At 33.1% G+C, this 72,089-nt stretch overlaps 2 protein-coding genes, 1 long non-coding RNA gene and 1 pseudogene across 4 annotated transcripts; 1 reads left to right on the plus strand and 3 right to left on the minus strand.

Annotated features, from left to right (window-relative positions):
* Positions 1 to 12,804: 12,804 nt before the first annotated feature.
* Positions 12,805 to 13,754, minus strand: LOC108479040 (uncharacterized). The gene is made up of 2 exons (XR_001870391.2): positions 13,452 to 13,754; positions 12,805 to 13,125 (listed from the first exon to the last, which is right to left on the minus strand). It is a non-coding gene; the product is annotated as an uncharacterized LOC108479040 (long non-coding RNA).
* Positions 13,755 to 33,335: 19,581 nt separating this feature from the next.
* Positions 33,336 to 34,718, plus strand: LOC108477556 (putative UDP-rhamnose:rhamnosyltransferase 1; annotated as a pseudogene).
* Positions 34,719 to 34,934: 216 nt separating this feature from the next.
* Positions 34,935 to 37,016, minus strand: LOC108477555 (mechanosensitive ion channel protein 1, mitochondrial-like). Of its 2 annotated transcripts, none has more exons than XM_053023569.1 (5): positions 36,969 to 37,016; positions 36,353 to 36,460; positions 35,970 to 36,191; positions 35,587 to 35,689; positions 34,935 to 35,462 (listed from the first exon to the last, which is right to left on the minus strand). In XM_053023569.1, the coding sequence occupies exons 1-5, from the start codon at positions 37,008 to 37,010 to the stop codon at positions 35,404 to 35,406; spliced, it is 534 nt and encodes a 177-aa protein (XP_052879529.1). In that variant the 5' UTR covers positions 37,011 to 37,016; the 3' UTR covers positions 34,935 to 35,403. The 2 variants fall into 2 exon arrangements, with proteins under 2 accessions (XP_052879529.1, XP_052879528.1); XM_053023568.1 differs by having other exon boundaries at positions 36,853 to 37,013.
* Positions 37,017 to 38,959: 1,943 nt separating this feature from the next.
* On the minus strand, positions 38,960 to 40,391 carry LOC128279302 (mechanosensitive ion channel protein 1, mitochondrial-like). Its single transcript, XM_053022939.1, has 4 exons — positions 39,811 to 40,391; positions 39,579 to 39,765; positions 39,222 to 39,450; positions 38,960 to 39,021 (listed from the first exon to the last, which is right to left on the minus strand). Exons 1-4 carry the CDS (start codon positions 40,389 to 40,391, stop codon positions 38,960 to 38,962), a joined length of 1,059 nt encoding a protein of 352 aa, XP_052878899.1.
* Between the last annotated feature and the right edge of the window lie 31,698 nt (positions 40,392 to 72,089).

A 72,089-nucleotide genomic window follows, 5' to 3' on the forward strand; every position in this document is an offset into this window, starting at 1 on the left:
TCGTGAGGTAAATCGATTAATGTTTTTGGTAAGCTGCAATGTTTGACCGCAAAGTGCATGATTTCGTGCCTCGATATTTTTGGGCTTAATGGGCCAAAATTGAATGTCAACCAATCTGCCCAATTCGTAAGAACCCTCAGACGTGATTCATTGTACGTGAAAGGTAGGAATATGCATGAAAAACCTTAAAATAGATAAATTACTGAAATACCTTTAAAAGTGGAAAATTTACAATTTTACCCTTAGGAGATAAATTACCGAAATACCCCTAGGGTTAAATTGACTTAAATGCATGTTTGACTGTTGTTATTTACATCATGCCATGTTGTTATTATCTGATGCATGGGATTGGGATATTGACGAGGAAGTACTGAAAGTGGCTTGTCCACGCATTGAGGCTTTGCCTCAATTTATCGTTAATCGAGCAAAGAATGTCGCAATCTGTGGAGTGTTAATGGGTGGGTTGAGCTATCCCCACATGGAGTGTATGGTGGTATGGGTGGAGTGTAGTGGTTGGTGGGTTGAGTAGTCTCCCAAATGGGCTTGCATATGTTATTGATGTTGCATGTATTTTGAAATGGGCCTATGGGCCATATTGTTATCTGAATAAGGGCTAAGGCCTAGTTTATTGTAATCTGAAAAGGGCTCGCCCAGACCACTGCTACCCAAATAGGCTTGCATATGTTTACCGATGTTGCATGTATTTTGAAATGGGCCTATGGGCCATACTGTTATCTCAATAAGGGCTAAGGCCCAGCTTTATTGTAATCTGAAAGGGCTCGCCCAATACCACTGCACTCGAATGGGCTTAGGCCCAATAGGCTTGAGCTGACTTGGGCTTTGAATGGGTTTTCCTTACACACTGAGTTTCCCCAAACTCACCCTTTTATTTTCATCCACGCAGGAAATCCCCAACCATAGTGGGCCTGGAGCTGTGAGGGAATTCGGAGTGGCCACCCATTCTGAAAGTTTGATTTTCTTCTGGTGAACTGGACATCCTTTTATTTACGTTGAAGTTTTGGGTTTTTAAATGTAATAAGGCCGTTTAATTATTTTTGATAGTTTTAATATGTATTACTAAGATAGGTATTACTTATTTTAACTGTTGAAATTGGATAGCTTTAGGGCGCGTTTTCAAAAACAAAAATTGATTTCAAAATAACACGACAACAAGCAAAGCTTCCACAATGAAAGTATTTTCCAAAATTAATCACTTTTCCTAAAAATGACTTAATCAAATCGGTTTCCTAGAAATATCCATGACGTTAAGGTGTGGCAATGGCGGTATGCATGTTCAGGATTGGATCCGGCGGAGCTTGGTACTTAAGCAATCAGATGGACTCACCACCTCTTTTCCTGTTTCCTACCGGTGCACTTCCATTCACTTTAACCCTTAATGAATTAATCTTTTGAACATCAAGTACGATTTTCTGGACTTAGAATGGAATTTTTTTAACGTTTTGATGTGGCACGTCGGATCTGGCCCTAACGTCTGGGCCGGGTTTGGGGTGCTACATTTAGTGGTATCAGAGCCTAGGTTGCAACAACTCGGCTGTGGAATGGGTTTACAAAAACAAAGATTTTCGAAAACAAAAATTTTATAAAGAATGCAAAAAACTCAATTTTCAAAATTTAGATATTTAGAAGGTGGCATTCCGAATCTCCGGCTCAAGTCTGTAAGTATTATTCTGAACTTTTCTAAATATTTTCCTGAATTATCTGTCTGTACTGAAACCCTATTAGGATACTCTAGATAGGATGATACTGAAACCATAAGAAAATCTGAGAAGAGACTGAAACTGTAGCTAGACTTCGATTCTGCGAAAACAAACTCGAACTCACATTCGATTCATAAAACATCTATAATAAACACTGGAATATTGAATCAATGCATAAAAATTCGTAATCAAGATAATACGATATGAGTACAAGAGCTACTCGTGGAAGAGGCCGTGGACGTAGCCGAGGAAGGGCTCGAGCGGTATCTTCGTCTTTGGGACATATGCCGGCGGCAGATGCACCGGTACCACCGAAAATAGAGGTAGAGTCTCATGACCGCAGTGCCGAGGATGATGCCCTGTCACAGGCAATGCTTCGTGTTCTGGAAAAGGTTGCTGGAGCAAGTTCGGGCAACGAAATTCAGGGATCTATTTCTAAATGACTTCGGGACTAACCGAGCGAAGATCTTTAAGGGCGTGTCCGGTATAGCCCCGAATGTGGCAGAATATTGGTTGGAGGTCATAGAACTGATTATGGACAACTTGGACTGCTCTGAGGAGATTGTGAGTGGGGTATCTGTACTAAGTCCTTTGGGTCACTCGGTTAGGGTAGACAAACTGTATAGGGATGTGCCCTTAGAAACTCAAGGTAGGATTTTCCCTAGAGATCTGATGGATTTACCGTTCGGAGAGTTTGATCTCATTTTAGGAATGGACCGCTTGTTAAGCATAAGCGACCTCGGATTGTGCTGCTAAACGAATGGTGTTAAGGACCACAAAGGATGAGGAGGTTATAGTGATAGGTAAGCGAAGGGAATTATTTGTTCAATGTGGTGTTGGCTTTAAGAGCCGAAAAGTAGATTCAGAAAGGTTGTGAGGTCTATTTGGCATTTGTAAGTCAGTGAGAAGAGGAGGGACTGACAGTGGATAAGGTTAGGACCGTAAAGAAGTTCCAAGATGTTTTTCAGGAGGAGCTTCTAGGATTGCCTCCGAACCGAGAAGTTGAGTTTGGAATAGATTTGTTGCCTGGAATGGCACCCCGTGTCCATCGCACCGTATAGGATGGCACCGAAGGAGTTAGTGGAGTTAAAGGTTCAAATTCAAGAGTTGTTGGATAGGGACTTTATTAGGCCAAGCGTGTCTCCATGGGGAGCACCGGTGTTATTCGTGAAAAAGAAGGATGGTAATGCAAATATGCATTGATTATCGCCAGTTGAACAAACTGACGATTAAGAATAAGTATCCACTGCCAAGGATTGACGATCTGTTCGACTAGCTTAGAGGAGCTTTTGTATTCTCCAAGATCGACCTTCGATTTGGATATCATCAGTTAAGGGTCAAGGAGGTAGATATCCATAAGACGGCATTCAGGACTCGGTATGGTCATTACGAGTTTCTGGTTATGCCATTTGGACTGACGAATGCTCCTGTAGCGTTTATGGATCTGATTGAATCGTGTGTTCCAAACTGTTTGGATCAGTTCATAGTCGTCTTTATTGACGATATCCTGGTATATTCTGAAACTGAAGTGAAACATGATGAGCATCTCCGTATAGTGTCATGAGTGTTAAGGAGAAGGAACTTTTGTAAAGTTCAGAAGTCTGAACTTTGGTTGAGAGAGTAGCTTTCTTAGGACATGCGGTCTCTTTGGGGATTAAGGTGGACCCTCGAAAAATTGAAGCGATTTTGGAGTAGAAGCCGCCTAGGTCAGTGTCGAAATACGGAGTTTCCTAGGACTGGCAGGATACTACAGAAGGTTTGTAGAAGGTTTTTCTGTGATGGCAGCACCTTTGACAAAACTCATAAGGAAAGGAGTACCGTTTGTATGGACTAAGAAGCAGCAAGAAGCTTTTGAGAAGTTGAAGAAAGTTCTCGATCAAGCACCGTGTTAACTCAACCGGAGTCTGGGAATGATTTTATCGTACATGTGACGCATCACACGTGGGTTTGGGCTGCGTGTTAATGCAAGAGGGTAAGGTGGTTGCATATGCATCACGATAGCTTAAGCCTCATGAGGGAAACTATCCTACTCATGATTTGGAGTTTGCGGCAGTGATATTTGCACTTAAGATTTGGAGACATTACTTGTACGGGGAGAGGTGTATTATATACACAGACCACAAGAGTCTTAAGTATTTGTTGACTTAGAAGGAGTTGAACCTTAGGCAAAGAAGATGGATTGAGTTGCTTAAGGATTATAACTGTTCAATCGAGTATCACCCAAGCAAGGCTAATGTGGTAGCCGATGCTCTAAGTCATAGAGTCAGATTCGATCCGAGAGCAATGTTTGCTCGTCTCGAGTCTCAGATGATGATGGAAGTCTGCTATCGAGTTGCAAGTGAGGCCAACTGGTGGATCGATTAAGGAAAACAGTTGAACGATGAGTCTTTGGTCGCTCGTTTTCAACAAGTTAAGGAAGGGGAAAACTTCGAGTTTGGGAGCCGAAGAGACGATGCAACAAAGAATACCCTCATCTGTTTGATTAGGTAAATTTCGAGGACGAAATTTCTTTAAGGAGGGTAGAGTTGTAACGCCCAATTTTCGGGAATCTCGTGAATGTTGGCATAGGTTTAATTATGTTAGTGGGCCTCTAGAAAGCCCAAACTTAAGATAGAACCCGCAATTTTAGTTAATTTTTGTTCCATAAGAAAAAGGGGTGAAATTATGAAATAGAACCTATGTGAAAATGTTTGAAATGCTATAGGCTAAATTGAAGTGGCCAAATAAATAGGAGTGCAAAATAGGAGGATTTGCATGAAAAACCTCCCATTTTACATGTAGTGGCTAGTCATCATGTTGTTGTAGACAAAATGTACACTTGATATCCATAATTTATGGTACAAATTGATACAAATTGATAATAGGTTAGGTAAATGTTCCATGATAATAGGTTAGGTAAATGTTCCATGATAATGGGTTAGGTAAATGTTTCATGATAATGGGTTAGGTAAATGTTTCATGATAAGAATTTCATGTCTTTTGTATTAAAGAATTAAATGGATGAAATATGAAGTTTTATTAAAAGAAAAAGGGGTGAAAAGAACAAAGTTTTGTCCATCTTTGTTCATCATAGCTAAAAGTTAGAGAAGAGAAAAGAGAGGAGAAAGCTCTTGAGTATTCGGTCATTAGGAGGAGGAAAATTGAAGGTAAGTTCTTGGTACCTTGCTTCTATTTTGAGGTTCATGAGTTCTTCTTGATTCTACCTTAACTCTTGAAGTATATTTTGATTTTTAGTTGTGTTGTGAGCATTTAGTCATGAATTAAAATGAAGGAAATGGTTGTTGTTTCATGTTCTTTTGATGAAAAATGGAAGATAGGTGAAGTTGAGCCAAACAAATGAGCATGCATGTGCCTTAGATATTAAAGGGAAAAATCAGCTAACATGTTGTGCTTTAAAATGATGAAATGGAGATTATACTTAAGTAAAATCATAGATATTTGATGATTGATTGGTGATATACATGTTTAAATAACAAGCATGCAAGACAGGTGTATGAAAGAGTGATTTGGTAATAAATCTGCTTGGGACAGCAGCAGTAACGTGACTTTGGAAAATCACCATAAATTGTGGGAGATGAGTTAGAAGCTGAATAAATTATGTAATTAAAGCTTAATGATTCTAGTTTCAAATGAAATAAACTAGAACATATTTTGAATTTTGTACAATAAGAAATTTGATTCGTAATGAAGAGTGGTCAGATTAGTCAAACAGTGAAACATGGGAAACTTTGAGAAAAATCTGGTATTGATTGGCTAATCAAAAAATTCTGAAAATTTTATGGATAGAAGATATATGAGTTTATTTTCAGGGAAAATTAACGGCACTTGATTTGGAGTTTCGTAGCTCCAGTTATAAATGATTTAGTGACTGTTGCTCAAGAAGACAGCTTGCAGTGAAATTATGATTATGTGGTAAACATTGACAAAAATTTGTTAATGAGTTGCTTATTGATTTCTTATAAGCTTACTATGACCTGTAGGTGTGGTTGGCCGAATATTGTAAGGGGTTAATACGTAGTTTGTATTTGAATAGTTAGATTAACGTGTTAGTAATCCAATTGTAGGCGGTTCGTGTGTGGATCTCGTCGATATCGTCGCAAAATGTGTGTAACTAACACCCTCTTTCTTAGTCTGGATCGGCAAAAGTCGAAAAGCCAAAATGCCGAAACCGGTATTTTGTAGATTTGCGAAAAGTAATGCTCGTGAGGTAAATCGATTAATGTTTTTGGTAAGCTGCAATGTTTGGACCGCAAAGTGCATGATTTCGTGTTCTCGATATTTTTGGGCTTAATGGGCCAAAATTGGAATGATGGGCCAACGCCTAATTCGGTAAGAACCCTCGACGTGATTCTCGTAGTACGTGAAAGGTAGGAATATGCATGAAAAACCTTAAAATAGATAAATTATGAAATACCTTTAAAAGTGGAAAATTTACGCTTTTACCCTTAGAGATAAATTACCAAAATACCCTAGGTTAAATTGACTTAAATGCATGTTTGATCGTTGTTATTTATGAATGCCATGTTGTTATTATCTCGATGCATGGGATTGGGATATTGACGGAGGAAGTACTGAAAGTGGCTTGTCCACGATTGAGGCTTTGCCTCAATTTATCGATAATCGAGCAAAATGTCGCAATCGTGAGTGTTAATGGGTGGGTTGAGCTATCCCCACATGGAGTGTATGGCTGGTACGGGTGGAGTGTAGTGGTTGGTGGGTTGAGTAGTCTCCCAAATAGGCTTGCATATGTTATTGATGTTGCATGTATTTTGAAATGGGCCTATGGGCCATATCATTATCTGAATAAGGGCCTAAGGCCCGTTTATTGTAATCTGAAAGGGCTCGCCCAAGACCATCATACCCAAATGGGCTTGCATATGTTTACCGATGTTGCATGTATTTTGAAATGGGCCTATGGGCCATATCATTATCTGAATAAGGGCTAAGGCCCGCTTTATTGTAATCAAAAGGGCTCGCCCAATACCACTGTTACCTAAATGGGCTTAGCCCAATAGGCTTGAGCTGTCTTGTGCTTTGAATGGGTTTTCCTTACACACCGAGTTTCCCAAACTCACCCTTTTATTTTCATCCACGCAGAAATCCCCAACCATAGTGGGCCCGAGTCAGAGGGAATTCGAGTGGCCACCCGCTCAAAGTTTGATTTTCTTCCGTGAATGGACATCCTTTTATTTACGTTGAAGTTTTGGGTTTTAAATGTAATAAGGCCATTTAATTATTTTTGATAGTTTTAATATGTATTACTAAGATAGGTATTACTTATTTTAACTGTTGAAATTGATAGCTTTAGGCTGCTTTTCAAAAACAAAATTGATTTCAAAATAACACGACAACAAGCAAAGCTTCCGCAATGAAAGTATTTTCCAAAATTAATCACTTTTCCTAAAATGACTTAATCAAATCGGTTTCCTAGAAATATCCATGACGTTAAGGTGTGGCAATGGCGGTATGCATGTCTAGGATTGGATCCGAAGGAGCTTGGTATTAAGCAATCCGATGGACTCACCACCTCTTTTCCGGTTTCCTACCGGTGCATGACTTCCATTCACTTTAACCCTTAATGAATTAATCTTTTGAACATCAAGTACGATTTTCTGGACTTAGAATGGAAATTTTTTTTTTAACGTTTTGATGTGGCACGTCGGATCTGGCCCTAACGTCTGGGCCGGGTTTGGGGTGCTACATCGGAACTCGTAATTTTCTGCAATAATTCTGTCCAGAAATTCTGCTGACGAAATCTCCACTAATACAATCATAGCTTGAGTTCCTAAACTTGAAATCGAGTGATTCAAAGTGCATTTTAGAACTAAGAGATAGCTCTTCGAACACCATGTGACATATCAACCCAAAAATGCCCAAATCCCATCTAAAATATGTCATCGCAAGTTGACTAATTTTGCAAACTTAAAAATTGATAGCCTTGGTAAATTAAATTTAAAAATTCCACCTCATACTTGCATGTATCAAGACTTAAATTTTGAGATCTGAAAAGTAGTGAGACTAAGGGTCTGTTTGTTTACATGTAAAAAGTTTTACGGAATTTTTTTTTGCATTTTCCTGTGTTTGTTTCACAGAAAATAGTTTAGTCAACGGAAAATGACTTACAGGTCAAAGTAAAATAAGCCATTTTTCCTGTAAAATGACTTACCATTTTGAAAAGCGTAAATCATTTTCCAGAAAAGAGCTCACCTATAGACAATTTTATTTTATATAAAATTAACTTAAATCAAGCTTAATATTATTATATTGATAAGAAATTTTATTTTATTTTTAAAAGATTTAAAATATTATATTTTTCAATATTATTAAACATATATATTTAATTATTTATATTTAGTCATATAAAAATTATTAATATAATAAATATAATATATTATTTTAATAATTTATTTAATATTTCAATTTTATTTTAATAATAAATTTTAAAATAGTATTATTCACATGAAAATATTCAATATTGATATTTTAATAATAAATATTTATTACAATTATAAATATATTAATGATAAATGTTTTATAGTATAAAGGTTAAAATATGTCATAAGTTATGTACACTTTAACAGATTTGCAATTTAGCCTTTACACTTTTATTTACAAGAATTTAGTCCCTTTACTTTTCAAATTTGAAAATCAAGTCCAATTGTTAACATCATTAATTTTTTTGTCAATTTTGTTAATGTCACATTTTTAAATAAAAATATTCACTTAGTTGTCATGTAATTAAAAAATAACGTTATAATGAATCAATTTAACATAATATTTTTAATATATGCAAAAATAATGTAAAATATAAACTTATAGATAAAAATAAATTCAATTAAACAATGAAAAATAAGTAAATCTCAAATATATGTTTGTTTAATTGAAAACAACTTTTATGAAATATTTTTAACAAATCTACCAAATAACAAAAATGACGTTATAATGAATCTGAATTTAACATAATATTTTTAATATATGCAAAAAATAATGTAAAATATAAACTTATAGATAAAAATAAATTCAATTAAACAATGAAAAAATAAGAAAATCTCAAATATATGTTTGTTTAATTGAAAACAACTTTTATGAAATATTTTTAACAAATCTACCAAACAACAAAAATATTTTACATGATTCATCCAAACACCAGATAATATTAGCTTTTCCAGAAAACTAAATCATTTTCCAGAAATTATTTTCCGAAATTCATTTTCAGTGAAACAAACTGAGTCTAATTATTTGATAGCCCATTAAAAAAATTAAATCAACTGAAAATAAATATTTTCAATGATATAATTTTTAACCATGTTTGATAATCTAAAATAAGAACAAACGATAGAATTTTTCAATAAAAGGGTTGAAAATAATAAGCAGATAATGAGTTACTCATTGCTTAATGTGAACTTTTTTAATTACTTTTATTCTTTTAATATTATTCTTTAAATATTTTTCCTTTAAAATTTTTATAATTATTATTTATCCAACAATCTAATTTCATTTTGTACATAATTTTAAGTATTATACTAAATAAATTTTATAATTTTAAGTAATTATAAATTATGATTTGATGCGCAGAAGTGTTCTGGTGGTTTGGTCAAATTTTGTTATATATTTTCTAAAATTTCTATATATATATATATATTATTATTCATCTTAGAATATTTAATATATATAGGAAACTTGTATAAATTATGATTTGGTCTAATTTTGTTATATATATTTTTGAAATATTTATATATATATATATATATAGTCGAAACTTTTCTGGAAATCGACTTTTTATTTAAAAAAACGAAGATGGAGTTGTCGCCAATCTTTTTATTAGATATGATCAGATCACCTTAAAACTTGATCATTTTAATAAAAGGTTAAATTTACTAAAAGGATAATTTTCTGTCTACAAAATCCAATAAGTGGGTTCGAGAGTCGGTTACGTATGAAGAAGGATTAGCACCCTCATAACGCCCAAATGTGGTACCTACTTGATTACTTAATGTCTTAGCGTCGAAAATTGAAAATTCGAAGAGAATTTAAAATACGATCCCTCTTTGCATGATGTTATTTAATTAAAAATATCGGTAACTAAATTAAATTTTATGGAAAAGGCCTTATTTAGAGTTAATTGAAAAGAAAATATCATGCCCCGTAAGTTAGGGCACGATGTCCCGAATCCTCGAAAACAAGAATAATCATCATTTGATTATTACCTAAGTCCTTTGTGTTTGTATTTTAAATAGGATATTTGATTACTTAGGTTCAAGGAGAAAGTCGTACTCTGTAAGTTAGGAGCACCACCTCTCAGATTCCCCGAATAAAGAATATTACCTTAGTTTTAAATTATTTCTTGCACATTTGTGCAGAAAACCAGATGAACGTATGTAGCAATATTTACAATACACAATGATGGTCAAAATTATGACGTTAACAAAATAACAACATAAATAATAAAATAAAATGACAATAACATAATTAATACAATAATTAAAAATAATGATAAAAATATATTCAATTAGTAGTACTATATAACAATAATGATACTAAAAGTGGAATAATATAAAATGTATGATAATAATATAATTACATTCATGAAATATTGATTTTGAGCAAATTTTAGCAAAATAATATTAATTAGCAATGATAATTACCTAATAGTATTAATAGTATCAAGAATTGAAAATAAAGGACTAAAATAAAATAATCGGGAAATTTGAGGGTAAAAATGTAAATTATTCAACTTAAAGGGTAAAAAAAAGAGTAAGTACAGATATTTAATTAAATGAACAGGGGACTAAATTGAAACTATGACAAAACTTTAGGTATAAATAAATAAAAGCAATAAATAAAAGGGTTAAATAAAAAATAATAAAATACAGGGACCAAAGGAGAAAATAACCCAAACCCAATACACGCCCTTCCCAAAAGGGTCGATAGTCTTGGGACTAAATCGAATATGTAACAAAATTTAAAGCATAAATCATAAAAAACAAAAAAAAAACAGAATATAAAGGATCAAATTAAAATAAAATAGAAAAGTACAGGGGCTCAGAGCGTTATTTTCCCAACTCCTATACACGTGTCATTCCCTTAGTGCGTCAATAATGGGTCAAGGGACTGATTTTAAAAAATGAAATTAAGGGTAAAAAGAATAAACAAAAGACATAAGACGAAATAATTGAAAAGGAGCAAAAAGGCGGAAGGACCAAAATTGCAAATAGACCTTCCCCTTGAAAACACTCGGATCTTGGGGCTATTTGGGTTGGATCTTCGAGTCATGCTTGTAACAACGGCATTTTGGGTGTCTGAAGCCAAGGCCAAAACGACGTCATTTTAGGGGGCTATTTAAGTTTAAAAAAACCTTAAAAAATCATTTTAACAGACTTAAAAAAAACACTCTCCCTTTCACTTTTTCTTTCTAAAATCCTTCCCCCCTCCGATCCCAAAGCCACCACAGACACCGGTCATCGACGGCGGCGGTCATCGCCTCCGGTGGCCAGAAAAATACCCAAAACACCCCATTTGATTCATTTCCTCACATAGGACACTGATTAGGGGTTTTCGACCCAAGAAACTCAGTCAACCCTCAACAAAAGGGTTGAAAGTCAAGCCTCGACAAAAGGGTTGAAAACCTTTCGGTTTCCCCTTTTCCAACGAGCCTCGACGGGGCTCGTCGGAACCCTAGTGGGTTTAGAGGCTTCTGGACCGAAGTTAGCGGAAGATGGAGCATTGCAGGTAAAAGAAATTTAAGCTTTGTTTTATTTTTATATTTTTCAAAATAAAAAGTAAAAAAAAATTAACTACCCTATTTTTTTTAACTTTTTTTTTGTATTCTATTTTCCTCTTCTCCGTCGAGGTCATCAACAAACCCTAATGGGTTAGAAGACCTTTCGAATCGGCAGAGAGCCGCCAACGATGGAGGTGGGAGAAGAAACGACGAAGTAAGTTTTTTTACTGTGTTATTATTTTTATGCTTTTTTACCGAAAAATAGAAGAGGAATCAAAATAAAAGATTAAAAGAACCAAATTTGTAATTTTTTTTATTCTGTTGAATTTCTTCGTAAAAAAAAAAAGAGCAAAAAAATACAAATATTTCTTTGTCTTTTATAGCCAAAATACAACATATTATTTTTTGTCGTTTTCCTTTCTGTGTCTTTGCATCTATTTCTTTATTTTCTGCATGTGGTGGTAGCAAGGACGAGGATGTGGTGTTGGGCCTCAGGTGGCACGCTTGCTGACATGGCGAGGGGATTGGCGGCGCTAATGGCATTTAAAAATTAGGGTTTTTTTTATTAGTTTAGGTTTTTGGGCTTTCAGGCTTTTTTGGGCTTGTAGGGTTTTTTAGATTTTTTGTATTTGGGCTTGTATTTTGTAACTTAACTTTTTTTTTTGAACTTTTATTAACTTTTTGGGTTTTTTTTTTTTCATTTGTTTGGTTTAGGCATGGCAAAATTGGGCCAGTACATATATATTTATAATTTTAAGAGGTTAATTCATTTTAAAATAGTCATGGCTTCAAACTATTTTGGGGCAGAATTAAAATAAATTGTCCCATTATTTTTTCATTATTGTTTGACAAATTTATTTGGTGAAATTTTATTATATATATTTATAATTTTTATAATTTTAATTTAAGTTTTCTAGTAATTTTTATAAGTTTATAATTAAAAATTAAAATTTTGAGGCTTAAAACATCACGATAAGATGTGAAAAGTATCATGAAAATGAGGTTTAAAAATGTCGAGGGAAGATGTAAAAGAACATCACCAAAAATGTTTTTGAAGGTTTTAAAAACGTCACGAAAGATAATAAATTGTTACTGAAAAGTGTTAGTGACGTTTCATAATGTCCTTATTATTACCCATAAGTGTCACGAGAAAAGTATTATTTCATGACGTTTTCTACTAATTCTATTTTTAGGAACAACTTAATTTTCCATGATGATTTGATAAATAGTCACAAAAAGTTGTAACACAACACAAAAGTAATGAGTGACTAACTTGAAAAAAAAAGTTTAATTCTTAATATGAAAATCGTTTCCAAATTTAAGACTTAAATAATGATTTAACCTAAAAAATTATTTACTCATGTCTTGTCAATATATTTTTATAATATATCATGTGCCATTTGTAAGACTCAATTTTAGCCTGGGCCCATACACATACAAAACAAACAAAAAACAAATAGTAACATGGTCCAATACAAAATTTTTTAAAGCCCAAATGTTGTCCCAAAACACAATTTTGGCCCAATTACACAAAGCTCAATGGCCCAATTTTTTTTTCAGAAGCAGCAAACCCTAACACTTAGGTCCTTCCTTTGGCCAGCCCCTCCTCCACCTCCACGCATGCCCCGTGCACGACCCCTGGCTCGCACGTTGCATGTCCCACGTCCGTGCACTCCTCCTTTACGTCTGCACGACCTACTATTTGAGCAGGAAAATAGCAAAGATACAACTTGTATTCGGCTATAAAATCTACAAATTTTCATTGTAAAGGGACTTTTTTTCCCTTTTTCTTTTTTCAGAAAAAAAGAATACATATCTAAAAAATCAACAAATATATAGAAAAGAATTCAGAGAAATCAAAAAGCAAAGGTTGTGTTTATTTTTTTAGATTTCTGTTGCTGTTATTGATGTTCTCTTTTCATGAGTTTATTTTGAATTTTTTTCAAAAATGGACATAGTGTTTGAAGTTTTTTAAAAAAATATATAAAAAAAGCGAAAAGGGTCGAAGGTACCTAGTTGTGGCTCCTCCGACCAGATCGAGGCGGATTAGCAGCAGGGGGGCCGATCCATTTGTGCCCTAGCAAAGTAGAAGGGGTAGCAGAGTAGAAAGGGAGAAAACCTTTTTTTTTCCCTTTTGATTCGCGACAGATAATTTTGGGGAGGGGGAGTTTTCTTTTATGCATAAACCAAAAGGGGAATTTTTTCGTTAGGTCCCTCCCCATTTGCGCTGACTTTTGATTTAGCCTTGATTGCATCTTATTTATTTTTAAAACATCTCTGGAATTTATGCGCTACTTCATCTAGGTCCTCCCTTAAATGTTACGTCTCAAGACTTGGGATATTTTCATTTTAAATCCCTGTTTATATGAGCATATCCCTCTTTAGCCTTTGACTTTGTTTTAGTAATTTTCTTAATTTGTAAATTGTCCTTTAAATTTTATTTTGGTTTCAATTGAGTTTTTTAGTTTATGCTTTATTCGTTGTAATTCTTTCTTTTTTTCCCTTTTAAAAATTTGCTATACATTTTATTATTATTCGTTTTAATTTTTTTCCTTGATATAGTATTTTAAAACTATTTCATAGACCTTATGTTGTTTTAATTTGTTATTTTTTCATTTATATAAACTTTTAAATTGTTCTATTATAAAATTTTATTTGTATTTTGAAGTTTTCTTTTATACATATCTCTTTATTTTGAAAATTCAGATGATATTTATTTTAAATAATTTTATGCATTAATATGTTATACATTTTGGGTATATATCTTTGTTTTTTATTCTTTTGTATTTATATATTTTCTTAAATGACTCTATTTGTGTTTCAGATTTTCTTTTTTTAATCTATATATAAAATTTACCCTTTTTAAAGTCCCTATTTCATTATGTATTATTGTTTATTTTAAACCTTTTATATTATTATTTCTGCATATACATATATTTTTACAATAAGCCTTTCTTCATTTTATGCAAATTATTTATTTAAGTTGGTATATTATATAGAATGTATTCTAGTTTCCTTTTACCTAATATTCATTTTAAAATTCATGCATGCATTACCCTTAGATATATTATTCATTTTCCTTATTTTTATCTATTTTTTTTTCATACACTACTTGTTTTAAATTTTTTTACATGTAATTTGTTGGTTGTATATAGATGATTTCCAATTTCTTTTCTTCACATGATTCATCCTTTATTTATTTATTTACTTGTTACATCTTGCTTGTATCATAATATTTCTTTTAAAATTGTCTTTTAATTCATTGACCTTCTGAGTATTAATATTAGTATTTATATAGTATATGATATGTTGTACCTTAATTTGTTCCTTTGTATTTCTTTATTACTTTTGATTATTCATGTAATATTATTATCACGTATTTTTATTTCATGCTCCATATTATGCTTGTATGATTATTATTATATCAAATTTTAAATTCCAAATTTTCGCTCAACATCGATTGCTTTTTACCCTTAAGTAAACCAAATGAATATATTTTGAGCCGGTTTTATAATTGCTTATTTGGAAACTCCTCAAAACAAGGCAATGTTTCGTGTCTGGAAATTCGCGAAATCATGCCCTAACGTGCTAGGTTTCGATTTACCGTTTGACCAAATAATTGAATACCCTTTTAAAATTTCAATACATGAGATTTGGAAACCATGAGGTGATTTTGATTTCGAGGGTTTAAGTTGTCGTATCCTAATGTGCTGGATGTGATATTCTATTCCTTCGGAACAAAGAAATATTAATGTTGAATTCGAGTTATTCAAATGTTTTAAAAGAAATCGCATTTCAAAATATCTTTTAAATTTTAGACATAAGGACATTGTTTAATCAATTTGGTACCGATTCTGGGCGTAACGAGGGTGGTAATCCTTCCTCGTAAGTAACTGACTCCCTAACCCTTTTTCTCAAATTACGTAGGCCAAAATTGATATTTTAATAAAATAAAATATTTTATTAGGTGATCCGATCACACCTAAATAAAAAAGATTGGTGGCGACTCGAAAAAGTCGATTCCCTTTTTTCAAAATAACAATGGTTTCGACACCATTAATTTCTACTATATAAAGAAAGAATAACAATCGCCATGAGAAAACCTAATCATTATTCTATGTAACATTATCTGAAAACGGGTTTTCGATTAGATAGAGTAAAAAGGTGCCAACCTTTTAACATAATTAGAAGTTGTCTTCATTGAAATGATTTGTAACTAGTGATTAAGTTTTTGTTCATTTAGTATCAGGTTTATCGTAATAATTAAGAAAATATGTATTCAAGTGTATTTAAGTATATAATATCTTTTAATTTGAGAATTTGAGAAGTTACAAAAATTTAAAATTGTATAAAACATTATTCGTAATGTTGTAAGAATTGTAAGAATTGAACCGGTAATCAAACTAAATGACTTTATATCTAACAAATTAATCAATATTTTTTTTGGTACAACAATAATTCGAACATAGACTATTCTTAAAGTTTATGAACACTTGATCAATAGGCCATAGGGTCTACAAATTAACAAATCAACTTGCTACAAATTTAAACCAATATTGGGGACTTCTATTATAAGTTTACAGTAAGATTTTACCTACTTAACAAGATATAAGTCATTACAAAAAGTAATAATCTATTTTTTTTCTCAAGATATTTACTAGAGCGAGTTCAAGGACTAATCCTCCGAATCTGTTATAATATTTATTATATATCTTGCAATATATTATGTAAAAGGAATTATGGAATACATTTTCCAGTTACACTATTTCTTACAACTTACGTAATATTATAAAAATGTATTACCCATTACAGTATTTATTAAAAATCTTGTAATATATTGTGAACACCGATTTACAATAAATATTACCAGATTACACATTTCTTCCCACCTATATAATATTTTTGATAATAGACCAATTGATTCTCGTAACGTTTTGTGTTGTTACAAACAATATAATTTTATTACAATATTTATTACATATCTCATAATATATTGTGTAACAGGAATTGCAATATATATTATAGGATTACACAATTTTTATGACTTATATAATAATTTGTGTAATAAAACAACTCTTGGAAAGTTGTGTTATTACAGAAAAAATTATTCTATTACAGTATTTATTACATATCTTGTAATATATTATGTGACATGATTTATAATATATGTTATTTGATTATACAATTTGTTATGACCCATTGATTCTTACTGTACCAAAAGGCCTAAAATGCCTTGAAATGAATGGTAAGACATATTCAAAGGCAAGTTTGTTTTGGACTTAAAAAACATTTTCTTACAACCTAAAAAATTGTACATAAAAAACTTGATTGGATTTACTCTATATATATTCCTTACCACTTTTTAGTATAATTTACTAAATTTCTCCAAATTATGAATCAAATTCTAAATTGATATAAAATAAAATTTTTATACTAAAGTATCATTTCGGCTAGGTCCTCTTTTTAGTTTAACTCTTAGTTTTAACATTAAATGCCAGTTTAGATCAAATATATATTTAAAAACATGCATCAATCCATATGTGTTTAAGTGAGAAATCTTGTCAAAATCCAAGAGTCAAACTTGACCGTCATTTAGGATCCAATCCATTACTCTCTTTTTTTTCATTATTATTAAATACTGTTTAATATATTCATTAAATGTGAAAATCATAAATTGATTTCCATATTTAATGAATACATCTAACATGAATGATGATGATAAATGTATTGTATATTAATGGATAAAAAAAAGTATCAGATGTAAACCTAATAATTATAAGTAACGCCTTAGGGATCTCATATTTTGTGAAGATGGATTTCATTTGATAGACTTTGAAAACGTCATATTTTGATTTTGTGGCATGTAATAAGAGTACTTGTATATGTATATATATATATAAGTGTTTGGTAAAAATTGTATGTTTTGTAATTGTATAAAAGATGTGTGCTTGTTGGTTAATGATGTGGTTGCTTATGGCTTAGTATAGTGATTTGAAAGTGGTATTTGAGCTTGATCGATAGAATGAGATATATATAAGTAAGTTATACTGTGATATGGAATACTTGGATAGGTGAAATTTTGGTTGGAACTTATAGTAATATGGTTGGATATTTGATTTGGAAGTCATGGAAATGATATGTGAATTGGTTCTTTGATGGAAAATGTATTGGTGAATATGCTTTGGTAAATGGTTGTTAGTTGGAGATTGAAATTATGACATTTTGATTTACTAGTTTGGTTAAGCTTGAATTTGATAGGAGATGAATTTTAGGTTAGAATCTTGGGGATTAAATGAAGAATAATTTCAATTATTAATTAAAAAGAGGTTTGATTGAATCAACTCTTGTTTTCCCCTTTATATAGGTGTTGCCTGGTTTGATTCTATTGTCTCATCAAAATCTTGATTGCCCCCATTAGAATCCATAACACATCTGCACATAATGATGCTTCTATAGTCAACTTTTGGCCACTTGATACCCTTTTTTTCAACTCTCTTTACAATTAGCCAAAGCTGGTATCAAAGTCTCCTTCATATCGACCCCTGGAATCATCAAAAGACTGCCCAAAATTCCATTAAACATAGCAACACTCATTGACACGGTGGCCTTTCCATCAGGGGCGAAGCCAGAAAATTTTATAAGGGGACCGGATGAAATTTTAATTTTCTATAGTTTATATCTTTATAATTTGTAAATGATTAAATCAAATTTTTATAATTTTAGGGGGGCCAAAATACAATTTGACCTTTACTAATTTAAAATTTTTAAAAAATTTTAAGGGCTTAAAATGCAATTTTACATTTTAGGGGGGCTACGCCCCTGCTTTCCATTACCAAACCAAGAGCATCACTTGCCCCAAGGTTGCGAGGCCACCGTACATCGACATCCCTTTCGAGAAAATCTAGTACTTGAAGATCGCATACGATAGGGGACTTTTTATTTCATGTCGGGTAGGGCTCGATTATTGAAACGTTGCAGTTCGGACACTCTCTAGTGGTGCTACCTTTTGTGATAGACCAACCCTTGAATGCAAAGGCTTGTGGTCGACAAGGGTTTGGGTGTAGAGATAGAGAGAAGTGAAGATGGGTGGTTTAGTAGGGATGATATAGCTAAGGCTCTGAGACTTGCAATGGTGTCTGATGAAGGAGAGAAACTAGGACTCCAAGCGAGAGAAGCGGCTCGCGTCTTCGGCAACCAAAACATGCAAGATAGTTACTTCAATAGATTTGTGGAGTACCTAAAGAAAATGGAGCTCCAAATTAAACAAGATGGTTTAATTGCACAAACTATTATAACTTTTATATTTTTTTGTAATATTAATGTTTATGAAACACATATATTTTTTTTGAATTTTTATCTAATTAAGCTTGCAAATGAACAAATTGTTTTATGAACAGTTTACGAATAGTTCAATTTTTGTTCCTTGCAATCAAGATAAAAGAATGAACATGAACAAAAAAAATTTAAGTTCATTTATTACATTAACTAAACACGAATAATTTTTTCCATTTATTTATGTTAATGAATAATTAAGTTTATTTACATTCGCTTAAAGTTCGCTTATTGTTTGATTATTATATAATTAGTATTATTATTGTTTGTGTTCTTAATTTATTTATTTATAATATAATTGTTTATTTGTTTATTTTACATATAAAAATATATATATGTTTATTTGTTTGTTTATTATTTTCATAAACATTATTTATGAACATGTTCTATAACATGTTTGTATAATATATATTCATTTATTGCTCATAAAAATGTTCATTAAACTAAAACAAACGAATATGAATATAAATTGTTGGAAACTTTGACTACCTTATTCGAACGTCAGTAGAACAAGTTGTTTGGAGTAATCAAATTTTTTTGGCGTTGGCATATAATACTTTTAATGGATTACGAATACTATTATTGAACAGTAAATGATGAGGGAATTTCCTTGAAAAGGAAGGAGTGGAGTTTGAATTTTGGTGGATACTCATTCCTATCTTTATCTTTTAGAGTAATTCAAGTTGTTGGAGAGCTTGCTTATAAAAGTCTTTATGTGATAAATACACAAGATAATTAATGGGATAAACTTAGCTTTTACATGAGTGTTTCAAGTCTATCAAAACACTGCTAGTTAATCACTTGAAAAGACCTATAAATAGGTTGTTTGTACCACACATTGTTGTGCAATTTTTTAGTGTCTTTGGCTTTTGTATTTTGCTATTTCATTGGGTAAATTTTTGACATTTTTTTAAGTATTATTTGAAGAGGTTTATTAATTGTATTGGGAGGTATTTGAGTGAGTGATTTGTAACAATCTGAGTCCTTGTTGGGGTTGCCCGTTTTCAGTGGTGTCAGAAATAGTGGGTTTTGGATCACGATTCCGACAAGTGAGTCAGTAAATATTATTAATTTAATATTTATGAGTGATTAGTATTGTCACAATAAATTTTGGTTAAAGAATTTAAATGCTCAGATAGTTAATTAAGTAAAAATGGTTAAATTGTAAAAGTTACAAAAATTAAATCCTATTAGTTAAATGTACCTAATAGCCATGAAAAGAGAAATACAGGGACCTAAATGGTAATTGTACTATATCAATGGTTAGTGAACGGTTTGCTGACCAAGTTTTGATATTTGTTGGATGAATTTTAATAATAATATAGTAATAATAGGTGATAAAAAAAAAGAGAAGAAAATATATATATTTTTTTAAGATGATCTTCCTAATAAGAAACTCCATTTTTGGACCAAGGTGAAAAAAATGGTTTTGGAAAATGCAGCAGAAAATAAATTTAAGGAAAAACTAGAGTTTTAAAAATTTCTCCTAAGATCTTGTTTGGGATATCTAAAGTAATAAACACTTAAACAAAATTATACATTTTCGATTCGTCTAAAATGAGCACTTCGACCTAGTAGTCTTCTCCGTTATCCTCAAGCTTACGTTTGCTGAGTGTGGGCTCGCTTCGAAATCAGAAAAGTTTTCACAAAAATTACCAGTTGGGTAATTTTGTAATTTCTCTAAACTTTTAGGTCAAGTTTTAGAAAATTTTCTCTCTACAACTTTCTCTTGAGTTCAAGTGTATGTGTAATTAATGACTCAAGGCTCTCTTTATATAGGGAGAGTTTAGAGAATTCAACTAAGATTAAACTTAATTACTTTAATATTATATTAATATAATATTATATCTTATTAAAATAATAGAATGTTTATCTACGAGATAAAGATAAACATTAAATTAAATTTAATATTAAACTATTAAAATAATATTATTTTCGTAATAATTAATCTGAAATCAAACTTTCCTGTGGAATTTCAATAGGAATATAACTCTTCCTCTACTCAACCATCGACGACCAACCGTCGTCAGCCACCGAAATGCCATCGGCACTGTCGTGTCCGGTGATGCAGGTGCGACACCCTTATGGCACCCTGAGCAGGTTTGGCTGCTGCCAGTTCGATTCGGGTCAATGACGACCTGACGGTCCGGTCTAGCCACTGGTTGGATCGTCGGCCCGGATTCACATACCCGGCCTAATTTGACCAATTTTTGGGTCTTGGTCTCAGTTTTGGGCTCCCAAGCCCAATTTACGATCTTAGGTCAAATTTTCAAGTTCAATTACCCATTGGGCTAATTGTCTGACTTGAAAATTAACTTTCAAAAATATCATATTAATTTTAATTAATTTGATTAATTTAATTTTATTTGATCAAAATTATTTTTTTCAAAAATCACTTAGCTTTTCCAAATTAATTTTTCAAGAAAATTCTTTAATCAAATTCTCTAGTTGAACAATTCTCACAACCACCAAATTTAATTCCACATCGAATAAATAGACTCAATTAAATTATTCCCAAAATTGTAGAATTTACTTCTGATTCAAATGTAGTCTGATCAAGCTTTTGTTGAGCTAACGGAGGGACCATTCGGACATATACAATTAGGCTCTAGCGATTACAATTATGTCTAGAAACATTGATCCAATAATTCGCAATTACTTAATCATGGAGTCAGTCCACAAAAAGTACCATGATTGAAAACTCCCTTATTGTATACTCTTTACGAAAGCAATTCATCGAACTGCTTTATCTAATGCCTCGTTATGTGTGTGTTACCCTCATATGATATCCTTGATTCATTTGAGTTAAATTTTTTCACTCAATACAATCCTATTTTATTTCATTATCACTACTATGTCTTCTTAATGATTAATATGACCACTGTCAACAAAGGATTGTGATAAATTGCTTGTTCGAGAACTAACAACTCGTGGCCATGTTTCATATTTATCAGTCCACACAATGTCAATAAGAGGATATCATTAACTCTTTAATTGAGCTATGAATTTCACTATTACTAGTAAAGCCTCGCCATGCACAAGTCATGTACCCAACATACGGGCTATGAGCTCGATCATCTTTAAAGCATAAGCCTCCACTTATAGCAAGGCACATGAATTGCATACACATGGTCAGTGACTAACTCATGATTTAGGTAAATCATACCATGAACGTCACATGTGAATAAATCATACCATGAACATCACAAGTGAATTAATTCACAAACGGATTCGGAAGTAATTCATCTTGGGTCCAGTCTAATGTATCATTATACCAATGAATACATCTATGTCTCTACTCGTGGAGTCAACTGCTCTGATAGCCAAGACTAGCCATCTCCCCAATTAGAATTGTAGGCGACATAATAATTCTTCTCAATATTTGAATCAAATTCTCACTTTAAGTCTTTTACAGGATTACGGAATCGTTTAGATTATTTACTGAAGTAAGTTATCTTTCTCGCAATGTAAATGTTCTTTACAATGCCACTTATCTTCAGTTTGAACTTTAGACAATCAATGAGCTAATATTTGCTTGTCACAATTTCGCTATGCATGCAAAATATAAAAGACATAAATACAAAAGACATAATAGTGAAATGTGAAATTAACTTTATTAATTTATTCATCGTTCAAATAAATAGAAAACAGTTACATATGTACTAAAATATGGGCATATTTCCCAACACAAGGAAGGTTCGACAACTTTCTTCTAATTTGAGGTCCGTTTCTAATGATTTTTATGTTTTTTAGTTCGTTTTAGCTTAATCTAGTTAAACCGAGGGTTAATTTGTGAAGTTGTTAAAAGTTTAGGGACATACCATGAATGAGATAGGTGAGTTTGTGAACTTAGTTGTTAGATCCTTGAATTTAAAGGTTAATTATAAATATTTTGTTAAGTGATTTTTGATGATTTAAGGACCTATTTGAGAAAATAGTAAAATGCAATGAGAATAATATGAAATGGTGTAAAAATTTGGGCTGCAATAAACTCATAGAAAAAAATTGGCTAGTTTGGTTTTTCATAAATTGTTGTTAAATTGTGAGTTTTAATTTAAGGACTTAATTGTACAAATGTTAAAGTGTTAAGGGTAATTTCGTAAATCACCTTAAAATGGATTATAAGTTTGATTTAGTTATTTTAATTTTATTTTGAATGATTTAATTGAATAAAATTATTATTTAGATCAAGATACGCAACAATCGGGCTTGAATCGTGCAAAGGCTAAAGTTTTAGATTAGTTATTGGTTCTTTTTTGTGTAATCGTGTTAGTCGACGTAAGTTCATATAATGGTAAACTAACTAATTTTTTTATTTTGATGGAAAATTTATTAATGTTGTACTTTGTATAATTTCTTTTGAATATAAATTGTTAAATTGTTATTTGGACGATATTGTAATGTTTATGTAATTTAAGGTAATATGTGTAAAATTTTGGGAATCGTGGAATGATATGGAAACATGAACTGTTTGAGCCTTATGAATACTTAGGATACAACTGACATGTCACTAGGAATTATACATTTTCGGGTGTTAGTCTTGGATGTCCTATTGATCGCTAAGGTCATGCATTTGTTGTGGATTCTCCACAGCTTGTATAAGCAGCATCGTGTAATCTAACATCTCAACCCACAGCTCATGTGAGCAGGCCCATTTAACAGTTCGTGTGAGTATTACAAGATGCGATCATATTTAAATGTACATGCACACTTTGTGTGAGCATGGTTCCCTTGTATCCAATGTAGTTTCATTTGGTTCAATGAGTATTAAATTTCTAATCAAAGTGAAGTGAATTTTTTTGGTAAATCATATGTTAAATGAATGAAATGGGAATTACTTGTTCAAATGCTTGAGATGTATAATGCTACATTGGATATGTGTTGAATGTTTTATGTACAAGTTCAATAACTTGCGAGAATAGTGATTGAAGATAGGAATTGGTTATACATATGAGCATGATAATGGAAAAATGCATTAACTTTATAAATTAAGCCTATTGGTAAGTTTTTGTTTAAGATTATTACCAACTTACTTATCATTATCTGTTTACATAGTTGTCTTTCTTCTCTTGTAAGTCGTTGGAAAGCTCGATCAGTTGGAATTTCATTGGAGCACAATCATACAATCCAATCATCATTTCGGTAGCTTTCGGTTACTTTTGTTTAAGGTTATAATTGGCATGTAATAAGGCTTAAATGTAATCTTAGTTTGTTTTGATTAGGTGCCAAGTCCATGTGTGTTTTACTGCCCCTTTTTGGTTGATGGTTTGTAAACATGATATGCATGCTTTTTTAAAGAAGCTATTTTAGTTGATTTGGTATGTTTTAGAGGGTGTTTGAATGTGTTTTGATCATATGAATACTTGTGGTAATAGTTTGGCTTGGTTTGTAGGAATGGAGTGATGAATTATCTTATATTAAGGGTTTTTTTGGGAGCACACAGCCTGGGACACGGGCTATCATAAGGTCGTGTGTCACACATGGTCTGATCACACGGCTGTGTGTCATTATTATTTTAGGTGCAAGTTTCACATGGCCTGGCACACAAGCTAAGACACGGTCATGTATTCCGAGTCAGTGAGTTACATGGTCTGAGTAAACGAGCGTATGGAGTAGCCACACGGACGTGTGGGATAGCCACGCAGCCATGTTTCAGGCCATACGGGCTGGCCTTTGTCACACGGCCATGTGACCCTTATTTACAAAATTTTTCAGATTTTTTTCTTTTAATTCAAAATAGTTCCTGGTTGTTCCCAAACTATTTTTAAGGTCCTCTAAACTCAGTTTAAAACCTATAAATATTTTTTTTACTATAATTAAATTGAGTTATTAAAAGTTAACATTGAAGTTGCATAATTTTTTTCTGTTTGAAGTTAAATGTTCTGATTTGTACAGTAATGCTCCATAACCTTCCTCCGGCAACAGAGACGAGTTAGAGGTGTTACAGTTGTTGCAAGGGTAGTTTGAGCTTTAGCCAATAGGTGATTCAGTTGAATTGTTGAATAAAAATCATTCTTTAAACGAGGCTCTACAGAGTAGGATTGGTGAATACGAACTACATCAACAAATATTGCGTGTTATTTCTCTCCTTTCTTTGATTCTTGTTTTACCTTGGTAAAATTTTGTTTTGTCTCATTCCTTACTAGAACAAAACTATTTTACAGACAACCAAGTTATCTGTTCCAACATCTATTTGAACAACAGTTGAAACAAAGTGCAAATCGGAAGCTTTTTCATAAATAACTTTATATAAACCAAGATGAACATTATTTTAAAATTTTTAACAAATATGAACCGAACATAAATAAACTTAAAAAAACATATATGGAAATTCATTCAAACATATATAAAAGTCCATTCATTCTGCATTCATTGTTGTGAACTAGTATCAGATATTCGAATATGGTTGTAAAAGTACCATAAAGGCCCTTATACTAGGAGTCAGATTGCATATAACTACTCAAACACTTGACCAATCGACCAGCCAAATAAGAATGCTACAGTCATGCTAATTTCCAGTTTAAGACATTAACATGCGAATTAATGATGGTTAACAACAATAACTTCATTAAATTGTAATAATCAACCTATGTTGTTCAAACTCAGTTACAAGAATTTCTGATTCTGAGGCTTAGCCTATAAGTCACCCTCCACTATATGCATTTTAAAGTTAAAGAGAACAAGCTCACACAGGCTCGACAGATTTTGGCTTAGTCCCTTTCTAACATCTCATATTGTCCATTTTACTTGAAAAACATAACAAGAAGTTAGATAAGTTTGAATGAACTTAGTGAGTTATTAATATAGCATACCCGATCATGATATTATCATATGATATGGCTTCAACGGTTTGGTTTTATGTTGACATCACTTACACGAGGGCAAATCGCATATATTCGTGATGCACTATTAACATCCTTCACATTGACAAATTGTCAGGTTTTATACATTGACACGGTTCTTCATTTTTATCATTTGTGCGTTAGGTTATCTTGTAGGATGGTTCCGCTTATGCATTTGCATTGATTTCATACAAGATAACTCTTTATAGCAGTTGATCATGTAAGGAGCATCTTGGCAAATAATATTGTTGTGAACTAACACTCAATAATTGGTCATTCAAGACCCATGCATGAAATTTCTCACTTGAAGGACTTTTACGTGTGGACTCACACATGGTGACTTATACACAGTGTCAAACTTGGTGGATTCATACATGCAGATTCATACTTGCGTATTACTGTTTAGTGGACACATTCCTGCAGACTCACACCTGCGAGCTCGTATGTGTAAATTCATACATACAAATTCATTCTTGGTGGATTTATATTTGTAGAATCATACTTTGGCGAACTTAAACTTGTGGATCCATACTCATCGATTAGTCCTTACGGACTTCTGCTTGAAGAATAGTCCCTGCAGATTCTTTCATACGAGTTCATGGCTGTAGAATCACATATGCGGATTCATAAATACGGGATCATATATACAGATTCATGATTGATGACCCATTCAAGTGGATTCCTTAAACAGATAGTCCCACAGACTTTCATATAGTGGAGTCCTGCTTATAGCCTTTGTATGAAAATTTGGAGACAAGTCCAACGGACTGTCTTAGCTTGAAACATAAAGACGAGTCCAGTGGACTGTCTTAGCTTGAAACATTAGGACAAGTCTAGCAGACTATCTTAACTTGTGTATGCCCATGGCTGTGGAACTTACAAACATACATGAGGCTTAGAGCCTTAGACTCCGCAAAATCACATACTTGAGAAGACCCTCATAGGGTCATCACATACTTCTGCACATATATCTCCGTACAATCCAATTGAACCTCTGTAAAGCTAAATAACATGCATAAACATTCTTCGTACCTTCCAATCGTACCTCCGCAAAGCTAGTTAACATGTAGCATAAAGTGCACAATATGACATCTCCTTTTTCTTTCATCCACAAACCAACACATACCTCTCATGCACCGTATGCAATTCATTCTCATCAAGTTAATATATACCAAACATTCAGTAGATTCACACATACAACTAATCATATGGCTCAGTGACACACAACAGGGTATACCAACATTTCATCGCAACAATAGTACACATTACATCCAACGGACAGTTCAATAGAACAACATGATCAGTACATTTACCTAGCATACAATTTATAAGTACCCCAATTTCATACTCGCAACAAGCATGCATATGTACCGTATCACTAAACAGACTCATTAACAGTTCTGCAGAAATCCCATAACAGATAAACATATTCATCATCAACAGAACATGCAAGTGAACTCTCAGCGACTATAACCCAACCACCACTAGACAGAAACATACAATATACAAACATAAGATTTGAGTTTAGTGACTCATCGGTAAAATACCTTAAGGACGCATCACCTACTAGCTTGACTTTCCCCTTGTCGTCTGGTCCTTCTCCATCTTTGTCGGCTAAATAGTAACGACCATATATGACCAACCATGAGACATTTACAAGTATGAAAATCGAGTTCTAACAACATGCAAGGTAAATTCTCTACTTAACATGCTTCTTTTCCTTCAAAATAAAAAAAAAATGTAGAAGAGTATAAGAACGTTACTAGTTCACAAGTTTCGCATTTGATTAAGCTAATCTGCTGCTTTTTCACCAACATGTAACTCAATCCCTTCATTCATCTGTTTCTTGTTCTAAAATAGTAAGAGAGAAAATGATAGTTGAGAAGAAGTTAGAAGAAGGAAAAATATATGTTCACTGAAACATTAGAAACAAGCCATCATTTCCCAACAAACTTTTCCGAAATAAAAAATTTGACAATCATTATCAATTCCCAATTTATTCCCTAAATTTTACAATTCAATACAATTAAGATTTCATAGGATCTAATTAAAACATAGAAAATAACCCAGGGTTGCTATTCCAATGTGGCCAAGTTTTAATAAAAATTTAGGGTGTGACATTGCATTTTGCCTCTTTACTAAAAAATGAGCAAGTTAGTCCCTATAACGACCCAAAATTTACGGGTATCGAAAAAGTACATTTTCGGGTCATTGTTTTCGTAAAATGGATAATATTTACGAAGTTAGTTGTGTGTTTAATTAGGTTTTGGTTAGGTGAATTAGCTTGAATTAAGGTTAATTAGATATAATGATTAAATTGAATAAAGGGTAACAGTTTAATTATAGAGTAGAGAAAAGTGAAGGGATTAAATTAATAGATAAACCAAATTGTGACAATTGTATGGTAATAAAATATACATGTATAATAAATACATACATACAACTGTAATACATATATGTATTTACTTATTATTACATATATGTATTTACTTATTATTTAAGAAATAATAATTATTATGTTATTATAATATTAAATTAATATAATAAACATATAGTAAATACAAGTGTATGGTATAGGCAATGACATTTGTGGTATTTATGTACATATACTTGTATAAATTATATACATTACTTATTATTTAAGAATTATTATTATGTTAAAATATTATTATATTATTACAGTAAAGTAAATAATAATAATAAAACAAAATAAAGAAACAAAGATGAAAAGAAGAACAGAAAGTTGAAATGAAAAATAGGGAAAAAGGAAGAAAAGAAAAGAGAAAAGAAAAGACGGAGAATTAGGGTTTTAAGGTTCAAGCTTAATTTGGTAAGTCAATTTAGTCTCTTTTCTTGTAATTTTGATATTTTTAGAATCCTAAAACAAAATACTACTTGATTTATGTTGAAATTTTAGAAGTTAATAAATTTTTAGAAGTTGTTCATGTTGAATAAATTTAAGTGTTAGGGGTTAAATTGATAGAATTTCAAGTTAGAAGTGAAAAAGGATTGAATTGTAAAATAAATCATAAGTTTTGAGTAATAGGGACTAAATTAAAATAATTTCAAAATTAGGGTTTTATGGTGAAATTAGAGAGTTGAAATTAGTCTAAGTCGAAATTGAATAAGATATGGAAATAGTTTTGGAAGAAATAAAGTTAGTTGTGATTTAAGGACTAAACTAAAAATTATACAAAAGTTGAATAGAAATTGAAATAATTGATTTGAATTTGTGTTGTATTGATAATTTTTAATTGTTTTAATTCCGTAGCTAACGTTGTGCCGGAGACCTCGGCTAAGAAAGGAAAGGATAAAGTTGACGATGAGTAACTCAGAAAATTACGGTTTGTATTTCTATAATTCGAATTTAATAATTAATTGTTGAATTATTACTTAATATGTATGGTAAGTGCATTGAGGTAAGTATTGATATTGATTTTGTGATATTAAATTGAATTGAATGGAATTGATTTCACGTACATATGTGATTATTTGAATTGGAATGAATATTGGTAGAAATTAGAAAGTAAATTTAATTATTAATTGATAGATTTTGATTAAATATTATGGTAAGTAATTAAGGTAAGAATTATTTGTATTGTGTTTTACAATTGAAATGGATTGATTGGGAATGTTATGAAATAGATATGAATATGTGATTATTGTGGAATTTGAATATTTGTTATTGAAAAGTAAATTGAATTGTATTGAATTATGAATTTATGCGATTAATTAAAATGTGTATTGATTGGAAACTGAAAAGTGAATTGAATACCTCATTAACTGTATCGGGCTGAATCGGATATAATTGCCATGTCATAGGATTGGAAGTGTTCAAGGATACATCGACCTTGAGTCGATGAGGCACTACAAGTGTCGTATTATTACTTTGGATAATTCCGATGAGGTATTAAGTACTGAGTGCCGTACTAGTGTGTTTTGGTTAGATCCGTGTATCCGTCAAAGTCCGAGTCTTGTTAGTAACGGTAAACAAATTATTTGGCCAATTGGTTGACAATGCATGACATTGAATACGGATTGGAATGGACAATGAAATGAAATATGCAATTGAAATGCATGAAATTGCATGAATCAGGGATTCATGAAATGGATATTGATTTGAAAATTGAATGGTGTATCCTATTAAGAAAAGCTATTGAATAGCAATTATGAAATTGAAATAGTATAATATGAGAATTGAAAGTGTTATGAATGATGTATTTATGAAATTGATTATTTGTTGAATGATTTTATTTATGTGTGGTTATATAAATAAATATTATAAATTCTTGTTTAATAAGTATCTAAATTATAGAAATACCACTGAGTTTATACTCAGCGTACAGTTTGTTTTCCATGCGCAGGTTAGATTAAAGTCAGATTGTCGAATCAGCATCCAAAATCGATCCCGAACTCAAAAGTGGTGAAGTACTTTTCTTTTTGGTAATGCCATGTACCTAAGATGTCACATGTATGTCATTTTAAGTTGTGATTTCAAATGATGTTATAAGATAATATAGGCTAATTATATATTTGAACTTATGTAAGCCATGTTGATATTATAAATGACATATTTAAGTTAATGCATATATGAGTATGAAATAGATAGACCTTGGGTGAAATTGATATAAGTTTAGAAATGGTTTGAAAGATGCTAAATTGGACTGTTTTGGTTAAAGTATGAGAAGTATCTAAAAGAGCACATTGATTAGGTCATTAAGTTTATCAATTTGACATGTTTTAGAGGTATTTGAATGTGTTTTGGATCGGTTGAAAGATTGAATTTTGAATTGTTTGTTGTTCAAGATTTGCAGGGTTGGTAAATTTGTTGTATAAGGCTCATTTTGAGTCCACACGACCTGGAACACGGGCGTGTGACCTGACCATGTGAGGCACACGGCTTACACATGGGCGTGTGGTTAGGTCGTGTGTCCCTTGCAACTTAAAATTTTAAAATAGAATGCTCAGGTATTTCTACACGGGTAGAGACACAAGTGTGTGTCTCAGCCATGTAAGGCACACGGCATAGCACACGAGCGTGTGACTTGGCTGTGTGATGTAAGTCAGAGAGTTACACGTGGTAGAACACGGCCTGAAGAACGGGCATGTCATAGGGTCACACGGGTATGTCAGTAGACCACACGGGCGTGTGTGCCCTGCACTTAGGAAAAATTTTAAAATTTCACAAAAAATTCTTTGAATTTTCGATTGAGTCCCAATTTGTTTCTAACGTATATTTTAGGCCTCGAGGACCCATACAAGGGACAATATAATTAATTTATGAAGTGTATGTAATTTAATTTGTTTAATGTTCGTAGTTGTTCTGAAAAATTCAGTAATACTCTTAACCCTATTCCGACGATGGATAAGGGTTAGGGGGTGTTACAATACATTTGATCAAAGAGCAAATTGGTCCTTCTGTTAAAATTTCATCCATTTCTATTGTTAAAAATTGATCATTGTTCATTGGCATGAAGTACACGTTGCACACTTCGTGTAACTATCTGATTATTTCGTCAACTACACCAGTTTTTAACAATTGAAATTGATGAAATTTTAATAGAAAGGACTAGTTTGCTTTTTTATCTAACTTATAGGGGCTAATTTACTCATTTTTCGAGTAAAAAGGGCAAAATACAATCTAACTTATAGTACAGGGGCCTCTATAGTATTTTTAGCGAATATGGTTTATTAGTGATGTAACGCCCCAAAACCCGACTCAAAAGTCCGTTGGATCTAGAGCATCATTGTGGTCACCAGAGCGGTCCACTCGATCAATCACTCATTTAAGCATATTAAAAAATAAACTTAAACATGCAACTAATAAAAATATAATAAAATAAATCATTTAAATGAACTCAATCTAACAACCAAAGTAAACAAGTCGACCAATTTAATAAATCTCAAGTACATGTTAAACTTTTCTAATTAACGAGTCTTTATGAATAAGGATTGCAGAGACTCTGAGACAATGCTACTCGATCACGAACTCTTCGATCCAACTAGTACTTGTGCACATAATTAAAAACCTGAGCACTGAGCTTTTTACAGCTCAGTGGTGATTCAATACATTTTAAACTACCAATGCATTTAGTTAAAATAAAAGCATTCTAATCACATACAGACATATATAATTAGGCAGTAATTCGATGAGTGAAAGTCACATTCAATAGAAATTTCCAAAGACGCAATACAATCATAAAATAACAGTTAAAATAACAATGAAACAATATCAAGACATTCAATAATTAACAATAGTGTTTCGGTTTAACAATTAAATTCGTTTAATAATTTTTGCCCAAGTAACACAAGGAAAAATATTCAGATACATGACTGTCCAACCGAACACCAAACGATCAATGAAAATGGCGCTAGTGCCAACAATGACAATACTTCGTTACATGATAAGCGCAACTTAATCAATGACCAACCAAACACCAAATGCGCAAAGTGCAGCAAAGACAATACTCCCAAACGCTCAAGATAGAACAATAAGAAATTAAGGGGAACCCTACACTCTATAACATGTCGACTATATCTGAAGAATTTTCAACTAATTTTCCTGGGCATTTAATCAAGTTGTATATAATTATCCTAATAATATATATCACAAAAAATCCTAATAACAAAAACAAATCTAATAATAATAATAATAATAATAATAATAATAATAATATCACACGTACATAACCATCATCTTAAAATGAAACAAAAGGGTTAATTCCAAGACTAACCCCTCATTAATAGCTAAAAATTCAATTTAATCCTTAAAACAAAATTGAATTTTATTTTAATCACAAAAATAAAAGAAAATTTTTAAATAGGTCAATAATTCATAGAAATGTTAAAAATCTAAATTTTATCATTTCATTTAAAATTTCTGAAATTAATAATATTTTACCGATCCATCATTTTCCATTACAGGTGAGGTTGAAAGGAAGCAGTGCCCAACCGATAAATGTGTACAACGGCGGCATTAATATATTAAGAAAAATCCATTAGATCTCAGTTGGATTTATTCTACAATTTAACCAAATAGGGTTTATTTCTTACATATTTTTTGCCGACAGAAAATAACCCAAAAGTTTTGTCGGACAAATACACTAATGTTAACAAATTAAGAAATTCTGCTACAATTTCGAATCCCACTATAAACGAGTGGTGGATATTATTATAAAACAAAAACATTTTTAGATATTTATTTATTGGTATAATTTTACCAAACCCTGAAGAATTAATTTGCAAATTCATCCTTAAATTGTAAAATATTTAAATAAAATAATCAAATTAAAATATTGTTTTAAGTAAGTTTTTTCGATAATTTAGTTATTAGTTTTAACATTGAATATTGTTGAGAGAATCGACTCCTTTCAGAAAAGTTTTCAAAATACTGTCCATTAAGTAGTCCATCAAGTAGTCAATCAATTCCCTAACAATTGAAAGTATTCTCCCTCAAAGGGTTTTGTTTTTTGTACTCAATGGAGAGTTAGCGTACCATAAGCAGCTACCCTGAGTAGTTCATCAAATAAATCGATTGGAACAGTACTTTAATTCAAGAATTGGATTGTAATGTTTTTTAAATTTATGGACCAAAGTAAAATTTGCCAATAATTTGAAGAGGTTTGATGCAATTAACTCTTAAAATTTCCCCCTTATATCGGTGTTGGCTGGTTAGACTCAGGGTGTCTCAATCAAAACCCTATGATTGCCTTGGTTGCAGATATGGCTACTACATATTTGCATATAGTGATGGTTCCATGGTCAGCTTTTGGTCACCTTATAACCTTATTTCAACTCGCTTTACAATTAGCCACAGCTGGTATCAAGGTCTCCTTCATATCAACCCCTGGAAACATTAAAAGACTGCCCAATGTTTCATCAAACATAGCAACCCTTTTAGACTTAGTGGCCTTTCCATTGCCAAACTTAGACGATGAGCAACAGCTGCCCGAAGGTTGTGAGGCGACTGTCAATATACCTTTCAAGAAAATCCAGTACCTGAAGATTGCATATGATCTGCTTCGACAACCGGTGAAGCAATTCGTCATAGATCAAAAGCCAGATTGGATTTTCATCGATATGATGCCTCATTGAATGGTGGAAATAGCTCAAGAACAACATATCCCTCTCGTTATTTTCTCGGTTTTTTCGGCTTCAGTTTATAGTTTCTTTGTGAATCAGGCGTTGACGAGGCCATCCCCGGAAAGTTTGATGTCACTGCCTGAGTGGTTTGGTTTTTCTTCTCCATTGCGTTATCCTAAATCCTTAGCTACTGCCATGCACGAAGGGTTTCGTGGGGAGAATGCTTCCGGGATATCGGATGCTGACAGGGTTCACAAAATTTTACAGGCATCTAAAGCTGTTGCGTTTCGTACTTGCCCTGAATATGAAGCTGAGTACTTAAATGCATTCGAGAAGATAACCGGTAATGGCAGCAAACCAGTGTTTCCCATTGGTTTGCTACTACCGGAGAAACCCCAAGGAAGACAAACCGATGAAATTTTTAGGTGGCTCGATGTTCAAAAGCCTAACTCGGTTGTGTTTGTAGGGTTCGGGAGCGAGTGCAAGCTACGCAAAGAACAGACACATAAGATAGCATATGGGGTAGAACTATCGGGGTTACCGTTTTTATGGGCACTAAGGAAACCCCACTGGGCTTTCAATGAACTCGATACGTTGCCTTGTGATTTTCAAGAGCGTACGCGAGGGAGAGGGATAGTCTGCTTCGGTTGGGCACCGCAGCTAGAGATAGTAGGACACTCTTCAATAGGGGGCTTTATGTTTCACACCGGGTGGAGCTCGATTATCGAAACAATGCAGTTCGGACACTCTCTCGTGGTGCTACCTTTTGTGATAGACCAACCATTGAATGCAAGGCTTCTATTAGACAAGGGTTTGGGTGTAGAGATAGAGAGAAGTGAAGACGGATCGTTTAGCAGGGATGACATAGCTAAAGCTCTGAGACTTGCAATGGTGTCTGCAGAAGGAGAGAAACTAAGAATCCAAACTAGGGAAGCAGCTCAACTTTTCGGGAACCGAGACCTGCATGACAGTTACTTCAATAGATTTGTGGAGTACCTGAAGGAAAATGGAGCTGCAAATTAAACAAAAATGGAGGAATGAAGGATATGCTAAGTTATTTATTTCGGACAAAATGTTAGGTACCTTCCGTTTTATTTCAATGTCCACTTTAATAATTTGACTTGCCCTATATGTTGTCCCATGTTATATCACCATTTTCAATGACTGCAATGGCTTGAAATTAAACGACACCAAATTCATAGTTGCCCTGATCAGTACAACACACTACTAGAGTTTCTTTCTTGAAAAACATTTTCAACTAAATTGGCGATGTATAAAATATTAGTTCACATGATTTAGAATTGTGGTTTCTAGTCCTACGGCGTCCTATTGTCTACCAAAACAATATATATGCAAAGAAAATCCTTTACCAAATCATACCTAGAGGCGTTCATGGTCAACCTTAGAGACTGTCAGTTTTACGGTTTATAAATTATAAAAATATAAAAATTAATTTTATATTAGTATTTATATATTTTTATAATTAAATTAAATAAAAACATTGTTTTTAAACAGTAAAATAGGCCTTTGGAGGGCCATAAACACACCGTGCTCGGGTAAAGAATTTTTTGGAACTACGACTCAGCTCGGTCCATGAACACCTCTAGTCATACCCATTTCTTCATCAATCCATGTAAAATGGCGACCCTCCAGTCCCACAACAATGCAAAAACACGAAATCACCAAACATGATTTGTATCTCAAGATATCATGAATCCATGTAAAATGGCAACCCTCCAGTCCCACAACACTGCAAAAACCCGAAATCTGCAAAAACCCGAAATCACCAAACACGATTTGTATCTCAAGATATATTCAAGTTGCGGAAAACGTCTAACCGCATAAATTGCAACTTGGGCGCAAAAGATCTCATTCTCTTAGCATCACTGACCTATAGGACATTGGAATGTGCTGCCCAATGTAGCATGCTTCTTGATATTCCGGACAGACTGCAGAAGAATATCTTGGTGTGTAGAGTACAATTCATCTTTGCTCTATAATTGCATATCAAAACAGCAATGTAGATATCAGTGAAATGAGAAAAGGTAAACAGAAGTCAGGCTTAAAATGATGAATTTCAGAGATGATCCCAACAAATATCCAGCATTAGCAAATCGCAACAAAATCACAGAATGCGAAAACAATGTTAATAAGTCGAGGTTGAAGGTTAGGTCAAGGCAAACCAAAGATCAAAAAAAAAAAAGAGTTGAGATCAATTAGGTAGACCAAGCTCATACAAGATGCATCTGAAAAGTACTGAGGATGAGAGGTTACCATATGTCTGAGATTGCATCCAACAGTTAGTTCTGCATAAGAACCTTCTACATGAGACAGGAAACAGTAAGGGACCTCCTTTCCCAAGAAAACTTTTGAGTTTGATTTCAGCATGCTCTTGATCTCATTTGATATCTCGGGAACCTTGTCCAGATCTTCAATTTGCAAGGGAATTTTGGTCACCACTGCACGCCATCGAGCACGTGACTTGTTTACAATAACCTGAAATTTTACGTAGTAAACAATACAATGATAATTTTGGCCTTTCTAGTACGACTGCTGTGTGTAAGTAAACAAATAAGCATACGCTCATAAGAGTTGATGAGTTGAAAACAAGGATTTCTTCTCTTTCAACAAAAGAAATGAAAAAGAAAAATACCAACCTGACTGGAGAAAAGTGAGTTCGGAACTAGATCCGGAAATCTCTCAGAGTTAAGTACTGTTGTGCTTGCCAGTCCCATTTCAACCACCTGAACTTTTACAGATCCTGCCTGCAGTAAGAACAATTTATTAGCAATCCTGCAGAAAAGAAAAATAAATAAAAGAACAAACTAAAACTTTTAAAAATCACAAGTGGAAATCAAAATTTATCTGGCTACCACCAAAACAAAGGGCATTCAGGTTATATGACAGAGTTCCCGATATGATGAAATAAATAACTGACATCTCCGCAAAGGTCAGAATTACCCATGACCTCATATATCATGAAGCATGTATCAAATAAACCCCAATTAACTTCAGAGAATTAAATTAAGAGTCGGTAAATAGTGGAATTAGGAGGGAAAGAGCCAGTTCAGGCTAAGTTGAAAGATGATAACTGATTCAAACAGACAACTCAGAATTAGCCAGCAAGAATAATAAATTATTAAGTACAACATCCAACCATGCAATTTTCTAAGAGGTCAGTTCTTAACAATCTAGGATGAAATACAGGGTTCATCAGATACATTTAGAAATAAAGAAAAAACTATTTTTGTCTTTGTAGACTGTAACTATTACAAAAGCTGAGTGGATCCTTTCACACGGAAAGAAAGAAAGCATTTTTCCTTCACTAAAAGAAAAATACACGTTCATTTGTGTTACCTTTGATTTGCCAAGATACAGCGCATCCAGTAGGGTCTGGGATATTTTCCCATTTAATCCCCGTTTCTTGTCGCGCATTCCATTTTAGTCCTTGAGCCTATTTTAATTATTTTATTATTTATATTTTAACCCCTTTTGTTATTTATTTATTCGAATTTGCCTTCTTAATTTTATTTAAATTATAATTGAGCCCTCTTATTTTTTTAATTCATTTATTTTTCAATTAACTTATTTACAAGTTTAGTTATTCATTATTCTTTTTTTATTTTACTATTCATTCATTTTCCTATTTATATACTGTTCAATCACTTATTTTACTACTATTTAAGATTTTACATTTCATTTTAATTTCAGTCTATCTTTTATTTTAATTAATTTATTTATTTATTTATTTATTTACTTGTTTATATGTTCATTATACTTTGATTTTATTTATTTGCTCGTTCGTTTACCTGTTCATATATATATATATATATATATATATATATATATATTATACATTCGTATTTTATTATAATCCTTGTGTCCATTTGTTTATTGTCCTTTCGTTCCTCTTTAAATTTTGTTTTGTTTTCATTTAATTATTTTATTTATAATTTTGTTATGGTTGTCACTTCATCATCTGTCATTATTACTTTATTCCTTTATCCATTTATTATCTTTTATATATATACATATATATTTAAAGGAAGCTGAATTATTTACACTACCTATTATTATTATTATTATTATTATTATTATTATTATTATTATTTATTTATTTACCTATGTTTTATTACAAATTATACTTTTAATTCTATTTATCTTTTGATTTGATTCTTTACTTTCAATATTTTTATAAATTATTTTCCTTACGTTTATTTTTATCCTTATTATTTCTTTATCCTTATTATATTTCAAAATCGGTATTGTCATTTCGTGGACATATTTTGTCACTAGTGTTATTGTCGTTACCATTGTTATTATTTATTTTATGAATTATTCTATTTTCCTTTGACTGTTAATATTGGAATTAAAGTGATATGTATCATGGATTGCTTATTAGTATGCTTACATTATTGCCACTAATTAGTATAACATTTTATTTGTATACCATTCTAAAGATTACATCAATTCTTGCCCAAATATGCAAAAATAAAATTTTTGAAATAAGGCAATATTCCGTGTTTGGAAATTCGAGAGATCGTGCCCTAATGTGCTGGATTTTGATTTTTTCGTTTGACCCAATTAACCGAATAACCTTTTAAATATTCAAAGTTAAAGGTAATATTTCGTGTTTAGAAACTCGAGAGATCGCGCCCTACGTGCTGGGTTTCGATTTATCATTTGACCGAATGACCGAATATCCTTTTTAAAATTTCAATTCATAAGTTTTGGAAATTATGAGATGATTTTGGTATCGAAGGTTTGAAATGTCGTGTCCTACGTGTTGGATGTGATATTTTATTTCTTCGAAACAAGAGAATCTTAATATCAATTTCAAGTTATCCAAATATTCATAAGAAGGGATCGTATTTTAAAACTTATTTTAAAATCTTTTTAACTTTCGACATTAAGACGTTAATTAATCAATTTGGTAATTTGGTACCAATTTTGGGCATTACGAGGGTGCTAATCCTTCCTCGTACGTAACTGACTCCCGAACCCGTTTTCTCGAATTTCGTAGATCAAAGTCAATTTTTTAATAATACAAAATATTTTATTAAAATAATCAAATTACGAGGTGACCCGATCACACCTCAATAAAAAGTGATTGGTGGCGACTCTCAATTTTCGTTTTCTTTTCAAAAACTAAAATCAATCCCCATTTTTCAAAAAATAGTTTCGACAACTAGATTGAATTAGTTATATGATTACTTTGAAGATGATAAACGAGTGACGCATACTATTTCTACAAATATGAAGATTCAAGAAACAGCAATTTGGCGCCTTTCTATTTTGGCAATAAAGCACATAAAATTAGCATTTCCTAAACCATTGCATATTGTTAAAAATCTTTCTAACAACAAAGATTGATGATAAGAAAAACACTAAAAGAAAAAGTCTTATTTGGGTTAGCACAGATAAAAGCACTGGCGTTTTGTACTGTAAACTTAACCAATTGAATGATCTTATTGTTAAAATGGACTGAAACAAATGAGAACATATGCATTTTACAGAAAAACCTACCTCCTACGCCACCAACTGTCAGAATAGATTGCACAGCTACGCCAGATGCCTCTGCTAAAGCCATAATCCCAATAACAAATAGACCGACGGATGAAAACCTGTCTATAGTTAACAACTTCTCCCTATCAAGCGCTGCTAAAGTCTTAGCAGCCAGTGCACAACCAAGTACGTTAGTTTTCCAACGATGCAAAAACCAGACAAATGAAAGGACAGCTGCACCCCTCCATGCCTGCACAATGTATTGTGATGGAACAGTACTCGGTGCCATGCACCATCATGCAACTGCAAGTCCAGGTATCTTTATTCATTATTCATAGACCCCCAAAAAAATGTAGAAACATATGAACAAATGGATACAAAGAGTTGAACATAGAAATCCAGAACCACTGACATTTGAGAGATTGCCATGAAGGTAATTACATATCTCACTGGATCCTCCAAAGCTCCCCACAAGCTTTTATCATATGGCACTTGATCCCCAAGCATTCTTCCAGATGGCAGGATTGAAGTTTGTATCGCATACTCATGAAATCTTCTCAAAAGCCTAGGCAAGACCACCCAAGCTCATATGGTGAGAGTCAAAGTAAACCCAACAGGAAGAACCACATCCTTAAGATACGGATGAGTATCAAGCAACTGATTAACATGAGGCTTCAATTCATTGGAGACTTCTTTAGCCTTCTGCCCGGTATAACCTATTGTATCCGCAGCACTATGCCAAGCATCTTTGACTTTATCACCCCAACCACTACCAATACCATCACTTTTACTAACATCTACTTCCGCTCCACCAGAAGCAGCTGAAACCTTATCTACCTTGCTACTGAAAGACAATGACTGCGATTGATGTATCAACACTGGGCTTATCAAAACAAAAGGAAACACACTCCGGAAAGGCAAATTTGATGAAGTCGAGAATAAAGCAGACATGGGATTGGATTTGTGATAACAGACCGCAACTTTACTACAAATATTCATAAACTTTGCAGCACAACGAAGTTTTGTTTTGTTATAGAAACCATTCACAGAACCATAAGATGGTCTGACATAGTTTTTATAAGCAATTCCTGTAGGCTTCATTAATGAATTGTATAAAGCCGATGACGATTTTGAAGAGGAATATAGGGAATTAGAAAATAACCTCAGTCTTGAAAGCTTAATTCCAATCATTACAGCAACAAAGCAACTGAGAGTTACTCACATTGTCCAAAAAAGTGAACATCTACAAAATTTGAATAACAAACTGAATCCAGAAACAATTCTCAATCTGCAAATAACAAAATCTTCAACGAATTATTATCAAAGCTAAATTCAAAAACGTCAATCACAATTTCATGATCAAGAACATTTGTGCAGAATTGAACATTGGAATAAATTTAGATACAGTTAATACAATTTCAATAATAAAAATACGAATTAACAAAAAAAAAAAAAAAAGAGTTAGAACTAACGGTTTCCGCGAGTAGATTTCAGTTCAGTTGGTTTGAGGCGATAAGTAATTCAAATTCATATGCATAAAGGACCTAAAGTAACTCAAATTTCTAAGCGATTAGATTTTTTTTTTTCTTGCATTTTCTCAGCAACCAAACGAAACATGGAGATTATTATAAGGAATCAATAATAAAGTAATAAAAGCTATAAAAAACTTCACTAACCTTTGACGGTAGCCATTGAGGGTATCTTTGAGGTGAAGCTTCCAAAGAAGAACAAAAGATCAATGGAGGGCGAAAACGGAGGCTTGTCAGGGACTTGTTTAGCTCATGAAAATGTGTGTAATCCCGTTATCATACATGTTTTATGTTCGTCTGACGTTGTGATGGATTATAAGTATAACGATCTAAGGGTTGAAATATATCATACCTTGCCTATTCAATGTGTCATTTATAAATCCGCTTACCTTTCGATGTTTACATTTTTGTTGATAGTTAAATTTAGCCTTTCGATCTTTAAAAAAAATTATATTTAATAATTAATCTTAAAAAAAGTTAAATTATAGTCTTTTAACGAAATTGATAATTAAAAGGTTAAATTTTTAAATACAATAGCTCATATGACAATTAATGTTTAATTCATACTATTTTTTGAATTTTATTTTATTTTATGTTTTGGATATTTTTGTAATTTTATATTATTTGCTATCGTGATATACAAGATAAATAATATTATATCAATATAAAGTATACATGGATTATGTAGTGAGTTAACACACCAAAATCAATAAAAATTTAATATTTTAGTCAACATTTCCATTAAAAAATGATTCAACTCTTTTGAAATATTAACAACTAAATTTAACTAAAAAAAGAATAAAAGTCAAATTGATAGAAAATATAAATATTGAATGTTAAATTTAACGTTATGCCTATAAATGGATTAATATAATTTTTTATCTCTACACTAAGCAACTAGGTCCATTTTGATGAATACATTTTTTTATCCATTTTGATATTTAAACTTGGTGGCTTTTCCTACTCTAGTATCTAAACTTGAATTTCATAAAAGTGTGATGACATCATATCATAATATTGTGCTATATCATCACATTTTTACGAATTTCAAGTTCAAATATAGATGAGACAAAAAAATACTCATACCAAAATAGACTTAACTACTATGGTTAGGGGCCAAAAATTACACTAACTCATAAAATTACAAGGCCTTCCTTCCTTTCTCTTTTCTTTTTTTTTTAATTTTATTTTTTTGTTGTAACCAAAATAATTAATCCCATCGCCACCAATGCTATCTGAAAAAATAAATGATAGGCCATGAAAAGTCATTTTTTTTCTTTTTATACATATTATTATTCACTATAAAATTGAGCAACATGAAATAGATCCAACGTCGATCATACAACGTGGGTTAGGTAATTTTGGCACCAATATTATAATATGATCTATTAATGGTTGGTTTACTCATTCAAATTCGAAAATCCACTCAAAATATAAAATGATTTAAACAAGAAAAAATCCAAGCAAATAAAAATTTAAGTTCATTTAAAATATGAGTTGAGCTTAAACTCAACAATCAAGGCCGAGCCCAACTTGGCTCGACCCATTTTCTAATTATCTAATGTATTATATTATATAATTTATAACATATAAAAATTAAATCTATAGTGATAGATAATATTATAATATAACATTAAAAATTGTTGAGTTACCTATATATAATTTTTTAACAAATAAAAATATATAAAATCATTAAATAACATAAATACTTGAAAAAATTAAGAATAAAATGGATGAGCTTAAAATGAGTTTAGATTAGTTATTTACAAATATTAGTTAGTTTTGACAAAATTTAAGTCTATATTTTGTGTTGGATTACACAGACTTAGACAAATATAAATCATATTTATATTATACTTAAATTTAATTCCAACCTGACCCATCCCATAAAAAAAAATGAAACATTGTATTTCCCCACATATTCTTCCTCCTATGTTGCACTATTCGATGCATTTTTTTAGAAATTTCTATTGTTCACTTTGAAAAAGAAATATACCAAATTTTTTAGTTAAAACATTAAAAATCTTGGTATAAGTTTGTAGGTAATGCTAATAGTCAAGACTTAATGATTGGCATCAACACAATTCACTTACTAGTTGTTTTTCATAAAAAATCAAGTTCTTCCTTTTGTAGCATAATCATTATTGTCAACACATTTTCCTCCAATAAAGTGTTAAAGCAAGAGTTCATTGGGAAAATGGTGGTTTCACCTTTTTCAGTGTAGCACTTAAATTTTTGAAATTTTCAAGTACAGCTATTCATGTATCGGGTGGTCCAAGATCACTTTAGGTCAAGTTTGTGCAACAATTTTCATGCTTTAATCTTATTTGAATTTAATTTAAAAATATATATTTAATATGTAATTAGTAAAATGGGTTAACTAGTAAAGTCAAAAATTAATCTAAACTTTAATTTTTTTAAGTGAAGTCATGATTTGGTCTATGAGTAGATTTATTTAGTAATAACTACTAGATAGGGAGAGACTGTTTTTGCCCTTCACCCTTACATCAACTTGGTAAACCCTTAACATAACTCGATCCCAACTCAATTTAAAATTAAATATTAATTACTTATTATAAAAATGATCTGAAAAATTAAAGCTTTGCTTGACTCCGACTCGATATGTCATAGTTTTTTAGATCAAAATAGAATTTTATTTTTCATTTTTCAACAATACTATTAATTTATATTGTTGTTGTTATTACAACAATTAATAAGACGTAAGCTTGAACATGCTTAAGTGCATGTTTCCTCTAATTTAAGATTGTGAGTGATTATAAGATAAAAGTAGACATTGTATTAAAAAAAATATACTAGAGCAAATATTAATATAAATTTTATTATTATATATTTTAAAATAATATTATATAAGGGGATTTTGAGCAGAGACAATTTTCCTAAATCCAAACCGATCAAAACCCACCCTCCCAAAATCCGATTCCGGAAAAACCCCACTCCTTGTTTAAGTGAAAACCTATTGAAATTTCTTTTTTTGTCATCCCCAGGTCTACTACTAAGTATTTTTAGGGTCATACAAAGAATATATTCCCTATTTGTTTCTTATTTCATTTTTATGTAATAAATTTCCAAAATAAAAATAAAAAGTAATAACATTAACATGAAAAACCTTAAAATGTAACCTGAAAAATAAAATCAACACCATATATTTAAAATATAGAATGATTAACTTAAAAATAACACAAATATAGTTTTTATCATTTCTTCTTTTCCCTCACATTCTCCTTATTTTTCTTATTTACCAACCTGTAAAAAAAAAAACACTTGTCAAAGCCTCAAATCATAACAATTACCGTGCATTCATGTATTTACTTTTTATTAATAATTATAGATTATTATATTAATCTTTTATAAAAATTATTAATTATATATTTTTGAAATATTATCTTAGCAACCTTCAATACATAATTTAGTTTATAAAGCTATATTTATCTTCTTTGATTCACAAAGATTATAAAGCAAAACATTATTAAGTCTTTATTAATTTTTTATATAGTTTTAAATTTCTAATTTTAAGAATCTTATCCATTGTGAATTTATATTTAACTCAGTAACTAAAGTTTAGTTTAGTTTTTATATTTTATTTTAATTTTGGTATAATTTAATTTATATATTTTTATAGTATCGTCAATAGATTTAAATTGATAATACTATTAATTTTATTTTTAATAATAGGAGCCATTAAAGTTACATTATTATTTAACATCAAAGTAGGAGCTTTAAAAAAAAAAACTCCCTGTCTGAAACTTGGTTGCCCGTGGAGTTTGCGATTGGCTCGAATTCGTCGAGGTCGAATAGTGGAATTGGCCGGGCCACGAAGAAGGTTAGAAGGCATGTGGATCAACTCCCAGAGTCAGAGGATCCTACGGTAGATAGAAATGGTCAAATAGTACTACAAAATCAAATTTGAGGTTTTATTACAAGGAGACGCTAATAGGTGGATGCGTTAACTTGTCTGAGCATGCTTGAATGGAGGCTGAATTTTAGCTGCAAGTCGGAGACTTTACGACGGAGATGGTGGATGGGATCCCATCAGTTAATTTTTCTGATCGTGTTCACAGTTTTATAGAGAAGAAAATGGAGACCTCTTTAGTGATTAAGTTGCTTGGGAGAAAAATTGGGTTCAATACGCTCCTTAACAAGGTGCAAATGTTGTGGAAACCTAAAAATCTCTTTCAACTTATGGATTTAGAGAAGAGTTTTTACCTTGTTCGTTTTCTTGACAAGGTGGATCTAGAAAGTGTGGTTATGGGTGGAGCATAGGTGATTTATGGGCACTACTTATATGTTCAACCATTGACTCCCTCCTTTTCCACTGATAGGGATGTGATTGATAGCCAAGTGGTTTGGATCAGGTTACCTGGGTTATTAGAATTGCTTTTACTCGAAATGCCTTCTCAAGGCGATAAGACAACTTATTGGCCTAGTGGTTAAAATTGATATGAATACTATGCAGGTAAAAAGAGAGAAGTTTGCTCGTATGGCTGTGAATATTGATCTAAGGAGGCCCTTGATTTAGAAGATTAGAGTTGAGGAACGATTGTAGAAGGTGGAATACGAAGGTTTGCCTAATGTATACTTCAGTTGCAGGTTGTATGGTCATAGTGCGGAGATTTGTCGGGGGGTCCAGTCGAGTTTCTCAGTGGATAAAGTTGAACAGTAGGAACCGGATGTGGTGAAGTTACTGTTCAGAAGTCGGTTGAGGAGGAAAGCTTTGCGCAGTAGATGTTGGTGGAGTGCAGACAACGAGGAAAGAGAAAGGACTCAATAGATAGCCAAAAAGAAAGTCGTTGGAATGTTGATGCGGGTGGATCGTGATTTGCCACTTTTGATACACCGAATTTGGAAAGAGATCTCAAGATTCAAAGGGATATTACTGATGGACAGCTGGAAAATTTAATGGATTTGGCTCAAAATGCGTAGCCAGGTGTGAGGAGGGATGAAGTAGTGGCTAGGGATATAGGAGATAGGGTTTCAGTGGGTAATGGAAAAGGTAAAAGTAAAGGGAAGGGGATTGATATTGTTAGTGGGCTTAAGGTGGCTCAACAGGCTTTGAAGTCTTCTAATGGCTCTAGTAGGTCGGTGGGTATAGATCATAATGGTTTGTTGGGTACCAATTTTGAGCAAGTTAATGTTCTAAGTTGGATAATGCGAAACATAAGGTTGTCCAGACTTTAGTTTGTGTTAATGTAGAAGGGCCAAGAGGGAAGGAAAATAGGCATTTCATTTTTTGCAGTCGCGGTCTGGGTGATATTAACTCGAAATTTTCCTTAGCTTCTAAACTACGTTTCCAATGGAGCAAACGACCAAATGGGGCGTTGAATGATTCAGGGAATAAGATGGTAGAGGTAGGAGTAGCTGTGGAGGAAATTGTTAGGGTAATTGATAATATAGTTACACACGATAACAGTGATAAACATTTGACTTCGTGCAATAAGAAGATAGATGCAGATTGTGGAGGTAATGTGGTTATTTCCTCATGATTTTTTTTATCACTAATGGATATGTTTTGATGCTTTGGTTTATTGTTACTAGCTATGGACACAAAAATTATTTTTTGGAATTATCAAGGAACGGGATATCTACGGTTCCATAAAATTGTTGCTAAATATAGGTGGGAGTTTAATCCATATATTTTTTTGTGTTTTTAAGACTCGGATAAGTGGTCTTCGAGCAGATGGGATCATTGGTAAGCTAAGGTTTGATAATTCTTTTAAGATAGAAGCTTTGGGTTTTTTAGAAGGATTTGGTTTCTCTGGAATGATACTATTTTAGTCTATATTATGGCTCTCTACCATCAGATGATTATTATAGGAGTTCGTGACAGTGTTGGTTCAACTAAATTTCTCTGTTCAGCGGTTTATGTGAGTTCACAAATATCTTCTAAGAGGTTTGGAGCGACGTAAAAATTTTAGCTTTGGTCGCTAATTAGGGTGTTTGATTGAAAGTTTAGAAACCGAGGTTTGATTTTGAAATAAAAGGGAGTTGCCACCGATTCTTTTTCTTAGGTGTGATCGGACACCTATTAGATTTCTTTTTTTAAAAAAGAAAGCCGAGTTTAGGTCTACGTCAAAAGCCAGATAAAAATTAGGGTTCGGGAGTCGTTTACGCGCGAGGAAGGTATTAGCACCCTCGCGACACCCAAAATTGGTATCTTATAAACACGTGTTGTCTTGATTTTCAAAAATGCAAGTTCAATGTAACACTTAGATGTGATCCGATTGAAACATGAGAATTTTTAATCTTTTGATTTTTTAGAAGGACATACCGTTTTAATACGAGTCAATTGATGTTCACCCAACATAGCGATGAAATCGATGACTTGATGTTAAATCGGTATGTTGCCTTGATTATTAAAATCAATTAGAAAACAAGAATATGACTTTCAAAGTAATGCAAAGCAAAACGATATGGAATAAAAATAAATGAATGAAAGAGCTAGGTATAGATTGAAGTAAATAATCAATGTGATAATAATATTAAAATGATAGAGATTTATACGACATTAAGCGCAATACTAGAATTAAACATGAAATAGAAACAATGAATATATATAGTGATGATGTTAAGAGTATGTACGTAAAATAGGAATGAAAAAGGTTTACATAATAATACTAATATGGGTACATAATATATACATATATATATATATAACATATTTAAAATGAACATATACAATATACGTATATAATGTACATATACTAATAATAGTAAAAATAGCAACAATAAAAGATATATGTAAACCAAATAACATATATATATATATATAGGTAGTAATAATGTTAAAGATATATTATATATAGTATTTGAAATATATATAGAATAGTAAAAATATAATTTGTAATGCTAAAATATATATATAATATTTACATATATATAAAATAAATATTGAAGAATGTATGCACATAGGAAATATATACACCAATAATATTATAAAAGAAAAAGAAACAAATAATACAAAATATTGAAATGAAATAATGAAAACTACTATATATACATATACACATATATAATGAAATACATAGTAGTATTAATAACAATAATAAGGATTATATAAAAATACATACATGAAATAGCATGAAAAATACATACAATTGATTTAAAATATACATATCGTATTACAATACATACACAACAATAAAAATAAAAGTACCAATATACACGTACATTCGATAAAGATATATAGATAAGCACATGTTAATATTAACAATGACAAAAGAAAAGTGGAGATATATATATGAAATGGAATAAAACATGTAACTAATAATACTAACAATATATACAAACTATGTATAAAAGCATATATGATACATATGTACATTAGCACCGATAATAATGTGATAGAAAGACAATTATTGACAACATTACATAAAGATATATTTAAAATAAATATATGATAATATTAAGAACACATACATAATATATATGTACTATATATAAATACTATATGTATAATATATTAAAATAGAAACATAATATACGTAGATAAAAAATATATATACATATTAACAAATGTATGTAATATAATTTTAGGATGTATGCGTAAATGTATATATATATTTAATGAATGCCTAGGTGATATATAAATATATTAACAAAATAATGATATTAAACCATTAATAATACTAAATAACATAATTAGGTTAGTATTAAGTAAAATGATAGTGATAGAATACCAAAAATATAATAATAACATTAATAAAATATATTAATATAAATAATATTGAAATTAAAACAAAATAATAAGGAAAAGTAAAAAAAAAGGATGAAAATCAAAATAAAAGCAAAGTTAGGGGCTAATTTTAAAAAAAATAAAGAAAGGACTTATTAGAACACGCGAGAGACGTGAAGGGACCAAAACAGCAATATTATCTTCCCCTCAAAATGCAGCGTATCAGTGGGGACCAAATTGAAAGGCGCTGAAAATTATGGGGCCAAATTGCAAAATCATAAGGACTTAATTGTGAAATCTCAGAAAAGCAGAAGGGTCAAATGCGCAAATTGCCCTTCCGCTAAAAAACACGCGGATCGACTGAGCGGGTCGGTCGACCGACCCGGGCCAAACAACACCGTTTTGTTTAAGCAAGGGGACCAAAACGCTCCGTTTTGGTCCTCTATAAAAGATACAATTTTTTGAAAAAAATTCATTTGCACCTGGGAAAGAAAAAAAAAAGAAAAGAAGGAAGGAGAGAAGAGGGGAGATGGGGAAATCCACCATGGGCTTGGCCACCGGTCCGGTTCTTGAAACTGTCGCCGCCACAAACCACCATGAAAGGTAAGTTTTTTTATTTTTTTTTATTTTTTTATATTTATTTGTTTTATATCTTTTTATGTATTTTTTTAATGTTTTTTTAGTGTTTATGTGTAAAAAATGGCATAAAACAATAATTAAAATGAAAAATTACCTTAGGTTTTTTTCTTTTGATTCCTCAACCTTTGATATATCGATTTGCTTTGATGTTATCCTTGTATCTAAATACTGATGGAATTGCTATTATTGCTCTAGATTTGAGATGATTTTCTTATTTCTTTTTGTTTTCAAAAACTGCCGAATCATTTACAATTATTGTGTTTTTTGCTTTATAGCCATTTTTACATTGTTTTGTTTCCCTAGAATTTGCTGTTTGCGTGTGCTTTTTGCCTTGCAGGGTATGGCCGGTGCTGGTGGTGGTAGAGGCCGGTGGTGGATAGGACACGGGTAGGTACAAGTGGGCAAGTGGGAGCTGCAATGGGGCTAGGGTTTCAGTGGGTTTGGTTTTAGTTTAGGTGGGTTTGGTTTTGGTTTTAGTTTAGGTGGGTTTGGTTGGTTTAGGTTAGTGGGCTTCTGAATTGGGTTCAAGTGGGTTAAGGGGATTAATAGGTTTAGGTTAGTGTTGGGCTGAGGGTAGGTTATTGTTTGTATTTGGGTTGGGTAATTTATAAATGGCCCAAAATTGGCCTGTAACAGCTGCCCCTCTTTGCTCATTGTCGTGTAACGGGAATAGAGCAAAGATATAATGAAAGGCCAATTTTGCCCCGTCTTGCCGAGTCTTGACTTCATTGGTGCTCTTCTTGTTCAAGTAGTCTTTTTCCAGTCCATCGCATCTTGTAGCTTTGGCTCAATCCGCTGCATCTTCTGATATATTCCTCGTAGCTTCACTCTACTTCAATGTAGCTTCAATTATATGAGACTTGTGGCTTTGATCTACTCTTCTATCGTTTCAGTGAGATAAGGTTTGTGGTCTTCTCTTCTGTAACTTTAGAAAGGCAAGATTTAGTATCCTCGATCAGCTCCACTGCAACTTCAGGGATGCAAAATCTGGTGTCTTCAATCAGCTTCAATCTTTATTCTTTACTTGGCATGTGATCTTGAGTTCAACTCATTTCTCGCAATATGAATTGACTCTTAAAAAAACAAACATTAAAAACAGAAATTGAAAAAAACTCAGCACGTGAGCCAAGGCTCAACTCACCTCTCGCAATGTGAGTTGGTTTTTGAAACTTAATTTGGCAAGCAGATTTTGAAAATACTGCAGCGTGCCCTGAGGCTCAACTCACCTCTCGCAATATGAGTTGATTTTTGAAATATATAAATTGAAAAACAGAAATTGAAAATACCTCAACGTGTCCTGAGGCTCAACTCACCTCTTGCAATATAAGTTGATTTTTGAAAATAGAAATTGAAAGTAGCTCAGCACGTGAGCCAAGGCTCAACTCACCTCTCACAATGTGAGTTGATTTTTGAAAAGCAGAAATTGAAAAACAGAAATTGAAAAACAGAAATTGAAATTACCCTAGCTTATGACCTGAGGCTCAACTCACCTCTCGCAATATGAGTTGATTTTTGAAAATAGAAATTGAAAGTAGCTCAGCACGTGAGCCAAGGCTCAACTCACCTCTCGCAATGTGAGTTGATTTTTGAAAAGCAGAAATTGAAAAACAGAAATTGATATTACCTCAGCTTATGACCTGAGGCTCAACTCACCTCTCGCAATATGAGTTGATTTTTGGAAGAAACAGAAATTGAAAAATAGAATTTTGAAAATACCTCGGCATGTGGCCCGAGGTTCAACTCATCTCTCACAATATGAGTTGATTTTTGAAAAGTATAAATAAAAACTGAAAATGCCTCAGCATGTGAGCCAAGGCTCAACTCACCTTGCAATATGAGTTGATTTTTGAAAATAGAGATTGAAAAGCAAAAATGAAAATTCCTCAGCGTGCCCTGAGGCTCAACTCACTTCTCGCAATATGAGTTGATTTTTGAAAAATATAAATTGAAAAACAGAAATTAAAAATACCTCAGCGTATCCTGAGGCTCAACTCATTTCTCGCAATATGAGTTGAATTTTGAAAAATAAGAACATCAAAATACCAAAACTTGTCATCTGGTGGAACTCAAGTGTCTTTTCCTTTGATTCAGTACGGCTATCATCACATTTTCTTACTATATTAGAGTACCTGTATATGACATGCATGATGTTATCATGATATGCACATGTTTGTCTTAAATGCTTTTATGCCTACATGATTATGCTATGCGCCCTAGGCATGTTTGTTGTATGTCTTTTCGTCACGATTTTTGATGATCTGCGTTCATTGCTTTGACTCCTGACTTTCTCTTCATGCTTTGTACCCGTCTACAAGTTTCACGAGTAATCTGTGTTTCTCAGATATCGCTCTTTTGCCCCTGGTTGAACTTTATCCTTGCTTTGAGGCTCTTGTATTTGTCAAATTTTCATCCAAGTAATGCTTAACATTACTTTTGTTTAGAGTATGTCATTTCACTATTTATCATGTAAATAAACCACATAATTAGATGCATGAAAATGGTCAGGTAGGAACAAAAGGATACCTCACATTCATTTATTTCAAAGGTAACAAACAAAGAAAGTTAACCAAGAACAGTAAAAGGTATCATAAAGAGGAAGGGGATCGCATTCAACAAAGGTATCATAAAGAGGAAAGGGATCGCATTCAACGGCTACAAATGCTCTAGATATTCAACACATGAACTCTTCTACGTTCTTCAATCAAGAATCTTTTCGAGCATGGCTTCTTGCGAAGAAGATTTCGAGCTTTCAAAAATGCTTCACATACTGTAGTCTCACTGTTTGACCCACCGTTCAAAACGCCTTGCTTTTTTAAGCCCAGTGTTTGCTTCGTTAGAACGCCCTTTCGAGTTTTCATCCTAATCTTTTGTGTTAATCAAGACGCCCTTTTCGGGTTTTCACCTTGATCCTTTTTTTTTTTAAGATGCCCCTTTCGGGTTTTCATCTTGATTTTCTTTTTTCAAGCATAATATTTCTTCACAGCATCTGAGTTCACTGGATTCGGTAATTCCTTCCAATCCATTTCAGTGAGAATCAAAGCTCTGCCCGAGAATGCTTTTTTTACGACGTATGGTCCTTCCAATTTGGTGCCCATTTTCCTCGCAGGTCCTTTTGTATTGGGAGAATCTTTCTCAGCACGAGTTCTCCTTCGTAGAATTCTCTTGGTCGTACTTTTTTGTCATGGGCTGCGATCATTCTCTTCTGGTACATCTGTCCGTGAAAAATTGCCTTTAAATGTTTTTCTTCGATGAGGTTTAATTGGTCATATCGTGTAACGCCCCCTAACCCTATACCGTCATCGGAACAGGGTTACGAGACATTACCAGTCAGTACGGTCCAATTTCGGTCATTAATTAAAGTAAATATTTACACACATCCTAGTTTTAAGATGTCGTCCCTTTAATGGGCCCTCGCGGTCCAATATGAACAGTAAATTCAATTCGGGACTAATTTAGAATCACTACGAATTTTTAGTAAATTTCAAAATTCATACTACATACCGTTGCCAACCATAATTTACTCATTTCATGAGTACATCTACAACCTAAATGACTCTCATAAAACATCCTAGGTACATGCCATTACCAATAATTAACACACTTTACCTTAATGAATTCGGGATCGAATCGGGATGCTGATTCAACGTTCTATCTTTATTAAACCTGTGCGCGGAAACAAACCGTAGTGAGTATGGTATACTCAAGTGGTATTTCCATAATCCGAACACTTAATAATATAACAATTAAACTTAAAATCACAATAACAATTATAAGTATTCATTTATTTGTTTTATAGATAAAATTTCAATTACTTACCATATAAATTCTATACAAGTCATATAACAATCACAATAACATATTTGTTCAATTCTTTTCATTTACTTACCGTATAAATTCTATACAATATATTCACAATTCACTTGTTTTCACACTTTACTTCTTAACAATATACCATTTTAATTCATTCTAACATCAATCATCATCCATTTGAACTTCACTCATTTCATGAACCTTTTGGTTCATGTTTTCAATCTCATATCTCAATTTCAATTCTCAATTCAATTTCTCATTTCATTCCAATAGCTCAATCAATCAAATTCACTCGACTTATCTTTTCACTTATTTACCCCTATTAACAAGACTCGGACCTTGGCGGATACGGATCCAACCAAACACACCGATATGGAACCCAAGGCCTCATCGGATAGTTCAAGCAATATTTGACACCGTGTCTCATCGGCCTAGCCAAGTAAAGTTGGTACCCATACCTCATCGAATCTATCCGAAGAAATATAGTGACACCCAAGGCCTCATCGACTCGAGGTCGAAGAATCCTGAACACTTCCAATCCTATGGCATGCCAACTATATCCGACTCAGCCCGATCATCTGTTAATAGGGTATTCAATTCACTTTCAATTTTTTCAATCAATACACATTTTAATTAATCACATAAATTCGTAATCCAATACAATTCAATTCACTTTTCAATAACAAATATCCAAATATCACAAATCTCATATTTAAAATTTTCAAACAATTTATATTTCAATTCAATTCAAATAATCAATATATATTCAATATTCAATATATATATCTGTAACGCCCCACGCCTGAAACCATCACCGAGTCAAGCTTGAGGTGTTACTAAACTTATCTTACCTTTTAAACAACTCTAAATCACTTATTTTAATTTTCGGAATAAACTGTTTTTCTGCGTCATGGTTACTTAAAAATTCATTTCTCGAGTTTCAAAACTCGAAATTAAGATCCGTAAATTTTTCATGAAACTATACTCATATATATATCTACTAATTTTTTTCTATAATTTTTGACTTATCCAATTAGTACAGTTTATTAGTTAAAGTTTCCCCTGTTTCAAAACTCGACTGCACTGACCTCTTCTTACTACGAACCATTTTTCTTCCTGTACAAAATTCATATGACTAAGTAGTTTGTTTCTCTCAAAACTAGATTCAACAAGAATTCTAACCATATAAATTATACCTTCTAATTAGTTTTGTACAATTTATGGTGAATTTCCAAAGTTGAAACAGGGATCCAGAAATCGCTCTGACCCTGTTTCACTAAAACTCAGATATATCATAAAATATAATACTTTTACCTATTTTGCTTATTCCATAAGAAAATATACATAATAAGCTTTAATTTCACATATTATTCATCTTCAAACTATGTTTCTACAATTTTAGTGATTTTTCAAAGTTACATCATTTCTGTTACTTGAATCTGTTTTTAGGTTACTTTCACATTTTCATAATTTTCATGTGATAATCATCATTCAATCATACATATTAATAAACATGTATATCATCAGCTATTTTCTTAGCTAATCACTAGCAAGTATTTACACATCATTCATTATTCATATTATACCAAAAGTAGCTAAGTTTCTATACATGCCATACCCAAAACAAAACGTCTAGTTATACCGAAGTTATTTCTTTGATAGTGTGATCGGCCTCCGACATTTCCTTCGATCCCCGAGTGACTAGATAAGTACTATAACAAGAAGAAAATAAAGAGATTAAGCACTAGGCTTAGTAAGCTTACAAGCAAATAAATCACAACATTCAACATAATGGATAATTATGCATAATATCATCTAACATCATAAATTTCTTTACTTCTCAATTTCTATCTTCTTCTTTATTCCCTTACCTTCTTTCTTACCTGACCTTTCCTTTTTCATAACTATAATCTACTTTTCCTTTGTTGTTAATTCACTGTAATTTAACTCGTATCCTGACCCGTTGAACCACTCGGAATACTAAGGATACTAGGGTCGCTCTGTCTATCAATATCTCGCCAATGCCATGTCTTTGACATGGACTTACATGAATTATTCCTGTCTCCAATGCCATATATAATATGGACTTACATGGCTCAATCCTGTCTCCAAAGCCATATTTCTAATATGGACTTACATGGCTCATTTCGTTACGTCACATCAACCCTAATATCCTAACATTCTTAGGGTTCAACCGGGGCTTTCTAACACTTTTCCTCTGTCACTTCACCTTAAATTTCGACTTTAAATATTTTCATAACATAATATATAAATGCTGGAAATTGACAATAATAATGTAAAATAAAAGAATATTGTATTTATTTACTGTAAACTTACCTCGATACAAAATGTGACTAAACTTTACAATTTAGTCCTTTACTTTTTCTTTTCCCCGATCTACTCTCGAATTTCACTCTTCTTAATCTATAATAGCAAATTTAGCTTATTTAATATCAACATTTATCAAAACAACCTTTTACTCAAATTTTGGCAAAATTACATTTTGCCCCTAAACTTTCACATATTTGCACTTTTGCCCCAAGGCTCGTAAATTAAACTTCATCCTATTTTCTTATGTTTTATGACATGCTGATCATTTTTCCTTCTATGGCAACATCAAATTCACACACTAACATGTACTTATGACTATTAGGTATTTTTACCGATTAAGCCTTTTTACTCGCTTTTACTTAAAACCAAGTAGCACAAGTTGTCTAACATAATTTAAAACCTCATATTCCATCATAAAACATCAAAATACACAAATTTCACCTATGGGTATTTTTCCAAATTTGATTCTAACTTAAATTATTGCTAGCATAAGCTTTATCGAGCTACCTAACTTCAAAAACGTAAAGATCATTAAAAGCGGGCTTGGAATCACTTACTATGAAGCTTGAAAGTTGAAGAAACCCCAGCTATGGAGAGAGGTAAGGTTCTGCTGGTAACTTGAAGAAGATGATACAATTTTATCATCTTTTTACCTTTTATTAATGTTAATAACCAAATGACCAAAATGCCCTCCTTACTAAACTTTCAAAAATTCCTTCCATGTCCTAATTTTGTCCATGAACTTAAAATTGGTCAAATTACCATTTAAGATCTCCTAATTAATATTCCAAAATAATTTCATACTAAAACTTCTAGAATGCAAGTTTTGCAAATTATTCGATTTAGTCCCTAACCTCAATTTAATCACTTTATGCATAGAATTTTATCACGAAATTTTCACACAATCATGTAATCATACCATGAACCTCAAAATAATAATAAAATATTTTTTATTTTATTTTTTTTACCCTGAATTTGTGGTTTCGCAACCACTGTTCCGTTTAGGCCCTATTTCAGAATGTTACAATATCTATATATATATACGCCAATTCAATCAATATAAATTCAATAATTTCATCACATACTATATCAATCCATTTCATTTGCAAAACACAATAATTCTTACTTCAAAACACTTAATATACATATTAAGAAATAAATTCAACAATTAAGTATTAGGTTCGGATTATAGAAATACAAACCGTAATTTTCGAGCTAACTCCCGTTGACTTTGTCTTGTCCTTTCTTAGCCGAGATTTACGGTACCACATTGACTACGAAATTAATACAATTCATAATCATTAATGCATTACTAATTCATATCTTGAGTTATAGAATTCTAAATTAAGATCCGCTAATTTTTCCTGAAACTAGACTCACAAATCTTCTTACAATAAAATTTTCAGAATTTTGGTTTAGCCATTAAGTACAGTTTATTCTTTAAATTCACCCCTATTCTGCCGTCGATAGTTTCGTCCCTTCTTCACTAAAAATTAATTATCTCACAGTACAGAACTCGGATAACATTCTTATTGATTTCTAATGAAAATAGACTCATTAGGGATTCTAAACATATAACTTTAAGCCTCTAATTATTTTTATTCAATTTTGGTGATTTTCCAAAGTCAGAATAGGGAACCCGAATTCATTCTGACCTTGTCTCACAAAATTCATTATATCTCATAATTTACAATTCAATTGCTTATATCGTTTCTTCTATAAGAAACTAGACTCAATAATATTTAATTTCATATTTTATTCATCCTCTAATTCAATTTCTACAATTTTTGGTGATTTTTCAAACTTAGACTACTGCTGCTGTCCAAAATAGTCTTAGTACAAAATGTTGATTTACTTTAATTTCAATTTAATTCTAACTAAATTCACTTACTTTTCTATCTTAATTCATACTTTATTTCTATTCAAATTTCATCCATACTCTCATTTAAATATTAAATTTCCAGCATACTTTCCTAATTTCAAAATTTCATCAATTTAGTCCTTACAACATAAAACTTATAACTTACTTTACAATTTGATCCTATTATCAATTCTAGCTTGAAATTTACTCAATTAAACCCTTAATTCACTATTTTATTCAACATGAACTATACTTGAAAATCTATAAACTCTCAAAATATCAACTTAATTTCATCAAAGTCTTGTTCTAAAGCTTCTAAAACATCAAAATTTAAGAAGAAATGACTTAATTGACTTACCAAATTAAACTTTGAGCCTTGAAACCCAAATTTTCCTTTTTCTTTTCTTTCTTTCTTTCTCCCTGTTTCTTCTCTGTTTCGTTTGCTTTCATTCTGTTTCTTATGTTTCTTTACTTATTTATATAATATAATATATAATATAATATACTATAATATAATAATAATTTAATATATATTTTAACACATAAAAAATCTCGATTTTTATGTTTATGTCATCTAACTTAGGACAAATGGCATAATTTCCATTTTGGTCCTCTTCATTTTCTTTTAATCTACAATTCAACTTTCATCCTTTATTCAATTTAGTCATTTTTCCTAATTACTCTTAATTAAACTAAATTTACTTAATTAAACTCTAATTAACCACTCAATTGACTTCGTAAATATTTTTAATAAATATTTACGAATCCATTTTTCAGAAACGGAGACCCGAAAATACACTTTTTCGGTAACAGTAAAATTCGGGTCGTTACATATCGGGCTCGAACCCATTCTGCTTCTTTTAGTTTCGATTCCATTAAGACTCGTAAAGAAAGGATCTCAACCTCGATAGGTAGCACAGCTTCAATTCCATAGACCAGAGAGAAAGGAGTTGCTCCCGTAGATGTCCGCACAGATGTGCGATATGCGTACAAAACAAATGGTAGCTTTTCATGCCAGTCTTTATATGTCTCGGTCATTTTCCCAATGATCTTCTTAATATTCTTGTTGGCCGCTTCAACAGCTCCATTCATTTTCAGGCGATAGGGTGATGAATTATGATGCTGTATTTGAAATTGTTCACACACCTCCTTCATCATCTTGTTGTTCAGATTCATGGCGTTATCTGAAATGATTCTTTCAGATAAACCATATCGACAAATAATTTCCTTTTTCAAAAACCTACAAACTGTCATCTTTGTCACATTGGCAAACGAAGCGGCTTCTATCCATTTTGGGAAGTAATCAATGACCACAAAAATGAATCGGTGTCCATTAGAAGCTTTTGGGGAAATTGGCCCTATAACATCCATGCCCTACATAGAAAAGGGCCACGGAGAAGTCATGACGTGAAGGGGTGAAGGGGCTACATGAATTTTATCACCATAAATTTGATATTTGTGGCATTTTCGTGCAAAACTAATGCAGTCACTTTCCATTGTCAACCAGTAATAACCGAGTCTCATAATCTTCCTGGCCATAGTGAAACCATTGGCATGTGTCCCACAAATTCCTTCGTAGACATCTTTAAGTATTTTTTTAGCTTCAACAGCATCCACGCATCTCAAGAGCACTTGATCTTTTCCTCTTTTATACAGGATGTCCCCATCAAGAACAAATCTCGTTGCCATTCTTCTGATTGTTCTTTTGTCATTCTTATTTGCTTGCTCGAGATACTTTTGATTCTTGATATATTCTAAGATATCATGAAACTATGGCCGACCATTTGGCTCTTTTTCAATGCTGAAACAATATGCAGGGACTTCATATATGCTCATTTGCAAAGGTATTATTTCTGTTTCTCTGTTTGCTTTAAACATTGAAGCCAAAGTGGCCAGGGCATCAGCTAACTGGTTTTCTTCTCGTGGGAAGTAATTAAAAGTTATTTCTTTGAATTCTTTGATCAGTCCTACCACTAGATTATTGTATTTGACTAATTTCGAATCCCTCACTTCCCAATCTCGACGGATTTGGTAAATCACCAATGTTGAGTCTCCATATATCTCTAAAGTTTTGACATTTCGTTCAATAGCTGCACGAAGTCCCATGATACAAGCCTCATATTCCGCTATATTATTGGTACAGAAGAATTTTAATCTGACAGTGAATGGATAATGGTTCCCTTCTAATGATACCAAGACTGCTCCAATCCCATGCCCCAAGGCATTCGATGCGCCATCAAAGCTCATTTTCCATCATTTTTCTTTTGATGACTCGCACTCTTTTTCTGTAATGTACATCAAGTCTTCATCCAGGAAATCAAATTTTAATGGCTCGTACTTATCCGTTGTTCGAGTTGCTAAGAAGTCAGCTATTGCATTTCTTTTTATCGACTTTTGATTCACATAGATGATGTCGTACTCCAATAGTAAGATCTGCCATCGTGCCATTCTTCTTGAGAGTGCAGGTGATTCTATCATGTACTTTATTGGGTCTAGCTTTGAAATTAACCATGTCGTATGATACAACATATATTGCCTGAGTCTTCGAGCTACCCAAACCAGAGCGCAACAATATTTTTCAATGGACGAATACTTTGCCTCATATTCAGTGAACTTTTTACTGAGGTAGTAGATCGCATTTTCTCTCTTTCCTGACTCGTCGTGTTGCCCCAGTACGCAACCCATTGAATTTTCGAACACAGTCAAATATAATATCAATGGTCTTCCTGGGGTTGGCGGTACTAGCACTAGAGGACTAGACAAATATTGTTTTATCTTATCAAAGGCCACCTGGCATTCCTCATTCCATTCTCCTGGGTTATGTTTTCAAAGAAGCCGAAAGATTGGATCACACTGGTTGGTAAGTTGAGCAATGAACCGAGCGATGTAGTTCAACCTCCCTAAAAATCCTCTGACTTCCTTTTGCATGCGCGGAGGTGGTAATTCTTGAATGGCTTTTATTTTATCTGGATCAACCTCAATGCCTCTCTCGCTGACGATGAAGCCTAGCAATTTTCCCGAGGTAGCCCCAAACGTACATTTGGCCAGATTGAGCTTCAGCTGGAACTTTTTCAATCTGTCAAACAACTTCTTCAGTTTCACTACATGCTCTTCTTCTCCTCGGGATTTAGCAATCATATCATCGACGTAGACCTCTATCTCTTTATGCATCATGTCATGGAATAATGTCACCATAGCCCTCTGATATGTTGCCCCAGCATTCTTTTATCTGAACGGCATTACCTTGTACCAGAATGTTCCCCACATTGTTATGTAAGTAGTTTTCTCCATATCCTCAGGGGCCATCTTGATCTGATTATACCCCGAGAATCCATCCATGAAAGAAAACAATGAATGCTTTGTTGTGTTATCCACCAATGTATCGATGTGTGGCAAAGGAAAATTATCTTTAGGACTTGCTCGATTCAAGTCACGATAATCCACGCACATTCGTACTTTGCCGTCTTTCTTTGGTACTGGGACAATGTTAGCCACCCATTCTGGATATTTGGAGGCTTGTAGGAAGCCAGCATCAAATTGCTTCTTGACTTCCTCCTTTATTTTCAACAACATTTCAGGTATCATCCGTCTTAGCTTTTGTTGAATGGGTTTGCATTCTGGCTTTAATGGGAGCTTATGGACCACTACATCTTCATCTAATCCTGGCATATCCTGATATGACCATGCGAATACATCTTTGTACTCGCGGAGCAAAGCAATCAAATTGTGCCTGATACCCCCTGAAATAGAGGTCCCAATATTCACTTTTTGCTTCTTTTCTTCAGTTCCCAAATTTATTGTTTCAACAGATTCTTGGTAAGGCAAAATCTATTTATCCTCTTGTTCCACCATTCTTAGCAAGTCAGGAGACGAGACATAGTCTTCGGCATTTTCTTCGGCTTCGAATTCTCCTAAACAAATAGCCTTCTCAAAATCAATTTCAGGACTCATAACGCGTTTGTTCATGCCATTGATATCTGAGCACCTGAAAGTTGAATGGAAAAGGAAACTATAGAGGGGCATCCAAGTATTGGAACCAACAAACGAAATGTTATGGTATGGCATGAAGCAATTGTAGGGATAAGCTATGAAATGAGAAAATGATTATGAAACTAGTGATAATGCGAAAGATCGTGACAAAATGCATCTTCATTGATGTTCATTTAAATGATAAAGAGCGAATCACAAGCTCTTACAAAAGAATCCCTCTATTACTTAGGGTCACACAAAAAGAATAGTGTTAATATTGAGCATTACTCTGGAGAAGATTTAGAAACTACAAGGAGCTCCACAGCAGTCCAATTATTCAGAACGAATCCAGGCGGACAAGGGCGTATCGTTGAAACATCCTTAATTGCATCACTTCCTTTATCAATGACATTTATACTGACATTATGAAGACCCCTTTCAATTAATAACATCGTACTTCGTGGATTATCTTGCCAGGGGTATATCATTCCTGCAGATGTAAATGTTTTTGACAAAGGAGGATACGTTATGGGCTCCCATTCTATTTCTCGGCCCAAAGTCCTCGCGATCCTTCTTTCTTGATCTTTCTTCCATTGTTTTCTTCTTGGACGCACATCTGGTTAGAACCCTAAACCGTATCGAGCTTTGTGATGTACCAACTTTAAGGCCCTGACTATTCCTTACAGATACCTTACCAAACCTTTCCTTGCTCGGGCTCCTCTTCTCATAGTCATCTTGATAGCCATCCTGGTTTTTCTTGACAGTTTTGGCACGGGAATTCTGTTTCCTTCAGCGATGAATGTGGCATTGACAAATTCAAGGGATCGGAAGGAACATTCTATAGCATCTTTACTCACTTCAATGTATGATGCGTCGGTAGAAATAGATGCTACAATATCTTCTTCCCCCTCGACAGTGACCAAACGCCATCCATGATAAATTTCACTTTTTGATGGAGGGATGATGGAACCGCTCTTCCTAAAAGGTAATTGTATGATGGTGTAATGTCCATGACTTGAACTCAACATCATATATGTAGGGACCCACTTCTAGAGGGATCTCAATCTTCTCCATGACTTTACGTCTTGTCCCATCGAATGCCCTTACTGTAGAATGACAGGGCCTTAAATAGGACAGATCCATCGAAATTCTGGAAAGCGTGGCCAAGGGCATGATGTTGAGTGCCGACCCATTATCGATAAGCACGTTCGGTATTACGTAACCCTTGCAGCGGGTTATGATATGCAATGCTTTCACGGAGCCTCTACCATTGGGTGGTATTTCATCATCACTAAAAGAAATAAAATTATCCGCGTTTAAGTTATTCACCCATCTGTCAAGCTTCTCAACGGATATATTATTTGCCACGTAAGCTTGATTTAACACTTTCAGCAGAGCGTTCCGGTGTGGTTCTAAATTCAACAGTAGAGATAATACCGAGATTCGTGCTAGCTACTTACTCAATTGTTCCACCACATTAAACTTACTATGCTTGATAAATTTTAAAAACTCCTGTGCTTCCTCCTCGTCTACAGGCATTCTAGCTTCTTGTTCAGGCACAGTTTCATGCTCATCTTCGGTCACATATATCGGTGCTTTTTCTTTCTGTTTCAAGTCACTATTCTTCTTCACAGGTTCGACCTCTTTCAAATAACATCTCTCACTACGAGTGAAATAACCTACTTCCCCAACACTTCCAGTCATGGCTTTGAGTTTTTCATCTTCAGGTGTGACGATATTGACGTCGTATTTCCATGGTACTGCTTTATTGTCCTTGTAGAGGAAAGGAGATGGTACTTCGATTATCACTTTTGGTTTCACCGGCTCCTTCTTCGCGTCATAATAAATTATTAACGGTCAGTCGGCGCTAAACGAAAAACCTGACGATTGATTGTCAGAGGCGCATATTTCTCCTCTATCGGCCTTTTTGCCTTTATAAAAAATCCCAATCTCCTTATTATCCATCATATTTTGCAGTAATCTCCTGAACTCCTAGCAGGATTGAATGTCGTGCCCCTCAATTCCATGGAATTCGTAAAAACTTTGACCTTTTGCATTTCTTCCTTCGAATACTCTGTTAAGATGATAGAGCAACCCATTTTCAACTAATACCTCCCAGATTTTTTGCAGAGGTGTTCTTATTTCAGAAACTCATCTTCTACTTTGCCGTTTGTCCTCCTTTCCCACTGCGCTCACATTCCCTTCAGTGTGGTTTGAGAATGGGTTTCCGGCCGTACCGCCAGTGCCATCAAATCGCAAAATGTCCGCATCGATGAGTCCTTAAACTCTCCTTTTGAAGGCAAGGCAATTCTCCGTAGAATGCCCCTGGTTCCCGGCATGGTAGGCACAACTAGCATTTGGATCGTACCATTTCAGGTGTGGAGGCTTAAGGGGTGCCATGTAATGGGGAGATATTAATTGCTTCTCCAAAAGTTTTAGGTACAGTTCCCCATATGACATAGGGATAAGAGTAAATTGCAGTCTCTCGGGATTGGGCCTTGCTGGTCTTAGTTTATTTCTGGGTTGGCTTTGAGTGGGTACAGTGCTTTGTGGGAATGTGGCGACGGGTCTTTCGTTGTTTGTGACGTATACGGGGTAGGAAGGAGGTGGTGTTTGGTAGTAAGGGGTCTGAAAAGGATAATAGAAATTTGGAGGAGGATAATTTTGAGGTCGGGGTTGGTTTGGATATGGATTAGGGGTATAACGGCTTCCCATTCCCACCATATGGGCTTCTGGTTCTTTCTTCTTCATGGGCGCTACCCTTTTTGAACTTTCTGAACCTTCCATCCTCCCACTTTTGATGGCATTCTCAATAAGTTCTCCGGATATTACGATATCCAAAAAATCCTTCGTAGCAATTCCCACCAGCTTGTCATAGAATGGTGCTCTCAGAGTATTGATAAAAAGGATCATTATCTCGGTCTTAGTCGATGGAGGCTCTACTTGGGCCGATATATCTCTCCACCTTTAGATATCTTGTCTAAAGGTTTCTGCTGGTTTCTTTTCCATCATTTGTAGAGTCATTCGATCAGGCACCATATCCGATACATGCTTGTACTGCTCGCAGAATGCTGACGCCAAGTCCTTCCAAGATCAGACCTTTTTCCTACTAAGCTGGTTGTACCACCGAAGAGCCAATCCTACTAGACTATCCTGAAAACAATGTATGAGTATCTTATCTTCATTCACATAACCAGTCATCTTCCAGCAAAACATGACAAAATGTGCCTTTGGACATCTCGTGCCATCATATTTTTCGAAATCTGGTACTTTAAATTTCAGAGGCAGAACCAGATCGGGCACAAAACTGAGGTCTTTGGCACACAATGCAGAGAAGGCTTCAGTACCCTCTATTACTTTAATTCTTTCCTCTAAACTCCTATATTTCTTTTGAGCCTCGCTATCACCGGTTTTCAACTTGGCTATTTCTGCTGGATCGTCTAGATCTGGAACGAGTGGATCAGCAGGACTAGCCCCCGGGTTTGATACGAATATTCCTTGCCCCAGATTAGCAGGTGGCGCGGGTCATTGCTCCAGGCCTGTAGGTTCTCATTGAGCGTACCCTCTTTGTGTTGCGTGGGCATATGGTGGAGTAAATCCTGGTGGATGGGGCGGATCCTGATCATGATTAGCCCTTAACTGTGGTTCCACAACGTCAGGGTTCATAGGTCCCTTTCCTTTTACCAGGGCCGACATCATTTCCATCATCTTAGCCATTTGATCATTCTATTCAAGTGATTCCTCTTGAGATCTCACCATCAGATCCCTCGTTTCTTGCTGTGACTTAGCCAGTTGTTCTTACAATTCCCTTTAGACTCTTTCCATCCTTTCGATTCTTTCATTAAATTCAGCATCCATTGTTCTAGCCTGTCGACGCGTTCTATACGAATGGCGTGATTCCAGATTTGAAGTGTTGTGACTGCGAATTATATGATTCTAACCTTAGCGAGTAATTATGGGATAGGTACATGCAATGAATGAATGAATGCATAAATGAATGTCAATCATGAAAGAAATGCAAGAAATGGGTGTTGATTTCAAGATAGCCCCTATTTAGGCATTTCATTCATCAAAAGAGTTCATTACAAAACATTTTGCCATTTTCGATTCAGCCATTACACAAACTTCCTAGCTATATCGTCATATTTCTTTACTCGTGCTATGAAGTCTGATATGTTCGATCTTCGACTTGGAGGGAATTGGCAAATGAGAATTTCAGCTTCTTCCGATAGTTGTACCACGTGTATGGCTACCCCACGAATTTCATTGACCAAATAGCTAAGTTGCATTTCTTTTTCTTAGAGGCCCTCTTCGTAAGCACGAATGTTTCTATCATATTGACTATTATTTTCTTCTAAAGCCTCCAAGAGAGTATCTAACTGTTGTTGACGATCTTGCAGCATATCTTCTAATTCTCGTATCCTCTCTTTTAGTTCTTGTCGTTTAGATCGACTAGTTATTACCTCGGCAGACACAGCTTCATATTCGGCGTTCTTCTTTCTTAGCTCCATCATAGCCCGCGCAGCCTTTTCTTCTTCTTTCTTCCTTTCCCTTTCTAGAATTTCAACCCTCCTTTGATGTTGCTAATTTCCTCTTTCCATTCTGCTGACGATTTGCCCAACCCACTATTTTTTATTGTGCCTCTTAACTTTTTATTTTCCAGATGGAGGTCCCTTAGGTAATTTCTTACGACTTCAACTTCTTTTTGCACTTTCTTGATTTTGGACCTTTCAATCTGAACGTCAATCTTCAACTGGTAATTTTCTTCTTGAAGAGCACTGAGGTCCTGAGACATCTTGGCCTTTTCTAGTTCAAATTCTTGTCTTGCCACTTCTAACTCGGACGACATTTCCTTCAAGAAGGGATTTTGAAAGGCGTAACTCATTAACGAAACTCGCAGGTTATTCACCTGTTGTATTCTCCATACATCGTAATCTTGAGTGAGAGTATCAGCGTACAAGGCCAACTCCATCAGATGAACTTCCTTCCAAGATTTTGTAGCGCCTGGACCCTCTTCATATAGCCTTCACCTGTAAAAGCAAACTCGGACTGCGCTAATCCTCCAGTGGTAGGCATGAATTGTCGTAAAAAAAATTGCCTCTGGACTATTAACGGAGCATATCCAATTCTTTCCCATAGCCCGAGTAGTGGTACCCAATCTTGATTTCCAACCTTGTATAGCGGAACTGAAGGGCGTATCCACAGTGCTCTCCACGTTATATCCTCAGCGTGAAGGTTCTGAAAAACTGAGACCCAATGCTGTTCAGTGACTTCCTTTGGCCATTCTTTCTTAAGATAAGCTTCCAACGGGGCAAATGTTTTTGAAAACATATGGAACGGTGTGCGTTTTACTTTCCAAAAGTGACTCAAGATCCAAACATTGAGCAACTGCGCGCATCCAATAAATCGTCCTTCCCCTTTCCTCCGACAACTACTCAGGGATCTGAAGGTCTCGGCTAGGATAGTAGGGACAGGGTTGATTCTTTGTTTTAATCTTTCGAAGAAATCCACCACCGCAACTTCTATGTGTCCAAGGACTTTTGGGAAGATGATCAAACCGTAAATGGCCAAAGCGAATAGATTTATCCTTTTCAACATGTCAGGATGGTTCAAAACCAAATCTCGTAGGGAAGACCATGGAATGCAAATATTTTCATTCTTCTTTTTTATCTGTTTTTCGGCCCATGCGTCATTCATGTCTGTCAATCTCACTAATTTTTTCTTGAAGGTCATCGGCTTAGGCTCCTTCACATATACTTTATAAAATTGCACATTTTCAACACGAAGCAAAGCAACGTACTCCTCTATAGTCGGAGTCATATCTTCTCGATTGAAGGTAAAACATTAGTAAGTTGGATTCCAAAATCTGACCATGGCTTGGATCAATCGTTCATCTACATTAACAGCGATCAAGTTGGCTATGTCCCCATATCTTTTAGTGAAGATACCCCTAGTGTCTGAGTCCCACTGATTCCAAACCCGAACCAAATCTTCAAGGCTATTCTGACGAACATTCACAGTTACGTGCTCGGGCAGATTGGCAATACATCCCTCCACTAGACTCTCCTTTTTCTTTCTGAGTTTTTAAAGACCAGTCCCGAACCACGGCATTCTTCTTGGTTGTTTGTATAATTGACTCTTCCATTAGAAACCCGTTTTTTGGCAACCGATCTCTAGTCAACACCTTCCTAATATGATGTCTATAATGCATGATGCAAAATAAGAACACAGACAAATATCTTGGTTACTACAACAAATATGAATTACGGAAAGTCAAAATAGAAAGTGTAAATGTCAAAGAAATAAAAGGTAAGAGGCGTTTCTCCCATGTACTTATTTTGGTGACTATTAACGGACGGAGGTTCGGCATGGCTCTAATTAGGTGGCTCGTACGGTTCACTATATGTGGTTTCGGTTCTATACAGGTACTCGAATTGTCCGTACTGTCATCTACTAAGATTAGTACAAAGCCTCGGTTGTAGCCCATCACAGGCTCACGAGTTCAATTCGAGGGATTACATTTACTTATGCCTATGCGGAGGGACAAGTTAACTCACGAAAGCATAAGTCATATGTAATCCGAAAGTATTCACTAGCCTGTGCGGAGGGACAAGTTAACTTACGAAGGCATAGAGTTTACATTCACTTAAACAGACAGAGCTCGGGTAAATAGCTCATGTTATACAAAATGCAAGTGCACGGTGTGTGGGGAGAAACTCACAAACCTTTACGTTTTATTAAAAAACTAAACTACAAAAACTAAAAAACTTAGAGCTGAAAATCAACAAGATAAAACAAGTTAGAAGAATATTTACAGCAGGATGCAAACGCATGAATTTTTTCGAAAACGAATTTTGAAGATCACGACTAAATATTAATTTGAACAAGGAAGTTCAAAAATTTTGACAACACATGTTTAATCCGACTCGACTCTCAAAAATGCATCCCCAGCGGAGTCGCTAGCTGTAGCGACGTAAAAATTTTAGCTTTGGTCGCTAATTAGGGTGTTTGATTGAAAGTTTAGAGACCGAGGTTTGATTTTGAAATAAAAGGGAGTCGCCACCGATCCTTTTTCTTAGGTGTGATCGGACACCTATTAGATTTCTTTTTTTAAAAAAGAAAGCTGAGTTTAGGTCTACGTCAAAAGCCAGATAAAAATTAGGGTTCGGGAGTCGGTTACGCACGAGGAAGGTATTAGCACCCTCGCGACGCCCAAAATTAGTATCTTATAAACACGTATTGTCTTGATTTTCAAAAATGCGAGTTCAATGTAATACTTAGATGTGATCCGATTGAAACATGAGAATTTTCAATCTTTTGATTTTTTAGAAGGACATACCGTTTTAATACGAGTCAATTGATGTTCACCCAACATAGCGATGAAATCGATGACTTAATGTTAAATCGGTACGTTGCCTTGATTATTAAAATCAATTAGAAAACAAGAATATGACTTTCAAAGTAATGCAAAGCAAAACTGATATGGAATAAAAATAAATGAATGAAAGAGCTAGGTATAGATTGAAGTAAATAATCAATGTGATAATAATATTAAAATGATAGAGATATTTACGACATTAAGCGCAATACTAGAATTAAACATGAAATAGAAACAATGAATATATATATAGTGATGATGTTAAGAGTATGTACGTAAAATAGGAATGAAAAAGGTTTACATAATAATACTAATATGGGTACATAATATATACATATATATATAACATATTTAAAATGAACATATACAATATAATGTATATAATGTATATATACTAATAATAGTAAAAATAGCAACAATAAAAGATATATGTACACCAAATAACATATATATATATATAGGTAGTAATAATGTTAAAGGTATATTATATATAGTATTTGAAATATATATAGAATAGTAAAAATATAACTTGTAATGCTAAAATATATATATAATATTTACATATATATAAAATAAATATTGAAGAATGTATGCACATAGGAAATATATACACCAATAATATTATAAAAGAAAAAGAAACAAATAATACAAAATATTGAAATGAAATAATGAAAACTACTATATATACATATACACATATATAATGAAATACATAGTAGTATTAATAACAATAATAAGGATTATATAAAATACATACATGAAATAGCATGAAAAATACATACAATTGATTTAAAATATACATATCGTATTACAATACATACACAACAATAAAAATAAAAGTACCAATATACACGTACATTCGATAAAGATATATAGATAAGCACATGTTAATATTAACAATGACAAAAGAAAAGTGGAGATATATATATGAAATGGAATAAAACATGTAACTAATAATACTAACAATATATACAAACTATGTATAAAAGCATATATGATACATATGTACATTAGCACGATAATAATGTGATAGAAAGACAATTATTGACAACATTACATAAAGATATATTTAAAATAAATATATGATAATATTAAGAACACATACATAATATATAATGTACTATATATAAATACTATATGTATAATATATTAAAATAGAAACATAATATACGTAGATAAAAATATATATACATATTTACAAATGTATGTAATATAATTTTAGGATGTATGCGTAAATGTATATTTATATTTAATGAATGCCTAGGTGATATATAAATATATTAACAAAATAATGATATTAAACCATTAATAATACTAAATAACATAATTAGGTTAGTATTAAGTAAAATGATAGTGATAGAATACCAAAATATAATAATAACATTAATAAAATATATTAATATAAATAATATTGAAATTAAAACAAAATAATAAGGAAAAGTAAAAAAAAGGATGAAAATCGAAACAAAAGCAAAGTTAGGGGCGAATTTTAAAAAGAAATAAAGAAAAAAGGACTTATTAGAACACGCGAGAGACGTGAAGGGACCAAAACAGCAATATTACCTTCCTCTCAAAACGCAGCGTATCAGTGGGGACCAAATTGAAAAGCGCTGAAAATTATGGGGCCAAATTGCAAAATTATAAGGACTTAATTGCGAAATCTCAGAAAAGCGAAAGGGCCAAATGCTCAAATTGCCCTTCTGCTAAAAAACACGCGGATCTTGACCTGGAGCGGGTCGGGTCGACCCGCCCCGGGGCCAAAACGGCGCCGTTTTTGTTTAAACCAGGGGGACCAAAACGCACCGTTTTGGTCCCCTATAAAAGATAAAATTTTTTGAAAAAAATTCATTTGCACCTGGGAAAGAAAAAAAAGAAAAGAAGGAAGGAGAGAAGAGGGGAGAGGGGGGAAATCCGGCCATGGGCCGGTCACCGATCCGATTGTCGGGCCGTCGCCGACACCAGCCACCGTACACAATGGCCGAAAAGGTAAGTTTTTTTATTTTTTTTATTTTTTTATATATATTTGTTTTATATCTTTCTATGTACAGTAATTAAAATGAAAAATTACCTTAGGTTTTTTTCTTTTTGATTCCTCAACCTTTAATATATAGATTTGCTTTGATGTTATCCTTGTATCTAAATACTGATGGAATTGCTATTATTGCTCTAGATTTGAGATTATTTTCTTATTTCTTTTTATTTTCAAAAACTGCCGAATCCTTTACAATTGTTGTGTTTTTTGCTTTATAGCCATTTTTACATTGTTTTGTTTCCCTAGAATTTGTTGTTTGCGTGTGCTCTTTACCTTGCAGGGTATGGCCGGTGCTGGTGGTGGCAGAGGCCGGTGGTGGATGGGACACAGGTAGGTGCAAGTGGGCAAGTGGGAGCTGACAATGGGGCTAGGGTTTCGGTGGGTTTGGTTTTAGTTTAGGTGGGTTTGGTTGGTTTAGGTTAGTGGGTATGGGTTAGTGGGCTTCTGAATTGGGTTCAAGTGGGTTAAGGGGATTAATGGGTTTAGGTTAGTGTTGGGCTGAGGGTAGGTTATTGTTTGTATTTGGGTTGGGTAATTTATGAATGGCCCAAAATTGGCTTGTAACAAGGTTGTTATGGGACTATTTAAGTTTGTTTGCTTTAAGTATTCAGGGGCCTTGGCTGGTTGCAGGTGATTTTAATTTTATTTTGGATGCCTCGGAGAAGGTAGGAAGATTTATAACTGTGTGTAGAGGTTGTAGTTTGTTACAAAAAAATTTTTTTTGATCATGGTCTTTGGGATTTTGGTTGTATTGGGTCTAAGTTTACCTAGAGTAAAGCAATTTGTAATGAAGACTGAGATGTGTCTTTTTCTAATTATAGAGTGAAAAATCTTCACCGACTTAAGTCTGATTATGGACCCATCCTTGTGACTTTGAATTTGACGATAAATAATGGTACTCGTCCATTTCGATGCCTGGATAATTGGATGTTTCATGGAGATTTTCAGTCTTTAGTAAGAAACAACTAGAAATGTGAGGATTCAATTGTTGAGAATTTGGAAAGGTTTCAATCTATTTTTATGGATTGGAATAAGAAAGTTTATGGAAATATTTTTTAACGTAAAAAATAACTCACTGCTGAACTTAAATGTGTTCAATGTATTTTGGAGTTGAGAGTTTCTAACAAACTTCATAGTAGAGAGTTAGAGCTTAGACAGCAAATTGATGAGGTTCTAAAACATGAGGGGATTTTATGGCTCCAAAAATCTTGTGCAACGTGACTTTTTAATAATGGGGATCGTAATACAAAGTATTTCCACAGTCGTACATTGGCTAAACGGAAGAGAAATTGAATTGAAAGCTTTAAATCAACGATAATGAGTAGTGCTTTAATGATGATCTGTTGAAGCACCATGTAGTAGGGTTCTTCACTAATCTTTTTCTTTAGATTATTCGGTTGATGAGTGTTTTCCATGCAGAGGTCAGTTTCTAGTTTGTTCTTGATAGATAAAAATGCACTTAATTAGACTGTTTTGGATATTGAAATTCGTAATGTTGTGTTTGGTATGGCCCCTCTCAAAGCACATGGAGTGGATGGTTATCATGCTAAGTTTTACCAGTTACATTGAGATGTGGTTTGTCCTTCAGTATTCTCCATGGTTTGTCAAGTTTTGGAAGGTCATCTGATGAATCCTACTCTTAATCAAACC

The sequence above is a fragment of the Gossypium arboreum genome, chromosome 12 (assembly GCF_025698485.1).
Source record: "Gossypium arboreum isolate Shixiya-1 chromosome 12, ASM2569848v2, whole genome shotgun sequence".
NCBI lineage: Eukaryota > Viridiplantae > Streptophyta > Magnoliopsida > Malvales > Malvaceae > Gossypium > Gossypium arboreum.

Bases quoted from the DNA above. Each gene is read 5' to 3' on its own strand.
- LOC108477555 (XM_053023568.1), bottom strand. From the start codon at position 36,918: ATGTATCTGATGAACCCTGTATTTCATCCTAGATTGTTAAGAACTGAC. The intron at 36,461-36,852 runs GTTGGATGTTGT...TTCTTACTGCAG, and splicing joins ACCTCTTAGAAAATTGCATG to GCAGGATCTGTAAAAGTTCA. The intron at 35,463-35,586 runs GTCAGTGATGCT...GGGTTTTTGCAG, and splicing joins CACATTCCAATGTCCTATAG to ATTTCGGGTTTTTGCAGTGT.
- LOC128279302 (XM_053022939.1), bottom strand. From the start codon at position 40,391: ATGATTGGAATTAAGCTTTCAAGACTGAGGTTATTTTCTAATTCCCTA. The intron at 39,766-39,810 runs GTTTACTTTGAC...GGTCTTGCCTAG, and splicing joins GATGTGGTTCTTCCTGTTGG to GCTTTTGAGAAGATTTCATG. The intron at 39,451-39,578 runs GTATCCATTTGT...TACATTGTGCAG, and splicing joins ATTTCTATGTTCAACTCTTT to GCATGGAGGGGTGCAGCTGT.